The sequence below is a fragment of the Monodelphis domestica genome, chromosome 7 (assembly GCF_027887165.1).
Source record: "Monodelphis domestica isolate mMonDom1 chromosome 7, mMonDom1.pri, whole genome shotgun sequence".
In the NCBI taxonomy this organism is placed as follows: Eukaryota; Metazoa; Chordata; class Mammalia; order Didelphimorphia; family Didelphidae; genus Monodelphis; species Monodelphis domestica.
Genome location: NC_077233.1, coordinates 244,739,748 through 244,811,836, shown reverse-complemented (window position 1 = coordinate 244,811,836; position 72,089 = coordinate 244,739,748). Strand labels below are relative to the sequence as shown.

Sequence of the window (72,089 nt, the reverse complement as noted above, 5' to 3'; positions counted from 1 at the left end):
ACAGGATTGATCTGCTCCTCAATCCCTGTGGAATTATTTTAAAGTGCCTCTACAATGATTTTGAATGAATATATATTAGAACTTGCACTACCTCTTCTTTTGTAATTCTTGTCTTTGTTTCCTAGAGATACAGTATTGTAATGAATTAAATTAAAGGGTTGGACTAAATATATGAGAATTTTTAAGATAATACTGTGATTGTCACTCACATTAATAAATGACTTGCAGACCTCCCCCACCTAGTGTTAAGTAGGGGTATTCAATTTTTGGTCAATTAATTCAAAAAAAGGCAAGGGAAGAGTAAATCCAATCTTTACATCTTTGAGTAGATGCCTCTACTCAATTTGGTATAGATTTTCCTCTAAGTAGGTTTATTTTTCATAAGTACTGATGTGAGATTTTAGCTGTCCATTTGTTTTCCCTCACCCATTCTATATAACCAGTGTGTATGATTTTTCAGTCTTACATTTCTTAGATAATATTCTTTAGGCACCTTCTTGGGCTCAGGTCATTTAAAAAAACATTGCTGCAATTCATCCATTGTCTTTTGGAACACACACAACTTTGATTCTTTGAAAATTACAGTGTTTTATATTTTACAACCAAAAAGATTATCATTGGTAATACAGCTAAATGTTTTGGATGAGAGGAATGAAGTAAAGAAGACAGTGTTGGGGAACTGTTTAGTTAAAAGAATCACTCTTTTCCCCAAATATAACAGACTCCTGTCTTACAACAGTTAAATATTACTCATTTTCTCTGTAGTACTTGCCCTATAGACTTATACTAAACTGCTTTAAAATGTCCAGTAAAAAGTATTTCTACAGGAATATGAGATAGTACTTACTGTAAAGTGAATAATAATGAATAATTTATTATGTATATATATTATTAAATAATGAATTATTTATTATTATTAATCAGTTAGCATACCAGTTATAGAGATGATATTAGAAATAAAGTCTTGTTATATTAATTTAGAGATAAGAAGTAGAGAAGTTGGCTTGAGAAAGAATTGGAATTTGAAGCAGAGCTGAGACAGTGTCAGTTTCAAATGTTGACAGTTTAATGGTTTTTCTGTGGAAATTACTCTCTGGGAGGTAGTGGGCAGTTACATCCTTTCTCAGAGTGCTAGGAAGAGGTGACATCTTTTCTCTCTCTCCTCACAGACTGAGGCCGAAGGAAAGGAGGGAAAAACCTGAAGGAGCTAAGTGATTTTCCTTTTCCAACTTGGGAAACACTAGTGACTATCTATTGCTATTTCATGAGTTGTTTTTATATCTGAGAAGACCAAAGAAATATCTGGTCTTTGGTTTGGACTCTGAATCTGCTAAGACTTAAGAGTCCTAATGTGGTTCTTGATGAGGCTCAGTCAGCTAGTCTTTGTTATTTTTATAACTTGGAGACAAAGTTAAGAAGTATAAAGATCATAGTGTTTAGTTTATTGTAGAATAGTGAAAATTTCGGTTACTCAGATCAGGAAGGATCAGTGTAGCCTATGGAAAGAGAAGTGGTTCCTTGTGGAAATAGGGTATTTTATTTGAGTGGAATTAGGATCCCTTAGAGTAATACATTATTTTATCCTTATATTTTCAATAAATAGTTTATTTTTATATAACAAGAGCCTCCTTAGTGTCCTTATGCCTGGCCCTAAAGAGAAGTTCACTTATAAGCTTCAATTTACTGATAAAAACTGATGATGCTTTGTAAACACAGCAAACAGAGTATCATTTATAATCAGTTTATAATCCAGAATCAATTTATTTTGCTTATTATTTTTACAGTGTTTTGTGAAAGGCACTATGACAGAACTTAGTAATAAAAAAAGGACAAAATAATATTTGCTCTTGATGCACAAATATATTTTACTTACTGATGAGGGGATTTATGATATATATATGTAAGAAAGTACAAGAATATTGAGAGAGGAGAAATCACTAACCAGGAAATTTGGAAAGTTTGGAAAATCTTTATGAATCAACAGTGGAAAATGTTAATATTTACATTCCTTATTAGTTTATTAATTCTTCAAATATTATTCTCCATGGACACATATAAGGAAGCAAAAGCAAACTCATATTTGTGCCAGGGGATCCAACTTGAAAAGCTTCATTGTTATAATAGAAAGAAATCACATAAAGCAGCAGATATGTACTCATTGTGGGCAGTATTAAAATATCATAGAATGTGGCCTATCCTGGGGCATTGTTTTCTATGTGTGTGTGTGTGTGTGTGTGTGATATGATAGACTGAAACAGAGAGAGAGACAAATCACAAGCAGTGCCCTAGATGAAGAGATGCATTGAAATATCTTACAGACCATGGCTCTTCCTTAAGAACAAGAAAAAAATTAAATTAAATTAAAAAATAAATTGAATACCAAAGTTCAGGAAATAATACATGAAACTTGCTCATAGCCCATAATGTATGAATTCTAACAACAAAACCTCATTGAGAAAGGGAAGAAATTGTAATATAGAGCTATATTGGAACACTAAATGTGTATGAGAAGGGATTCCACAAAGTAGATGAAGTGGAGGATATAAACTATGCTTTTCTCAATTTTTCTCTAATTTACATTTGAATTTCCATAAATAAGGTTTATCTTTTTAAGGGAAGCATATTTTTAATTGCTCCGAGTTCTCTACAGTCCTAAGTTTTTCACAATGGCATTTCAATCATAGGAAGTAACTGCCTGCAATTTTCATGCCCAAGAAGAGATTATATCACAAACACAATCCATATAAGAAACTCTTCTAGTATTCTCCTGGCTTTTTAGTCAGGCAAACTGCTCAGGTTGAGCTCCATTGAAAATTGGAGTTTCTACAGAGGGGAGGCAGAGTATTTAAAATACAGTAGTCCAGAAATGTTTTTTTTTTTTTGCCTTGGGCAGCCTCACAGACTGAAAAAGTAGAATATATTTTCTAAAGCTCTTGGAGGGAAAATATCTGTAGTTGGAGAAAGTAATTCCTGAAACCTGACCAAATTACTATACTCAATGAAGGCAAGTCCATTTTCTCTTTATTATATGTCAAAAGCAACAAAGGGCTAATAGAACCTTGAAGGTTACAGATTTTCAAAGGATGTAAGTGGAAAAAACATGAAATCACAACCAACTGGTAGTTAGGGATAATAAAAAGAGCCCAAGTTTATGGGATTAAAGTTCTAGAATTTATGAAAAAATAAGATAATGGTCTGGCTTTGCTACTTTGTGATTTTAGTAGATCATTTCATAAAAGGTTCAATATTTAATAAACATTTATTAGGCACCTCAGGTCTATCTATGAATTCATTCAGATATTTTGTTAAATATATTTCAATGTATTTCTTTTCCATTTTCATCTTTTGAATATTTTTATGCATGTAACAGGATTATTCTCAGAAGGGGCCCAAAGCTTTCACCAGATTGCCAAAGTGGCTCATGACACAAAAAAAGTTAAAGAGTATTTCCTTTCCCACTTCTGGAATCAGAAGGAAGTCCAGGCTATCATAATAGCTCATCTTTTCTAATGTTGGAAGATTTAAATTATTCATATGTTGGTAAAATCTTTCAGTTGTATCATAAAAAAAGAATGGATAGCAGAATGTCTTATAATATAATATTGCAGCATTGGCAACAGTACTTTCAATTGGCCTGAGTGCAAAATGGATGTCCATTCTCTTTATATTATTTTAATAATTAGTGAATCTTATCCATCATGTTGTATAAGGCCAGTTGCCAAATATCTTTTAGCTACCATAAATTTTTTAAATATTCCAATTGACATTAGCTTTAGTGCATAATCTCAAAGAGCTAGTATATTTAACTTTTTACTTTAAACAATATCATTGTTATACTTTAGAGTTATTGTCCAAAGCATTGATAGAAATAGAGCAACCCTTTCTCTCTTGGTAACTGACAGCTAAATAGGAAGAGTCAGGATTTTGGTTCTTGTTGTTGTTGTTTTATCTAATTACTGCCCCAATTTCCTTGCAACTAGAAATGGACCTTATTGCCCTAAGGGATAAAAATGAAGAGATAAAGCATACAAACAAATAGAATCCTTGAATCTTTTTTTAAATGAAACAATATCGATAAAGCTTTCAAAGTGATATTCATAAAAGACAGGCCCGAGCATGTCCCTCCCCTGCTCAAATATACACAATGGTTCCCTATTGCTCTTAGGGCACATTAAAATCATAACAAACAAAACAACCTCCACTGTTTGATATTTAAAGAAATTATCAGGAGGTCCGGGTAAACATGGCAGCAGTCTAGATGCAAGACTCTTCCTCAACTCAACACCCACCAATATAGACTACCTCAAAAGACCAAAAAAACTAAATTCATTAGAAAGAAGGAACACTATAGTAGGGTACAGCATTGAAGGTACATGGGATTTGGGAATTTCCACACTATAAGGGGGTGAAAAAGGTCCCACCCAAATCACCAAAAACAAGACCATCAAAGACCGACACCTGAGAGCAGCTACATTTGAAACCCAGCAGGATAAAGAGTCCAGACCATGGGCACTCATGGGAAAATAGCACAGATAAGGGAAGCAAACAGCAGAAACTGTGGAGATTCGAGAGCTTGCCTCAGGCAAAATTATTGCTCCTTAGCTCCATACACAAAGAGCCTGCCCATCTCACTCAGATTTCTGACTAAAAAGGAAAGAAAAAACTTCCATAGTGATGACAAATTGTGCCCAGGAACAACAACCTACCTCTAAGAAAAACAGGAATAATGGATTGACCCTGGAAAATTAATATGGAGGAAAAGCCCAAGCTAAGGAGGAAATACAGGAGGAAATTCAAATAAACCCAAAACATTCCAAAAAAATGGAAATTGTCCAAAGCTCTTGAATTATATAAATTGGAGCTTATCAAAAAGATGGAAGCCTTCTGGCAAGAAAAGTGGGAAATAATTCAAAGAGAAAATAGCAGTTTAAAGGACAAGAACTTCCAATTTGAAAAACAGCTGGAAGCCATGAAAAGCAGAATAGACCAAACTGAAAAGGAAAATCAAATGATTATACAGGAAAAATCAGTCCTTAATGACCAGAATAAGGCAACTGGAAGACAATGATCTTGCAAAACAGCAAGAAGTAATAAAGCAAAGTCAAAAGACTGACAAAATAGAAGAAAATATAAAATATCTCACTGACAAGATGACAGATCAAGAAAAAAGTTCACAGGAGATAATTTGAGAATCATTGGTCTAACTGAAAAGACAGAAATAAACAAAAATCTTGACATCATACTACAAGAAGTCATCTAAGAAAACTGCCCTAATGTTCTTGAGCAAAGGGGCAAAATACACATTGAAAGAGTTTATAGAACACCCTCTACACTAAATCCTCAAAAGACAACTCCCAGGAATGTAATTGCCAAATTCAAAAGCTCGCAAGCTAAGGAGAAAATTTTACAAGATGTCAAAAAGAGACAATTCAGATACCAAGGAGCACCAATCAGAATCACACGAGACCTGGCAGCTTCCACATTAAAGGACCACAAGACTTGGAACATGATATTCAGAAAGGCAAGAGAATTGGGTCTTTAACCAAGGATCACCTATCCATAAAAACTGACTATATACTTCTAAGGGAAAGTATGGGCATTTAACAAAATAGATTTCCAAATATTTGTAAAGACAAGAACAGACTAAGTGGAAAGTTTGATATGCAAACACAAAGATCAAAAGAAACATGAAAAGGTAAATAACAAAAAGAGGTAAAAGGGGAAAAATGTTGTTTTTCCTCATTCAAATCTTCTTCTTTAAGGGCTACAATTAGATCAAATTATATATAGATATTATATATATATATGTATATATATACATATATATATATTAGTATATGGAGAAAATGTTATTTGTAACTTTCAAAAATTATATTATTAGAGAAATTGGAAGAATTATTCACAGGAAGATATTGAGGTAATAAGTGCTATAAGATGATATAAAAAAAAGAAAAAGGGAGAGGGGAATAGAGGATGGCACCAAGAGATACTTGAAGAAATAAAATAAATAGGATAATCTCTATCACATTAAGATAGGCATGAGAAGTGGATGGGAAGAATACTCTTATAATAAGGAGAGAAAGTGGGTGCTAATAGGTAATACTTAAAACTTACTTTCAGTGAAATCAATTCTAAGAGGAAAGATATCTAGATCCATTGTGGTCTTGAATTCTATCATAACCTGCAGGGAAAGTGAGAAGGCATATTTATAGGGGTTAGGGGGAAGGGAGTACAAAAAGGGAGGGAAAGAGAGGGGGAAGGGAACTTAATAGACACTAAAAAACAAGAAGGGAACAAAAAGGGAGGGGCCATAAAGAGAAGCATATCAAGGGAAGAGATTAGGGGGATTGATTAGAAGTCAACCACTGGTTTAAAATGATATAGCAAAAAAAAAAGGCAGAACTAGGAGAGGATAGCAAAATGCTGGGGAATACACAAGTGACAATCATAATTTTGAACATGAATGGTATGAAATCACTCATAAAACAAAAACAAATAGGAGAGTGGATTAGAATCCAAAATCCTACCATATGTTGTCTATAAGAAACACACCATATGTTGTCTATAAGAAACAGGTGGGTTTCTAACTCACAAGGTTAGAATCAAAAGTTGGAGCAAGCCCTATTGGGTCTCAGCTGACAGAAAGAAGGCAGGGATTGCAATCATGATATCTGACAAAGCCAAAGTAAAAATAGATCTGATTAAAAGAGATAGGGAAGGTAAATACAGCCTGATAAAAGGGAGTATAGACAATGAGGAAATATCAGTAATCAACATGTATGCACCATGGTATAGCATGCAAATTTCTAAAGGTGAAACTAGTGGATTTGAAGGAGGAAATAAATAGTAAATCCATACTACTGGGAGACCTGAAACTACCACTATCAAATTTAGCTAAATGAAATAAAAAAATAAATAAGAAAATGGTAAAAGAGGTGAATGAAATCTTAGAAAAATTAGAGTTCAGAGATATATGGAGAAAAATAAATAGGGGAAAAAAGAATACACCTTCTTTTCAGCAGTACATGGCACATTCACAATGATTGACCATATTCTAACCCATAAAAACCTGGCATACAAATGCAGAAAAGCAGAAATAATAAATGCAACTTTTCAAATCATATGGCAATAAAAATAATGATCAGTAAGGGTACATGGAGAGCCAAATCAAAAATTAATTGGAAATTAAACAATATGATTCTCCAAAATCAGTTAGAGAACAAATCATAGAAACAATTAATAATTTCATTGAAGAACATGACAATGATGAGACATCTTTTCAAAATCTATGGGATGCAGCCAAAGCAGTACTCAGGGGAAAATTTATATCCTAGAGTTCATATATTAACAAATTAGGGAGGGCAGAGGTCAATGAATTGGACATGCAAATCAAAAAACTTGAAAGCAAACAAATTAAGAACCCCAGAAGAAAACTAAATTAGAGAAATTAAATATAAAGGGAGAAATTAATAAAATCAAAAGTGAAAAACTATTGAACTAATAATTAAGACAAGAAGCTGGTATTTTGAAAAAACAAACAAAATAGACAATGATCAATCTAATGAAAAAAAAGGAAAGAAGAAAATCAAATTAACAGTATCATAGATGAAAAAGGAGACCTCACGTCCATTGAAAAGGAAATTAAGGCAATCATTAAAAACTATTTTGCCCAAATATATGGCAATAAATATGCCAATCTAGGTGATATGGATGAATATTTACAAAAATATAAACTGCCTAGACAAACAGAAGAAGAAATATAATTCTTAAATAATCCCATATCAGAAAAAGAAATTGAACAGGCCATCAAAGAACTCCCTAAGAAAAAATCCCCAGGGCCTGATGGATTCACAAGTGAATTTTATCAAACATTCAAAGAACAGCTAATCCCAATACTATACAAACTATTTGACATAATGAGCAAAGAATGAGTTCTACCAAATTCCTTTTATGACACAAATATGGTACTTATTCCAAAGCCAGGCAGGTCAAAAACAGATAAAGAATACTATAGACCAATCTCCTTAATGAACATGGACATGAACAAATTGTGGTATGTGTTGGTGATGGAATACCATTGTGTTCAAAGGAATAATAAAGTGGAGGAATTCCATGGGGACTGGAACAACCTCCAGGAAGTGTGCAGAGCAAAAGGAGCAGAACCTGGAGAACATTGTACACAGAGACTGACACACTGTTGAACAATCGAATGTAATGGACTTCTCCATTAGTGGCAATGCAGTGATCATCAACAAACTCAAGGGATCTATGAGAAAGAACACTATCCACATTAAGTGGAAAAACTGTGGGAGTAAAAACATAGCAGAAAAACAACTTTTTGATTACATATGTAAAGGGGTATATGATTGAGGATATAGACCCTAAATGAACATCCTAGTGCAAACATCAATAGCATGGAAACAGGTTCTGATCTTGGACACATGTAATACCCAGTGGAATTGAGTGTCAGCTACAGGAATGGCAGGGGAGGGGAGAGAGGAATACAATATGATTTTTGTAACCAATGAATAATGTTTGAAATTGACCAAATAAAATTAAAAAAAATAAATTTTCATCTATCTCTAGACCAGTATTTTAGACTAATTACACATTATGCTACAGACAAACTAATATTGTCTTTGTTGCTGAAAAATGATTTTCCTATACCTGTGACCCTACTTAATTGAATATTTTACTTAATTGAACATTTCTGTCCCTTACAATATGGAACACTATGTAATTTCAATTTTAAAAAAATTTAATGATTACATTGGGTTTTAAGGGTTAGTCAATGGGAGTTAAATGACTTGCTTACAGTTACATATTGAGGAAGGGTCTGAGGCTAGATTTGAATCCATGACCCACTATTTCTAGACCTGGCTCTCACTCAAACCTAGCTTCCATATTTTCTATATAATTGAAGAGTTGCATAGGGTGCTGAGAAGTAAAGAGATTGTCCACGATCACACAACCAACATGTGACAGAAAAATAACTTGAATTCAAGTCTTCTTACTATGCAGGTCTTGTATCTGCTATGTTATGCTACACCTCTCTTAACCATATATCTCTAATAGACTGTCAGTTACAGGAGATCTCAGATTGCATCTTATCTAAATTATATAATTCCTTACCATCTAATGTTTTTAAAAAATGGATGTTTCATGAGTATTTGTTGTTTTGCATCATATAGTACTGCATCTCTTAGCTTATTGGTATTATTATGTGTGACCTATTTTGGCATGGAAGAATATATTTGAACAGTGTGACCATAAAGTGGTCAGTAATTTGAATTCCACAACCCACAAAGGGATATTTGTTTCATTACTTTATAGTCATATCCTCTTTTGGTTTTAGTTTTATATTAATTCATATGTGCCTAGACTCCACCATAACCCATATGAGGAGACAAATTCATTCTTCTTTTATACATATATATTTCCCAGAATCCCTAACTATCCCAATGTGAGGCATAACTGAAATATACAACAAATATTTATTTAACTACATACCACTCAAATCTTGTAAATATATTTATATCTTTATAGCCCCATTACATATAAAAGCTTCTTTGTAAGAGAGTTTATGGTTTTTCCCAATGTAAATCATCAGAGCTAAAAAATTGTTACACAAAACATATTAAAAATTAGATGTTGAGATAAGGCAGGATCATATTGCATAATGCCCAAGTCTTAGGATGATAATGAAGTCATCACAATCACAGGTGCTTTATACAGATAATGAGTTTTTGATCCCAGGAGAAAACATAGAGTCCAGTGGGCTAAAATGAATTAGTATTCAATGTAATCTGGCCCCATATTTATTACCCTACTCTACAAACTATAGAGAAAGGTAGGCCTATAAACACTGTTATTGTGAGTGTCAATTAATCTTATGGAAAGATATCCCTGCAGTTACCAAATGTGAACTCAATGTTTTGTCAAATAGCTATAATTGGAAAACTGTATTTAGCAGCTTTTCTTTTGCTTTTTGCAGCTGCCATAATTTTGAATTAAGACAGATAAGAGGAGAAAATGATTTTTGGCAAATTAAAGTTAACTAGTTTAACAATTTGAGTTTGATATTTGACTATAATACCTCAGGTCAGGAAAAGAGACATTTGGTCTATTTGCAGCTAAAAAGTTCAACAATTTGAGTTCGATATTTTATTGTGATACCTCAGGCAAATCATTTATTCTCTCTGAGCTTTGGTGTCTTCATCTGTAAAATGAGACAGTTAGATGAGGTAACCTTTAAGGTTGCCCCCTTCATGTTGTGTTTCTTTCAAGGCATATACCTTAGGTCAAAATAGCATTTGATCCAAACAATAGAGAAACAGAGAGGCAATGTATAATGGAATTCTTCTTTGCATTAACTTGAGTACTAAACTAAGATATAATAGACCAATTTCAGGATTGGTAGTGGACCTTAATTAAAAATGACAAAGAACTCAGAAGGATATCTGATCTTTACTTTAGAAAAAAATATTTAAATGTGTTTTAATGGTCACTTTTTGCCTGCTTATTTGAACACAGCAAGCAATTATTAAACATTTATTCTGTCCAAGATATTGGGGATTTGAAGACAAAAAGAACAAAAAACAACTTCATGAATCTCACATCTCAAAAGACAATCAAGCATCTCACTTTTCTTGGATTTTTCCCTTCATTATCTCTGAACTGACATAAATTTGTATCATTCTATAGAAATTCCTAAATGATTATTTCAAACATACATTTATCTAAATACACATTCTTATTTATTTTGTCTTCATGTATTAACTGTTCGAATGTTAGCACCCTAAAACAAGGATTTCTTCCATTGTATGTGTTCTAAGTAATTTTCTTATGTGGTGCTTTTGTGAAAACTAAATAAAATTCAAGATTCTTGAATTAATTGCTTTCAGGATTTTGAAAGATTTCCCTCATATATATTCTTGTATTCCCAATTTTTCTCCTCTCTTGGAATCTTTGATGTCCTTCAAGTCTCACCTAAAATTCTGCATTCTACAAGAACCCTTTCTCAATTCCTGTTTATTTTAGAACTTTGCCTCTGTTGATTATCTCCAATTTATCATGAATTTGTCTTATCTGTACTATTTGCTCATATATTATTTTCCCCATTAGACTGTGAATTCCTTGAGAACAAGGATTGTTTCATATTTTTTTTCCTTCTTTCTCCTCATAATCCCACAAAGTGCCTGGTACAAAGTAGAAAATTAATAAATGCTTATTGACTGACTGGTTATATTAACAATTAAAGGGAAACCAGAGATTTTCTTCTCTGATTCTTGTAAACTTTATAGAGTTATAGAATAACAGGGCTGGAAGGGACATTGAAAATCATTTTGTTTTTTCTTTCCAAATTTATTTTACAGACAAGGAAACAGACTAAGATAATTTAAATGATTGCCCAGGATCATGTTTAAAACCAGAAGTCCTAATTCTCAGGCCAAAATCATCCAGGATAGAACACTAAATTTGCCATCCTACTCATTAGGGTCAGAGATGTTAATGGATCATTGTTTGAGAGCTGGAAGAAACATTTTGAGTTAATTGAGTCCAACCCTTTTATTTTATATATGAGGAAACTGAGATTTCATAGTGAAAAATTGACTTGTCCAACATCATACAGTTACTAAGAATCTGAGGTAGGATTGAAACCTCGGTTTTCAGGAATCCAAGTTCCATGATTTATTCATAATATCACACTATCTCTCATGTAGTTGACTGTATCTTCAGAGTTCCTTATGGTCTTTCCTCTAGTCTATTTCATAATCAAGTGCTGTAGAAATTCAAATGCAATGAAGTCTTAGGCTCCAAAAGAGCTTTTATAGGTCATGTAGTGCTTCCCCCAAAATGGGAGGAAAAACTTAGATATTAATTTTCTTAAAAAGTAACTCTATTTGATTAACTAATGGAAAAAGTTTATTCATGACACCTAAAAGTTCAGTGCTAAGATTTCTGGGTTACCCGTCACAAATCCAGTTTCAAATTTTGAACTTATATTCAGCTACTTAAAGTTCATGACCAGTAGATACCAATAGGTACCTGTAGGCAGTTCACCTAACTTTTCCATGACTCAGTTCTATTTTAACAAAATGACAATACATCATATTCTGGTTAATTTACTTTTCCAGGAAGAAGTAGAGAATAGGGGAGAAATCAATTAATTGATACTTATCTGAAGGAAACAATGTAGGTCATATTCATTTCCCAGTTGGATGTGCCTTCTTTAGAAGTCAAGGCCTCTGACAGATGCTCCCAATTTTCCAGATAAGAATTTCAATTCATACTTCGATTAGACTTTCTAGGCCCTGATTTCATGAGGCAGCTAGTTGGCATTAGTGGATAGAATTCTGGAGCTGGGCTCAGAATAACCAGAGTTCAAATCAGACTTCAAACTCTTAAAAGGGGTAGAAACATGGATTTACCTTAAAACCAAACCATTGTTTGATTCAGTTTCTTCTACAATTAAATGAGAATGATAATAGCACCTGCCTCAGGGTGGTATGAGGATCAAATGAGATAATAATTGTGAAGTACCTAGGACAATGCCTGGCCCATAGAAAATATTATACATGTTTGTTCCCTACCCCCTCATCTGTTCATATAATTTCTTTTTTTCTTTTCTCCAGTACAGGTGGAAAAGTTCATGGAAACGGTGTGCCATTTAAGAGAAAGTTGTTTTTTGTTTGTTTTAGATCTCTGCCAGTTCTATTTCATTGTTATAGGTACAAGTGCTCATAACAGAAACTATTTATGAAGTAGACTTCAGGTCATTAATCATTAAAAGGAAGCATTATTAAGGTAGGAAAAATGTTTGCAGTGAAACAAATTGGAAATCTCAGCATCCTCTACTTATAGATACTTCATGTCCTATCCTTCAATTGAAAGTTGTCTCCACTTTTGCTGACTTCAGCACTATAGATTTACTCAAAAGTTTGACAGAATTAACTAACCTCTAATCTTGTTCCAAAACATCATTAAGATTCATTTGAATTTCTTTCTATGAATCCTTTATTTTCTGGCTGCCTTTTATTTTCAGTATTATAGGAAGTAGACAGAAAGCTTAATTTTCTTCAGAATTCTCCAAATGTTCTAAGAAGGCAGCATTACAAAAGCCTGTTTGCCTACTAAATCTCAAAAACATAGTAGTTAGAAGGAGTACACAGGAAGTCAAAGGGAGACAGGAAATGAAGGCATTTTATATGATTTAGCATTTATTGTTATTATTATTTTGCTAGTCAAAGGGATTAATGACAAAGAGCTAGAACAGAATAAGGAAGACTAGATCCTTCTCCTACCTGTGACACACAAGGACTTTGTGATGCTAGGCAAATCTTTTAAATTTTCAATGGTACAGTCAAAAGCCTAAGTTCATAAGTTACTGAACAAATGCTGATTTCCATTTTTAGAGAGTCTTTACTTACTGATTGGTTGCTTATACTAATAAGACCATATAGGACCAATGCAAACCCACTCACTAGTTAGTGATATAGTGGTATCACTGGATACCCAACAAGTAAGCACATGGAAAATGGTATGAGATAAGGGATGTGCTGACCTCTTTTATACCTGTGTTCCAATGACCCTTCTGTTTTTAAGGAACTAACAACAATTCAGGTATCCTGTGATTGTTGACAAACATAGCTGATTTCTACTAGCACTAAATAAAAACAATAATGATAATTATCATAATAGTGATAGTAATCATAATAAAGATTATTATAATTAATGTTCTATAACTGTTCTATAATTGTTATTTTCTGCCATTTTATAAGCTGCATCTGACCAAAAGGAGTTATTTTCAGTTCATGCCAATGATTTCTGATGAGTTTGTTTTTACAAATGCCATAACAAATGGTTTGATATTCAATATAATAAAATAATGCTTAATTTTAAAAAAAATTCACTTTTTCAAAGCACAAAACACCAGTGGCATGGGCATCATACCCCCAAAACTCAGGCAAACTGTAAGCAGGGAAATTCCTTTGCTCTCTTCTGTCCTTGTGACTACTAACCCAAGAACATCTGATGACTTCTATAAGATCCTGAGATTATTATCATCCTTGGACGGTCCTTTAGATTCTTCCAGGTACTCTGCCCTTTTTGGCTATTTCTTTTAGGCCTCTCCCAATCATTTCAGACCTTGGCTAGTGCATATCCCAAGTGAGTGACAGTGCATAAAGCCCTCTCCTTTCTCCAAAATCTTTATAGCACATTGCATTTTGTAGTTCAGTGGAAGTGCCAGGACTGGGGTTCTGTGTCTTCCTAGGTTAATCTTTCTACCTCAATTAAAGATTCTTATTATATCTACTCTGGTAGTTCTGTTTTTTGTTGTTGTTTTGTTTTTGGGTTAACAATAGCTATAGTACATATGATCAAAAAGATCAGACAGCACTGAAAAAAACAGACTCTCAAAGAAATTGCTTCATTATTTGAGTTTCTGAAGTCATAGGGAACAAAGTTAATAGATCTAACCTTATTTGTAGTTAGGGACAGCTAGTTGGAACAGGGTATAAAGTGCTGAAACTAGTGTAAAGGAAGACCTGAGTTCTTATTTAGCCTCAGAAACTTACTTGCTTGGAGAACCAGGGAAAGTCACTTAACATTTGGCGTAAGTTTTCTTTTCTATGAAGTGGTAATATATTATCTCCTATATATTAGCACCTATCTCATAGAGTGATTGTAAGGATAAAATGAGACAATCTTTGCTGGATTTCACAAACTTTTATAAATACAAAACTTTAAAGTGCCAACTATTTTTATTATTTTGAATTAGATAAGGCTTTCTTATATAATATCAAAGAATCCAGGAAAGGCCATATTGTTTAAAAGTCCCCCTCCTGCATGACCTCAGTATTTTAAAAATTTCCACCCCATTCATTCTTTTAGGGACATGCACATTTAAAGCAGCTATTATAATGTAAATGTTAGCTAAGGATTATTACATTAAGGCATTAAAAGTGCCTCATTAATACTTTCCACCCAAATTAGTTTATTTACATAGAGAGCATGGCTCTCATTTTCCTAAGAGCTTGGAATGAGGCAAAGAAAAAGATAGAATAAGATTAGAGGCATAGGATATATTCTGGAACAAACAGATTATATAAAAATGGAAAATAGTACACAATAGTGAGGAGCTATGGAAAATTGAAGCATACTCTGGTGAACTAGTGGGGGAAGATGTTGAAGTAGTCTACTAAAATAAAAAAGGGCAATCAGACATATTGAGGAGCAAAAGAAAAACTTTTATTTCCTGATTTTGATTAGCATAGTCATTGCATATTGAATGAGCTTTATTTATATTTAGTTCTTGGGTTTTACACACATAGCCCATGGGAAAACAAGTGTTAGGCTATGTAGGAGACATGGCCAGAAGAAGGGGTTTTCTGTGAAATTGAGAAAGAAAGCAAGCAATCAAGCAGGAGCACTTTCTGACATCCCCTTATGGTGTTTGTTTTTGAAGAGACTCTTATAGCAGGCAGCAGATGATTTTCCCTGTGGGGAAGCCCAATAAACTTTTTTTCAAAGAATAAAGAGATATAGTGATGGGGAGAAGACTGACAGCAAGGGATAGAGTTAAGATCCTACCCCCAGTGCCTAATTCTTCCTTGCTTAGTAAAGTTATACTGTCCTTAAGAAAGACTCCCAATGTGTCAGACATTAATGGCAATGGCATCAATGAGAAGTCTAACTTTGGATGCCACATACTGTGTGAATGAAGTAAACATTTACTTTTTTTTTACTCAGCACCCTAGTAGAAGCAACTGAAAAATGACCTAGTTTGATTAGTTTTCAAGTCAAGTTCAGCCTCAAAAGTCATTCCTAGGTTAAGTGGTCTGCTTAGCTATCCTCTTATAGGCCATCCAATTCTTGCCTTCATGACTGCACAGACTGTCTTATCTGGCTCCTTCTGTTCTATACCTACTTCTTTTGGAATCCCTGGAACCCTTAAAGTTTTCACTTCAAGTGACACCTTCTTTAAAAGAGCCATCTTGATCCTCCACTTCTCAATTGTTAGTAACTCAAAACATATTACTCTGTGATTACTGAGCTCATATTTTAGATTTATTCATTAATAAACGTTTTACTCAAAGCAAAAAAAAATAGCCTCTTCATTGCAGGAATTGTTTTCATTTTGTTGTTATATCTTCAGATCTCTGTCTAGCTGATTTTTCTAAATATAGGTCTAATCATATCATTACATCCTTCTCATGAAATTTCAATGGTTCTCTTTTGCCTTTAAGATCAAATATAAATTCTTTAATCATTTAAAACATATCATAGTTTAGCACCTTTTTGCTTTTCCAGTCATGCTTTTATTTCTTCCACATATTCTACAATATATCTGCAATGGCCCACTTGCAATTCTCTTCCCAATGCCCTTGGATAGGCTGTCTTCCATGGCTACAACTTTTTTTTTTTCTCATTTTAACCTCTTAGTTTCCTTGGTTTATTCCATCAATGCCTAATTCAAGAATCACTATTTACAAGAAGGCTTTCCTGATTCCCCAGTACCTTCTATAAGAGAGAAAATTATGAGACTGAGTATAGATTAAATGATTTTTATTTAATCTGAAGGAAATAGGGGGGAAGGATGAAGAGACAGAGAAAGAGGTTGCTTTCTTTGCTATTTCATTTAGCTTTATATTCTATGCCTGCCATTTAGGCCCCCTAGTCACATTCACCGAGAAGTCCAACCAGTATCAAACATAGAAGTGAACAGCCCCCATGCTTCTTGGTTCATCATTGATAAAACTTCCTGACTCCACCTGGCCCTGTCCTGGTGCTCATTTCAGGCCAGGTATGCAGGCAGTCAAGAAGAGATGATGTGATCTGTGTGACCCCAGTAAGGAGGGAAAGTAAATTTTCTTCACACACTTCCCTGTTCAAATTACATTCCATCTTCTCCAGATATATCTTTTTACATAAAAATTTTGGGCATATTTCTGAAATTACAATGTATGCTCCTGAAAGGCAGAGATTAATTTTACCTTTCTTTGTACCCCCTGGGCTTAGCAGAGTACCTGGCTCATAGAAAGTGTTTAATGCTTATTGACTGACTAATTTATTCACATAGTAGGTAATTAATGTGTTAAATTATTGGATTAAATTGCTTAAACATCATGTTCTTTCCTTGTCTTATCCTTCCCATCTTGCTTAATGTGACCCTTATCTCTTTGCATCTCAATGTCAGCAAGAAATTTTTTCCTGGACATTTTGTTTTCTAAATATGCCCCAGAGAAACTGATGGCTAGTCACTTTGTAAATGCTGTACTGGATTAATCCCTTGCTTTCAAATTCAATGAAATGTGTTTATAAATGTTAGTTTTGGATTTTCTGGAAGCAGTTTTGAGCAGAGTCTTTTATATTATCATTAATCCTTTCAGGCTACTGGGAATAACCAGAGAACAGTCATATAAAGAGATGATAAAAATTTCTCCAAGTATTACATGCACCATGCATTTTGCCAACTCCATAAACTGCTAGACTATACAGAAAGTCAACTGGTAGACAGTAAAGACTATTAGTATTTTCAGCAAAGGAATAAAGTAACTTGTTTATTATGATTTAGTGTGATTATTGTAGCAAAATTTTGTTGATACTGTTTAAACCATGAAAAGGGTCTCTAAAAGTAAATGTAATAGCACATAAAGCATGAGAGCAGTTTAAAATAATACCTCAACATTTTAAGAAAATAATTTTAGGGTTTCTAAGGGGATCAACAACAACAAAGGGAAAATCATACAGCCGAAGTCAAGATTATAAAATATAACTGCCATTTTTGGGGGAAGACAAAACTGAGTGACGTAGCTAAGTAATGCAATCCATAAAACCTAATCTTACACAGGAATCATTAGACATATAGTTTTTGCTCCTGGATTTTGGAGACCAAATAATAAGAAAAGCAAATTTTCTCCTAGCCAATTACTTAAAGATGTTGTAAAATAAAGTTATTCTATAAAAATACATTTTAAAAACATATATGACCAAGAAATTCCTGTGAGATGAAGAATATGTAATCAAGGATTTTTTTAAAAATCATCTAATCATAACAATGTCCAATAAACTTGTTTTCATTTAAGTTAAAATTTCGATTTCATATATATATATAAAACAGCCATAAATTTTCCTTAGTTATAAAATTTGATGAATCAAAATGAAAAAATAATATTTTAATTCCCTTAATCAATAGCCTGTTTTTAAACATGTCATTTAATAACAAATTAAGCTTTTCTTTCACCTACTCAAATTCTACTTTTTATGTACGATATATTTTTTTTTCTATAATATCATTATTTCAGTAATACTTCTTTGTCGTAACCTCCAATATTTTCCTTTACAAAACAAGATGATCTTCCACATTTTATTGGAGAAAATATTCTTTAAATTAGTATAATTAGTCTGTGGCTAATTCAGCATATTTCAAGGAAAATTTATAAAATGGAAAATAACTTTGTGAATATTGTTGAAGACTAAAATGAAGAAGATAAAAGGAGTTAAAAGAGCAGGAATAGAGATAGGGAGAGGAAAAGAAAGGGAGAGGAAGAGGAGACTAATTTATCTATACAAAATTATTTTACATTATTCTCTGTCTCCTCATTTTTAGTAAAGTGGCTTCAAGATTGAAAGGGACCTCAGATTCAGTCTTGTTCAATCCATAACTAACCACAAATTTCTTCCTACAATATTACTGTCAATGGGCCAGCCAACCTCTGCATAAAAATATTCAGTGAAGGAAAATCATTCATTTCCTGAGGCACAATATTTCACTTGGGGACAGCTCTAATTCTTAGAATTCTTTTTTTTTTTTAATTCTTCATACCAAGCATAAATCTGACTGTAAAGATTTCCCCAAGACTTTGGTATTTATAGCTTTAAAAGACTGAATTGCACTTATTTCTTTTATATCATTTATTGTAAAATCAAGTCATCTCATATAAACTTTTAGGTCATTTTTGTAACTAGGACATTAGAAAGGATAGCACCAGTTGTTAATTAACTGTGAATAAGCAGTAAAAGAGAAAAGGATTTAGCTTAAAAACTCCTGTTATCAAATAACTTGACTAAATCCTGATTATGGATAAAGATAACAAAAGTGATCACAGAGTTCATTTTAAAAGTAGGAACTTATTATTAGCATTTGCTTTCTAGGAATTTATGTCAAGAACAGGGTCCTAAGATTTTATGATTCATAAAGATGACTGCTTATTTTTATATCTCTTCTCAAGAATTATTGCCTATGAGTATTAGTTTTAAGGTAAATAAAATACATTGACCTTGTACCAAAATTTATCAATTATTAGCTAATATAGCTTGACTAAATAGATCTTATTAATCAATAATTTGTGTCAACTATCAAAAGCCTATAAAAATAACTATAAACACCAACAAGATGTCTTCTATCACAGATTGGATGTGATGAGATCATTGACTATATCAGATCATGAACAAAGTCAATTTCAGCTCAGAATTATGGCCTAATTTTTCTTTCTTTCTTACAGACGTTGATGGGTGTGAAATGATCACCACCTCTTTGTACACAACTAGTGTAAATAAAATTTTTATTAAAGAAAATTGTATATAGCAACTTGTTATAGTAGATGAAATATTGGTATTGGATTATAAAGTAAGGTATGGATTCAAATCACCCACTCCAAAATCAATGAAGAAATTCATATGAGCAAAGAGAAAATAAAACAGATAAAATGGTAGTGTGCTTAGAGAATCCTAGAGAATAAAATCAAACAAAATACTAATTGAAACAATTAACTTTAGCAGACTTAAAGGACAAAAAATAAATACAGATAAATAATCAACATTTCTATATCAATATATAAAGCCTAATAGAAGAGATAGAAAGAGAAATCTCATTGAAATAAAAGTAGACAATATAAGATATTTGGGGGCTTACTTGCCAAGACAAATCCAGAAACTATACCAACTCAATTGCAAATCAATTTTCACAAAAATAAAATCATATCTAAATAACAGGAAAAACATTAATTGCTCATAAGTAGGCAGAGTCAATCTAATAAAATGACAATTCTACTTAAATCAATTAATTCATTCAATGTCATACCAATCAAACTACCAAATAATTATTTTGTAGATCTAGAAAAAGGAAGGGAATATCAGATACCAGATATCAGATTTCAAACTGTATTTTAAAGTGATAATCATTAAAACACTCTGGTGTTGGCTAAGAAATAGAGTAAGGGAGCAGCTAAGTAGCTCATTGGATTGAAAACCAGGGCCAGAGATTGGAGGTCCTGGGTTCAAATCTAGCCTCAGACACTTCAGAACAGTGTGATTTTGGGCAAGTTACTTAACTCACATTGCCTAGGCCTTACCACTCTTATGCCTTAGAACCAATTAATAGTATTAATTAAAAGATGGAAATTAAGGATTAAAAATAGTACATAATAAAAATAATAGAGTAGGAGATCAAAGTAAAAGATTAAATACTGAATGCAAAGCGATCAATAATCATAGTAATCTAGTGTTTGATAAATCCAAGATTCTAGCTTTTTTGGAGAAAAATTCATTATTTGACAAAAACTGTTCTTAAAATTGGAAAATATTATGGCAAAAACTACATACACACCAAGATTTCATACCATATACCAAGATAAAGTAAAAATGGAAACATGTTCTAGAAAGGGTGAAACCATAAGCAAATTAGAGAATTGTAGAATAAATTACCTGTTAGATTTATGAAAAAAAGAATAATTTGTGACCAAATAAGATCAAGAGAACATTGTAAGATGCAAAATGGAAATTTCATACTACATTGAATTAAAATTTTTCAAATAAACAAAACCAATGCAAACAAGATGAGAAGGGAATTTTTTTTAAAAAGCTAGGAATTTTTTATATCGTAAATTTCTCTGACAAAAACCTCATTCTCAAATATATAGGGAACTGTGTCAAATTTATATTACTACAAATCATTCCTCAACTAAAAAATGGTCAAAGGATAGGATTAACAAGTAATCACATGTAAAACCCAGCTGAATTGCCTGTGGCTATGGGAGGGGAGACAAAGGGGAGGAGGGAAAGAATATGAATCATGTAACAATGGGAAAATATTATAAATTACTCAACTAAAATAAAATTTAAAAACAGGTAATTATCTGATGAAGAATTTAAAACTATCTATAGTCAGCCAAAAAATGATGTAAAATCACTCGATTTCATAAATGCAAATTAAAACAACCCTTAAAGATCACCTCTTAAAAATCACCAGATTGATTAATAAGGCCCAAAAGGAAAATGATAAATATTGGAGGACATGGAGGAAAATTTGGACAGTAATGTACTGTTGGTGGACCTGAGAACTGATATGACTATTCTTCAGAGCAATGTGAGGGGCCCACTGGGTGACTCAGGGGATTGAGTCAGGCCTAAAGATGGGAGGTACTAGGTTCAAATCTGGCCTCAGACACTTCCCAGCTGTGTGAACCTGGGCAAGTCATTTGACCCCCGTTGTCTAGCCCTTACCACTCTTCTGCCTTGGAACCAATAAATAATATCGAGTCCAAGATGGAAGGTAAGGGTTTTAAAAAAAGAGCAATGTGGAATAATACCCAGAGAACTATAAACTGTGCATAATATACAACAACCCAAAATTCCAAATGGAATCTTCCTTTGATTGACAGCTGATCAGCCTCCACTCATTCCTTCTTGTCCTTTTGCATGCCTTATAATTTCTCTCTTCCACAAGTCCTGGTGTGTTTTCCTTAGGTAATCCCTCGTAAGTCCCTGTCCATGTGTCAAGGGAAGCAAGTTGCTCCCTGGTGTTTTACCATGAGGGGGAAGGGGAAGGAAGGTTACTCTTCCAAACAGGAAGTAGAATTGTAAGCGTGGACCACTCTATGAAAGAGCAGGACATTACCCATCTCAAATAGCTCCCAGTTTTAAGAAGTCTTTTCTTCCTACTCTTCCTTGGTGCACTGGTCCTTTCTAGTGTGAGGAGAGGTTCATTTCCCTACACCGCTTTGTAATTCTGGCTTGCCCATTCTCTACAATACATGCAATATGGGATTCTTTCACACTATGTTCAGAGAAGAATCCTCCCTCACTATGGGAGATCCCAGAGGTGTGACAAAAGGAATTTAAATGGATAAAGATCCTGGGGATGGGAAGGAACCTTACAGGGTCAGGAGATGTATTTTTAAACCTTTTCAGATTCTAATGTTTTATGGAACTCTCTGTATTGGAATTGGAAAAAAGGACTCCTGAATTCAGTGCCTGTATTCTGTCACATAAATTGTATTTTGCTGATTGTTTGCTTTAAGATTTAATTTTGTTTTTTTAAGTTAATATATTAATCTGATCAATATCTTTCAGTTACACTGAATCATTTTAAGCTGTGTTCTAGCCATTAAGTACATGTGCTGTCATGTTGTCTTTATTTTTACCTTTCCCCAATAACTGTACTAAACAAAATATCATTGTACAAGCCCATAGTCACCTTGCACAAAGCCTTTTCAGTGGCAAAACCATAACTACTTAGAGATGCTGAGTTTTTCACTAGATCCATCAAGGTCATATGTAGCCTATATGGCCTTTTTGTTCCTTTTTTGCATTTGGTGATTGTCACATAGATGATGGATGGACTCCATCAACCTGGTTAACAATCTTTGGAGAATTTAATGACTTAAGAATTTAAATAGATTTTAAGGGGTCTTCAAACATGATTTTTAGATATGTAGTAGCATCAATAGCTCTGACCGGTCATTTTGCCTGCCTTTGAGTTCTTTGTAACAAGAGGTAAAGAGGGTCCATTTAGTAGCTGATGTTTAGTGCTATAGCACTATTATATTACCCACCTCTATTTATAAAAATATAATGGATGAGAAATATACGAGTATCATACCAGAGGAGCTAGGAAGGTTTTCCTAGGGGCATGGTACTCCTGGATAGCTCCCAAGAAGGAGCATTTCCCATGAAGTATAAGTAGCTTCTGGATGATTTGTAACACTTCAGCTTATTCTACCCTTCAACCAGAATGATCTAGATTCTTGGTGACATTTTAGACACAAAAAGGTTTTCATCAGCAGTACAAAGATTTGTGTTTTTTCTGGGCTCCTCTGCCAAATTTTGGAATTATGGCAGTAATAAACTTTGTTAAAATATCTCAGCCAAGGCTGAACGATTTGCTACATCTTTAGAACTTGTGACAAATATCCACGAATTCATAGGTTTTTTAAATGTCATACAAGTGGCTATGTAGAGACTCATGTGAATCCTATATGATAGTGGATTTATTTGCTGTTCTCATTAACTGTACAACTGTGAATTTTGGGAATTTTGGTATTTTCTAGGAATGTGCATTACCTGCTGTTACTGTTTTATAAAGCTATTACTTTGTAAACTTCATTTTCACTCACGCTATGGATCATGGCCAAGTTAAAAATGAAATGGATCCTATTTTTGGTGAGGAACCTTTGTATTCTATCTCTCTTTGACACAGTTGTGACACTGATTGTAAGCTATATTTTTGATTTTCAAAAAAAATATTTTATTCTTGTATGTTCAATAAATTGAGTTTTCTTTTTTCTCTTATTTTTAAAACTTAAAGCACATGTTATCAGTATTAAGAAGTTTTTCAATTTTACACTAGGATAAGTTTAAAATGTTCATTATTCTTAATGTCAATGTATACCCAAAAGCTTTAGACTATAGAAACCTGCCATTCATTGTTTAAAATAATGGGACTTTAATGATTCTGTCTGATTGTAGGAGAAGGAAATACAAAAAGAGTCACTGCACAGTGCCAAAGAAGCACAAAGATAACCTGCATAGTGGCAATTGAGCACAAGGTCAAAGAGACCAAACAATCCTTGAGGGACTGATAAGATTTTGAGCCAAGACTAAAGGAATTGAACTTGTTTGGGATTCGAGGTTGTAGCTTTTTGACATACATCAGAGTCAGGTCTTCCCCATCCCGCATTCTATCAAACACCTCACTTTGGCTGCCATCATGACTCCCATATCCCTGAGAGAAAAGTAAAATAGAACCAAGTAATGCTGTTTCCCAATTTGCTGCTGACATCTAGTCCCTTTTCTGTCTTTCATAGTGTGAAAAACTCTCTGTAGTCATGGCTGCTGATTTGGTAAGTGCATAATTGATACTATAGATTTATGGGACATAAATCACTTTAATTGGGTCCTGATTCAAAGACTTGTTATAGGTTTATTTTTACTTTGATTTTTTTAGAAATATGACTTTGATATTTTATATTTCATCCACAACTTATTTTTCTCTTTTATTTGGATTTTTTAAAATTTTCTCAGCCATGCATCCCTGAATGATCCCTGTGTTGTCACCATCCTCCTTGGGGGTAGGCGATGTATTATTATACTATAAAGGAAAGCTTAAATTCTTTTGAGAGTAATTTTAGGCCCAAATTCAGAAAGTGAAATGTTTGGAGAAGGTACAATGAAGATGCCTGCAGAGACCATGACACACTGTACCAGAAGATACAGTCATATTTTGGTTTATGGTGAACTGAACTGGGGGTGGGGAGTGTTGAATGCATTTGTTTTGAATGAATACTCTTCTGAGTAAAGATGATATTAGAAAATAAGTATTGTTTTATTAGTTTAGTGAAAAGAAATAAAGTGGCTGGTTTGAGAAAAGAACTGGAGTTTGAAGTATATCTGAGAGAACATGTTAATTTCAGATGTGACAGTCATAACCATTTTTCTATGTCAATTACTCTCTCTGGCAATTGGGAGTTGGTCTCTGGCAGCTGGCAGAGGCACATGCTCTCAGGGACTCTCAGGGATGGAGAAGTTAACATCTTTGCCTCTTTCTCTATCTGAGGAAAAGATATGAAGGAGCTCAGGCTTTTCCTTTCCCAACTTGGGAGACACTATTGAATATATATTGAGATTTTATAGATTGTTTCACTCTGAGAAAACCAAAGAAAAACCTGGTCTTTGATTTGGACTCTGAGTCTCTTAAGACAAGACATTCTCAACAAGAATCCAGTTAGGACTCTGAGTCCTAACTCACCTAGGTGTTGCTATTTTATAATTTGAAGGCGAAGTTCAGATTTATAAGGATAATAGCATTAGTTTTTATTTAGATAGTATAAATTTGAATTAGTCAGATCAGGGAGGATTAGTATAGCCTGTGAAACACAGGAGAAGAACTTCCTTGTGGATCCTGGGAGTTTATTTGGATGGATTTAGAATCTGTTAGAATTAGAAATCCTTTATTTATCCTTATAAATTTCAACAAATATTTTATGTTTATAATAAGAGTCTCCTTAGTGCCCTTGCACCTAGCCATGAAGGGAAGTTCACATTTGAGCTTCACTTCATCACTGAGGATACTTTCGATTACCTCTATCAAAAGTTTACAGTTTGAACCTGATTGGTAAGTAAACAGTTTTGAAAAGTTATGAACCTCTATATTAAAGTTTTTCCATCTAAAATTTTGTTTTTACAACTTGCAAAATTTATTTTTACATGTGTCAAAGGGGACTGATCCAAATTTTGCTTTTTGTCAATGTAGCAATCATTGGTTTTGTTCTTTTTCTATTTTATTTCCTTTTATTCCCAAATTATTGTAATTTCCCTTTAGGAACTGCAATATTGTATATACCTTTAGTTAAAAATCTTTAGTTTTAAGTTGATTATATTTGAAATGATCCTTTGTGGAGACTAGTCTCCCAAGTTATCATGGGGGAGGGAGAATGTGTAATTAGAAATCTTGAACCCTTGAATTACATTACCCAGAACCATACTCTCATTCTGTTGTTATGTACTGATATAGACAAGATATAAATTCTCCCTTTTTCCACATAGCTTCCTCTTTCCTTCCTGTCCTGGTTTTAGTGGAGTGGCCTTTTGAGTAAATAGATTAGCTTAGATACATGGTTTGATTTTGTTAGATAATTACCTTTTTGTTTCTTTACTTCTGGTGATTATTAATAAATCATATAAGATAATATTTGAAGTTATTATATATTAATTTTATTACTACACCTATATTCCCAGAAATACTACCTGGGATTTGATGAATTAGAATGGTTGAGAAATCTTCACAGCATTGTTTAAAAATTATAATATACGGATGGTATTGAGTTTTGAAATATATTAGGGCCTCTTCATTAACATCCATTACTACTCAAAACAAATGAATGACAATAGGCATAACAATTCACAAATGAACAAATTAAAAAAAACATGAACAGGTACACAATTATGACATCTAATTAGAAAGATAATGCATCATTTTAATCCATAATTTCATTTTCATCTTGGACAGGCAATGTGGTTCAACAATGGAGTTTTGAATTTAATAGAAGAAAAAACGGCATAGAAAAAGGAAGGAAAGCCAGGGCAAATCTGAACAACATACTAAAAGCAGAGACATGAGATTCCTGGCACCGGTCTGTGTAGTCAAAGCTACAGTTTTTCTAGTAGCAAAATGTGGCTATTAGAATTGGTCTTTAAAGCAAGCTTAACACTATAGTATTGACTCTTTCATGTTGTGGTATGGGACTTTTCAGAGTCCTTTGGACAGCAAGAATATCAAATCAGTCAATACTTAAAGAAATTAATTCAGACTATTCACTGGAAGGTCAAATACTAAATTTGAAATTTAAATACTTTGGCCACATAATGAGAAGACAGCACTCATTGGAAAAGACCTGGCAAAGGCCTAGCAAAAAAGGAAGAGAAAATGAGGAGTGGGTATGACCAAAGTTATTCCAATTAATATTCTATCTCTTCTTTACTTCTCTGCTTTTTAACCACTCATTTATTTTCTCTTTTATTCTTGTTCCAGTCTTCCCATCCTAACTTCTCTACCTCTAACCCCTAATTTGGTAGTAGAGAGAAGGTAGAATAAAAGTGGAAATGAAGACATTATAATCATTCTCCCTACTTAGAGTGCTACTTAAATGACTTTCTTAAGAATTCATTTCAGAAAAAAATGGGCATATTGATAATTATCTCCATTATACATATCTATATCTATTCAGGGAAAAAAGTCTTTCTAATATATGATAAAAACAAACGAATCCAATATAGAATCTTAAATATCAATGTTATGGAGAATTTTGCCTTTACTATGAAAATATATGTGCATTTGATTCTATTAAAAATTCTTATAAGAGAAAAGCAAATTTGCATATTTACTAATTCCTTCTCTGCCATATATTGACTGCCTAATTTGCAAAAATACAGCATGTTGTTCAATGTTGTAAGGGTTACAAACATAAATAAGTCTCTTGCCTTGCAAAACTTATAATTTAGTTGAGTAAAAATATGCAAATATAATTTCATTTTATATTATCCTTTTTAAAATCTTATTTATCAATAAGTAAACATATCTTAGTTGGAATACATGCTGTACATTTTTACTGGTACTACATGACTATAATCAATTTTAGAAACCAGAGACATAGGAAATAAATATTATAGGAAGAAATAGTAATGTAAAGAAAAAAAATTGTAAGATCCATGAATTTAGCCTAAAAAGTTCTGAATTTGATTCCTAGCAATGTCTTATTCAAACATGAAGAGAATTTTCTCTCCAGTGACTTGATTACCACTGTGACTGGGTAGAAATTACAGACAGCTGGGTAGCACAGTAGCTAGTGATTCATGCCTAGTCATAAATATCTGAGTTCACTTCAGTCTCAGACATTTCCTCATTCTCTTCAACTGTAAAAAGAATATAATAAGAGTGCCTTTTCCCTGGGGTTGATGTAAAGATTGAATAAAATACTATTTGAAAAGTATGATATTATATACAACAGACTCTGATACATAGTAGGCACTATAAATGTTAGCTTTATTGTTGTTATCATTATCTAAACTGCTCATAATTAAAATTTCTTCATCTACAAAATGGCATTAATAATATTTACCTCACCTACATTACAGGGTTGTTTAATATATTCTATAAACTATAAAGAGATATATAAATAAATACAATTGTTATGGAAGGCTGGAGAAAAGAAAAACAGAAAATTGCCTTTTTTTAAAAATTCATATATTTAAAGTCAGTCAGTCAAAAAGTAAATATTAAGGACTTACTATGTGTCAGGCACTTTGCTAAACAATGGTGATAGAAATAATATTAAGCAGATAGCAAGGATTTTGCATTCCAATTAGTGAAGCAAAGAAAATGAAACTGAAAGAGGGAAGGAAGTTAAGTATAGAACTACAAATATCAGACATAATGGGAAATATTGCAGCTTTTAAAGGGTTTTGCTTTGTTTTTGCTTTTTTGCCTGGCAAAGTCACTTTTTCCTTATTTGTAGTAGAATAGGGGAGATTAAAACATGATGTTTAAGGGAATAATGACTTTAGTTGATTTCAATTTTAATGAGGCTCAATAGCAGGATATTGTACTCAAGAACTCAAAAATTATCTTAGGGTACATTCATAAAAGCATGCCACATAGGACTAGTGAAATGAGACTAAAGATCCCTAAGTATTTTATTAAGTCTCATTAGAGAATGTTCCCTCAAGAACCATTTGCTAATGAAAATGTATTCTGAGAAACAAAGTGGATAGCCATCAGTTGGTAAACAAAAAGGAGTATACAGTGATCCCTCATGTAATGCTGGAATTATGTTCCAGCAACCCCTGGAAAAGATTAAAATCCACAAAAGTGGTGGTGTTATATTTATTTACATATATATCTATTTATATATTATGTGTATATATATATGTATATATATATATATATATATATATATATATAAAGGCTTTATAAACCCTTCCCACTCTCCTGTAAAACTTTTCCACACTCTTATTAGCCTACAGTCACTGAGCCAATCAATGCCCAGGATACAGAACACAGCGCTGTGGTTGGTACCTTTCATTCCATCAGCAAAAAGTGTAACTTTGTGATACAGAATTAGATACATATTTTTTTTAAAACTCTGATACAGTGAAGCCATGGTAAGTGAACTGTGATATAGAGAAGAACAACTGTACAACTGTAACTTATTATCAACTTGCTCTAAGAATCAAGGAATTCAATGAATATAAGGAAGCCCTGGAAGTCTTTATAGGAGTTAATACAAAATGAAATAAGTAGAACCAGGAAAATAAAAATAATTTAGATAATTTAGATTAAAATGGTATGAACAATATTATAATTGCAATGAAATTATATGACCAACTTTTGTCCCAAAAAAGCATTACTTCCCTTTCTTTGAAAAAGTGGTTGGGGGAGAACTATGGGTATGGACAACTGAATATGTCAGTTTTTTTCAATGAGTTGGTTAATTCTGCTGAACCATTTTTTTAAAAATATCATTATTGCAACAGATAGTTCTCTGGGATTGTGGGGGGATATTAAGAAATATAGGTAATATTTTAAAAGATCAATAAAATTAATTTTAAAAAAAGAAAATGGGTTTTTTAGGCCCAAGATTTTCCCAGGTCAAATTATTTTACAATTACCTGGTGTGAATTTTAAAAGTCTCCATCTTGGTCTAGCACCCAAAAATTGTGCACACCCACACTACACGGGCATGTGCTAGTCAATGACAAATCAGAAATAACTAACTGCCCACCTGGGCTGTCCTAAGCCAAGCTAGAGCCAACCATTGGCATTTGTGAGACACAGGAAGTGAGGTAGGGAACAGCCTCTGGAATTCGCTCACTTCCTATGGAGAGAGCGAGAGGGAAGTTGGTGTTAGGAACTTGGACAGGGAGGACGCCCACAGACAGCTTTCCTTCAGATCGGTCACGTGAGTTAAGGACTGATTCTTTCCACCTTGGCCCTTTGGGCCTAGAACTCCCTCTGCCTTGGTCAGAGGTTGAGTAGCCCCTTTCCCTTTTCTCTTCTCTCCTTCTCTCCCTCTCCTTTCCCTACTCCCAGTGTGATTAAACCTCCATAAACTTCATTCTGACTTGAGTGTTTCATTTTAGGAATTTCATAAGTAAATTCCTTGGCGGCCATTGTTCAATATTACATAAATCCTGTAGCCACAATTTTAACCATTACAGTGCTCATAACCTCTCCCAGAAACCTAAAATTTCCACCATTACACTGGTGACTTTTTATTTAAGACTTAGATATATAACAATTTAAGAAGAAAATTTATTGGCTTTTCTTTGTTTTACTCCCATTGGCAATTAGATAGATGGTAAATACCTGGAAATGGTATAATGCTGTGTTAAACAATCTATGGCATGTATGCCACATGTGGTTGCTCCCTTCTCCCTCTCCACTCACACCTGAGGACTTTCTCACATCACCAACCCCTCTGCCTAGCAGCCCTATGGGAGTTCTTTCTTCCTCCCCTGTCTAGGGTAAGGCAGGGACCTCACATGCAGCATGAGGCTTGCAATTTGGACAGCTGGTCTCTAAAAGTTTGCCATCAGGGGTATACAGACTCACAATTGCCACCTATACCTAAAAATCTTCATCCATAAACTACACATGTCTCTCACATTCATAAAATACCTTTCACATACAAAATTTCACCTTTAAGACAATATTATAACATTCATTGTCTGAGTATTACAGTTCTTATTTTATAAGGAAAAGAACAGAGGCTAATGAATTGTCCACGTTTACAACTAATTAGGCAGCAAAGTCAGAAACTGATCTCAGGTATTCTGATGACCAGCTTTGTGCTCATTCTACTAAACCACACTCTTTGATTTTCCTTCTGCTTTGTTTTTTTTTCTTTTTCCTGATCTTTAAGTTTAGTGTAGGAGTTTAATTTTAAAGTTTTCAAAATAAAGCTAGGTTTCAATATGGCTTTTTCTAACAAAAAGACTTACATTGATTCCCCTATAAGAAATCATGCATTTATTCTATAATCTTTGTTTCAGTAAATACCATATTAATGGTCAAAAGAGAATGAGAAAAAGACTGTGAAATATAGGAAATAGTCACAGGATAGAGGAAAATTCTTTACTCTTGTAGTTATTCTATGAAATAACTGGTCACATAAAATACAATTGTGGTCATCTAAAACCAGGAGAGAAATCCATAGTATCATAATCTCCGTCATAATACCAGGTCCAGCAATAATGCATACTTTTCCAGGTATACCAATCATGCACACTTGAGTTGTCTATTCATCTTTACTTCCCACTGTAAATTGACACATAATTTCCATTAATATGTTTTATAGAGAGAGATATAGATATAGATATAGCTATGTAATTGTAACTCTAGGTGGCTGAACTATTCTAAATTTAGAAAGTTAGTAAGATACCCTAAACTTCTAGCAGAAAGCAAAAAATAAATTCAAATTATTATTTCATAGTAATATACTTATATTTATTTGAGCATTAAGCAGAAATTATTATGTAAATATATAACATATAAAATATATGAAGGACTGAAATTCAAATTCGTGTTTAAAATTGATTTTATTTCCTAAAATTCCCATTTAACAGATTCAAAACAAATGTTTTCTTTTTTTTTTGGACATTGATGCTGAAGATTTTTCTCACTGTTAATATCACAAGTCATATTCTTTTCAATCTAATATATTTTGAATAGTCCCCTAGATGCCTCTTCAAACAATTAAGACAGAAATGGTCTTTGTATACTTTCCTTTATGCAAGATATATAAGTAATTAGAGAGCTGGTTTGTGCATTTAAAGGAATACACCAACATAGTCTATGCCAGTATATTACAGTAGCAACAAAGAAATTGCATACATTTTTTTATTTTTTTAAATTTATTTTTAAAAAATTTTTCCATGTTTACATAATTTATTTCCTTTCACTCCCTGCTTCCCTGCCCCCTCCCAGAGATGACAATTAATTCCACTGGGTTATACAAATGTTATCACTTGATATCTATTTCCATATTATTCATTTTTGAAATAAAGTAATCTTTTAAAACCAAATTCCTATATCATATACCCACATAAACAAGTGAAAAGTCTTATGTTTTCCTTCTGTGTTTCTACACTCAGAGTTCTTTCTCTTGATGTGGATAGTGATAAGGATAAATTAGGAATTTGTGATAATTTAGGGTTTGGTCGTAAAGGACTAAAAGCCTAAAGCCCAGTGTGGAATATTGAGCCAGAATTTAGGCTTGGAATTCTGAGGGAACTGAAGAGTAGAGTGGCCAGCAGTCAACGAGTTCTTGCAGTTTACTTGAGCTTTAAGAGGCTGGTCCTTCTGTTCTCAGGATCGTGGAAAACTTAGAAAACTAGTGTGGCAGTTCGGATAGGAGATAAAGTTCAAGGTGGAGAGTTGCTGAACTAGGAAGACCAACAGAAGAAGAAAAGAGATCTCTTTTGTATCTCTGTGTGCCTGGAGGGTAGAGGCAGTTTTATGTGGTGTAGCAAGGTCCAGGAACTTGACCTAGACTTGTAACATGATGCCTAAGGCTTTTTTTTTTATGCTCATGACTTTCAGGTAGTCCGATAATTCTCAAATTGTCACTCCTGGATCTATTTTCCAGGTCAGTTGTTTTTTCTATGAGAAATTTCTATTTTTTCATTCTTTCAATTTTCATTTATTATTTATTGATGTCTCGTTAAATCATTAGCTTCTATTTGTCCAATTCTAGTCTTTAAAGACTGCTTTTTATCCATGATTTTTTGATTCTCCTTTTCAATTTGGCCTATACTGCTTTTAATGGGCACTTTTTTTTCATTGGACTTCTTTGTCTATTCTTCTTGCAGGACAATTTTTCTTTTCAATCTGCTTATTACTTCATTTGAGTGTTGTGTCTCACTTTACATTTGGGCAATTTTGCCTTTTAAGCAGTTATTTTCTTTTTGTATTACTTTCTTTATCCTACTTTCTTCCCATTTTTCTTCTGTCCTGCTTGGTTCTTGAACTCCTTTTTTTGTTCCTCCACAACTTGTAATCAGTTTCCATTCTTTTTTGAGAGTTTGCATGTGTTTGTTTCTATTTCACCTTCTTCTGTTGCTTCTGGTCTTTTCTCTGTAGAAAATTTTCAGAGTCAAGAGGTTTGTTTTTTGTTTGTTTGTTTTTGTTTTTATGCTGATGTTTATTCTTTTTCACTCTGGAAGATTGAGATTCCTGCATGTTGATGATCATTTCTAAAACTTAGCTTCTGTCCCACAGGGCTTTTCTTTGGGGCTATCTTCCCTTCCCTTTTAGAGGCCTGAATAAACCCAGTACTGTAGAGCTCTGACCCTCACCTGCAGAGACTGGGATTTTCAGAGATAGGTTTACAGTGTTTTTGGCTTTTGTGTGTGTGTGGGGGGGTAGGTGTGGAGCAGGCTTTGAAATCTTTTACCTTGAGGCTATCTTCTACTATTGTCTCTGAACTGCTGCTTCCACTGCCAGCAGTGACTCTAGTACTACTGAGCTTTGAATTTCACTGCCAGGACCTGGAGCCAACAAGGGTAGGTTTGTGGTACTTTTTCTTCAGTGTGGGCAGCCCATTTAAAATTCTGAGATTTCCCTGGTCCTGGCTCTGCCTCTGGCATGGTAGGTGGAGTGGGAAGGATAGTCAGCTTGTACTTTTCCTTGTGCAGGTTTGCCCCTCTATAACTTGGAAATCCCCTCTCACTGCCTACTTTTCATGCCATGTTCAGTGGAAAAGCCCCTTTACTCATCCTGTTTTGACTTCTGTCATTTTGAGATGCTTTGTAATGATCAGTTTGGAAGGAAATTCAGAGCAGCTTAAGGATTTCCCTGCTACTAAACCACCATTTTGCCTCTGCCTCTGTATACATGTTTTAACAACATAGACTGTTTTGGATTTAAATGGCTACATCTAAATCATTGGGCTTTATCAGCATAATGATGCAACTGGGAAATCTAGTTTTTTGGGGACAGAAGAGAAATCTTTAAATCTCAGGTTTAATACTTGCAAGACTAGTTGAATGACAAGTCACAGTTGGACAAGTCACTAAAATTCTCTGTCTTAATCTTCTTATCCTTGATATAGAAATGGCAATGTTTACATCACCTATTTTATAATAAGAACTTTGTAAATTGTTTAGAGCTATATAAATGGTATTTTATATTTGTCATTTTACCTTCCTCAGAATTGAATAGGTGGGAGAATTCAGGTAGTATTACAAGTAGGAAAATAAACAGTATTTTCAATGAACACAACAAAGATTCTCTGAAACAGAAACCCATCTCTTTAACCAGAATATTCTTCTGGCAATGGATCATTGAAAAAACAGTCTCTCAATACTCACAATATTGGTTATCAAAGGATGAGAAGGACTGAGGGATACAAATAGGTTATATCATATAACTATAATAATAACAGAAATATTGGTAATAATAACTCTTAATATTCATATAGCAATCTATATTTTGCAAATTGTTTTTCAATTCTTACCACATTTATCTTTACAATAACCAAAAGAAATAAGTGGCATTATAAGGACCATTTTATAAATGAGGAAATACATTTTCAGAGTTTAATAATTTCCTCATGGTCACAGAGCTAGTGTCTGAATAGGATTTGAACATTTCCTGACTCAAGATCCAACATTTAATTTAGTGAGCCTATTAGCAGACCTCAAAAGTAGAAAATAGACTGTATAAGAATCATGACACATAACATCAATCTTGCCCACACCTGAAAAAGAGGTGGGCTTTCCATATATAACATCAAAGAATAACAGATGGACAGACTTATACACTTTATTTCCATTTCTGTAATTTTACTCTAAAGGAAGCACCCCAACATGTTCATTAGATCTATTTTTGAGTACTCTCAGTGATGACATTACAGATCTGCTGAAGGGCACTAGCATATCACTTAATCTTATTTCTTAATAAACACAAATGAATTAATAAACAAGTGGAATACTGCGTTGGGTCCCTCTTTTTGTTAAGAAATAAAATGAAGAAAAGAGCATTCTACATTCTCTTCTATCTATAAAGTTTTGTGACACTAAAGATCTTTAGCATTTCATGTTTATATACATTACTTACCTTCAACCTATATCCAATTACCTGCTAAGTCCTGCACATTCTATTTTCTTTTAATTTTGTTTTTTCAATTACATGTAATAACAATTTTCAACATGCATTTTCAGAAATTATTAGATCCAAATTTTCCCCTACCTCCCTTCTCTCCACCCCCTTGAGGATGGTAATACATTTGATTTGGTTATACATGTATTATAAAAGCTTATTTCTTTGTTGGTCATTGGTGTGAGAGAATACTCATAAAAGCAAACCCCCAAAATAAAAACACAGATAAACTAAAATGAAAAATATTATTCTTTGATCTGCAATCCAACTCCAGCAGCTCTTTCTCTGGAGATGGATAGCCTCTTTTGTCATAAGACCTTCAGAATAGGCCTGTATCACTATATAGCTAAGAATACCTAAATCTTTCACAGTTGATTATCTTATATTGCCTTTTCACTCTGTCTCAGTTCATGTAGGTCTTTACTGTTTTTGTCTGAAATCATCCTTTTCATCATTTTATAGCATAATAGGAATTTATCATAATCATATACCACAATTTACTCAGTCATTCCCCAATTAATGGACATGCCTCAATTCCCAATTCTTGGCCATCACAAAAAATGCTGCTTAGAAAACCTTCATTTGATCAATTGGGAGTTACTAACTCATTGAGCCAAGATGGTGGAGAAGCAGGGAAAGCTTGAACTACTTGAATCCTCTCCAATCAATCTTAAAATAGTTCTTGAAAATGAATACTGGAGTGTAGAACAACAAGTGTTCTGAATTAAACAATTTTCCTGAGGAAAACAACTTGAAAGGTACTGGCTCAGGTCAATAGCAAAATGCCAGGGATGAAATCCAGTCTTTAAGAACAAAAAGACAACAACTAGAATTAAGTGACCTCACAAGGCAGCAGGACACTATAAAACAAAACCAAAAGAATGAAAAAATTGAGGAAAATATGAAGCAACTCATTCACAAAAGAGAAGATTTAGAATATCATTCCAGGAGAGACAAATTAAGAATCATTGGTCTACCAAGAGACCATGACAAAAGAAAAATCCTGGACATCATACTACAGGAAATTATCCATGAAAATTGCCCTAATATTCTAGAACAGGAGGGAAAAGTGGAGATTGAAAGAATCCACAGATCACCTCCTGTACTTAATACCCAACTGACAATACCCAGGAATGTTATAGCCAAATTCAAGAACTATCAAACCAAAGAAAAGATATTACAAGCTGCCTAGAAGAAGTCATTCAGATACCATGGAACCACAGTGAGGATAACACCAGATCTGGCTGCATCTCTACTGAAGGACTGAAAGGCATGGAATGTGATATTTTGGAAAGTAAGAGAACTAGGTCTACAACCAAAAATCAACTACCAAGCAAAACTGATGATATTCTTTTTTTTTTAAACCCTTAACTTCTGTCTTGGAGTGAATACTCTGTATTGGTTCCAAGGCAGAAGAGTGGTAAGGGCTAGGCAATGGGGTCAAGCGACTTGCCTGGGGTCACACATCTGGGAAGTGTCTGAGACCAGACTTGAACCCAGGATCTCCTGTCCCTAGACCTGGCTCTCAATCCACTGAGCAACCCAGCTACCCCCTAAACTGACGATATTCTAATAGGAGAATGTATGGTCATTCAACAAAATAGAAGAATTCCAAGCATTTGTAAAGAAAAGACCAGACCTGAACAGAAAATTTGATGCCCAAGCACAGAACTCAAGAGAATCATCAAAATATAATTTATAAAGAGGGGAGAAAAGAAAAAAAAAACAAAAAAAACTTTTTTTTAAGAAACCCAACAAGTTAAAATAATATGTATCCCTATAAGAAAAGAGGTGATTGGTAACTCTTAAACATTGCTATTATCACCTGGGCAGCTAGAGAAATTACACTTAGAGTGAACAGTAAGAAACAGTATAAGATGAAATGACAAGACATAAATTTGTATATAGATATATGTATGCATAAATACATATACAAATGTATATATATATATATATATATACAACTAGAGCTAAAAAAAGAGGTTAATAATAAAAGAAATTGGAAAAGAATTAAAAGGGGGTAAATATATATGTCACAAAGAAGTTCATGGGAGGAGGAGGGAGAACATCAATACACTGGAAGGGTAAAGAAGTTGGAGATAGGAAAAACTCAACTCTTCCGTGCATTGAAATTGACCCAAAGAGGGAAGAAAAATCCAATCCATTGGGGCAGAGAATAGATTTGCACCCTATATGGGGAGTAGGAGGGTAACAAACAGACTGGTGGGGAGGGAAGCAGTACAAGGGAGGGTGAGGGTAGGAGTAGTTATAAATAGACTACAAAGAAAATAAGGGGGGAATAAGGAGGGAGGGGGTAGAAAGGGAAGTAAAATAAGGGTGGGAACTAGGGGGACTGATTAAAAACAAACATTAGTGTAGAAGGAAATAGTGAAAGAAGAAAAGGCAGGACTAGGAGTAGAAAGCAAAATGCTGAGAAATACACAGCTGGTAATCATAAATCTAAATGTGAATGGAATGAACTCACCCATAAAACGCAATCGAATACCAGAGTTGATCCAAAAACATACCATATGCTCTCTACAAGAAACACATATGAGGAAGGTAGTTATACATAGGATGAAAGTAGGAGGATGGAACCAATTCTATTGGGCATCAGCTGATAAAAAGAAGGCAGGAATCGCAATCATGATATCTGACAAAGCCAAAGTAAAAATAAATCTAGTTAAAGGAGATAGGTAAGGCAATTACATTCTGATAAAAGTCAGCATAGACAATGAGGAAATATCAGTACTCAAGATGTATGCACCAAATGGCACAGCATCCAGATTTCTAAAGGAGAAACTAGTGGAGCTCAAGGATGAAATAGATAGAAAAACTATACAAGTGGGAGACCTGAACCTTCCTCTATCCGAACTAGATAAATCAAACAAAAAATAAATAATAAGGAGATAAGAGAACTGAATGAAATCTTATAAAAAGTAGAGTTAGTAGAAATGTGGAGAAAAATTAATAGGGGCAAAAAGGAATACACCTTCTTTTCAGCAGTACATGAAATATTCACAAAAATTGACCAAGTATTAGGGTATAAAAACATTGCAAAGTAGTGCAAAAGAGCAGAAATAATAAATGCAACCTTCTCAGATCACAATGCAATGAAAATAATAATTAGTAAGGTAGAGAGAGGTAAATAAAAAATTAATTGGAAATTAAACAATACAATTCTCCAAAACCAGTTAGTTAAGGAACAAATCATAGAAACAATAATTTCATTGAAGAAAATAAGAATGATGACACATCCTTTCTAAGCCTATGGGATGCAGCTAAAGCAGTACTCGGGGGGAAATGAGTTCATATATTAACAAATTAGGGAAGGCAAGATCAATGAATTGGACATGCAAATCAAAAAACTAGAAAGTGAACAAATTAAAAATACTCAGATGAAGTCTAAATTAGAGATCCTAAAAATCAAAGAAGAAATTAATAAAATTGAAAGTCAAAGGACTATTGATTTAATAAATAAGCCTAGAAACTGCTCCTTTGAAAAAAAAAGAAATAAAATATACAAAGTACTGGTCAGTCTAATTTAAAAAAGGGAAAGAAGAAAACCAAAATGACAGTATCCAAGAAGAAAAGGGAGACCTCGCTTCTAATGAAGAGGCAATTAAGGCAATAATTAAAAACTATTATGTCCAATTATATGGCAACAAATATGGCAATCTAGGTGATATGGATGAATACTTACAGAAATATAAATTGCCTAGACTAACAGAAAAAGAAATAGATTACCTAAACAACCCCATATCAGAAAAAGAAACTGAACAAGCCATCAAAGAACTCCCTATGAAAAAATCCCCAGGGCCTGATGAATTTACAAATGAATTATTTCAAACATTCAAAGAACAACTAATCCCAATATTTTACAAACTATTTAACAATTTAATTTAACTATTTAAGTATAAGCAATGAAAGAGTTCTACCAAATTCATTTTATGACAGAAATATAGTAATAATCCCAAAGCCAGGCAGGTCAAAAACAGAGAAATAAAACTATAGACCAATCTCCTTAATGAATATAGATGCAAAAATCTTAAATAGGATACTAGTAAAAAGATTCCAGAAAGTTATCATGAGGGTTATTCACTATGACCAGGTAGGATTCATACCAGGAATGCAAAGATGGTTCAATATTAGGAAAACCATCAACATAATTGACCATATTAACAAGCAAACTGACAAAAACACATGATTATCTCAATAGATACAGAAAAATCCTTTGAAAAAATACAACACCCATTCATATTGAAAACACTAGAAAGTATAGGAACATAAGGGCCTCTCCTAAAAATGAGAAACAGTATATATCTAAAACCATTAGAAAACATCACCTGGATTGGAGATCATCTAGAAACCTTCCAAGTAAGATCAGGAGTGAAATAAAGATGCCCATTATCACCTCTATTATTTAACATTGTACTAGAAACACTAGTAGTAGCAATTAGAAAAGAAAAAGAAATTGAAGGTATTAAAATAGTCAATGAGAAAACCAAGCTATCACTCTTTGCAGATGATATTACGGTCTACTTAAAGAGTCCTAGAGAATCAACCAAAAAGCTAGACAAAATAATCAACAATTTTAGCCAAGTTGCAGGATACAAAATAAAACCACAGAAGTCATCAGCATTTCTAGATATCACTAACCTTTCTCAGAGCAAGAATTAGAAAAAGAAATTCCATTTAAAATCACCCTAAACAATGTAAAATACTTAGGAATCTATCTTCTGAGACAAACACAGGAACTATATGACGAAGACAATTACAAAACACTCTCGACACAAATAAAACTAGATCTAAACATTTGGACAAACATTAATTGCTCATGGGTAGGAAGAGCTAACATAATAAAAATGACAATCCTACCCAAATTAATTTACTTATTTAGTGCCTTACCCATTGAACTACCAAAAAACTTTTTTTACTAAATTAGAAAAAAAAACCATAACAAAGTTCATTTGGAAGAACAAAAGATCAAGGATATCAAGGGAAATCATGAAAAAATGCAAAGGAAGGAGGACTTGAAGTCCCAGATCTCAAACTATACTATAAAACAGTGGTCATCAAAACAATTTGGTACTGGATTAGAGACAGAAAGGAGGATCAATGGAATAGACTTGGCATAAATATCCTCAGCAAGACAGTCTATGATAAGCCCAAAGATCCCAGTTTTGGGGACAAAAACACACTATTTGATAAAAACTGCTGGGAAAATTAGAAGAAAGTATGGGAGAGATTACGTTTGGATCAACATCTCACACCCTACTCAAAGATAAACTCAGAATCGGTGAATGACCAGAATATAAATATAGTTGAACAAAGAATAGTATATTGTCAGATCTTTGGGAAAGCAATGAATTTAAAACCAAGCAAGAGCAAGAAAAAAAATTACCAAATGTAAAATCAATAATTTTGATTACATCAAATTAAAAAGTTTTATACAAACAAAACTACTGCATCCAAAATTAGAAGGGAAGCAACAAATTGGGAAATAATCTTCATTACAAAAACCTCTGACAAAGGTCTAATTACTCAAATTCATAAAGTGGTAAACCAATTTTATAAAAAATCAAGCCATTCTCCAATTGATAAATGGGCAAGAAAAATGAATAGGCAATTTTCTGTTAAAGAAATCAAAACTGTTAATAAGCATATGAAAAAGTGTTCTAAATCTCTTATAATCAGAGAAATGCAAATCAAAACAACTCTGAGGTATCACCTCACACCTAGCAGACTAGTTAACATGAAAGCAAAGCAATGAATGTGGGAGGGGATGTGGCAAAATCAGGACATTAATACATTGCTGGTGCAGTTGTGAATTGATCCAACCATTCTGGAGGGCAATTTGGAACTAGGCCCAAAGGGCGTTAAAAGACTGTCTGCCCTTTGATCCAGCCATAGCATTGCTGGGTTTGTACCCCCAAAGAGATAATAAGGAAAAAGACATGTACAAAAATATTCATAACCACACTCTTTGTGGTGGCAAGAAATTGGAAAATGAGAGGATGCCCTTCAATTGGGGAATGGCTGAACAAATTGTGGTATATGTTGGTGATGGAATACTGTTGTGCTCAAAGGAATAATAAAGTGGAGGAATTCTATGGGAACTGGAACAACCTTGAGGAATTGATGCAGAGTGAGGGGAACAGAACTAGGAGAACATTATACACAGAGACTGATACACTGTGGTACAATTGAATGTACTGGAGTTCTCCATTAGTGTCAATGCAGTGATCCTGAACAACTTGGAGGAATCTAGGTGAAAAACCACTATCGACATTTAGCAGAAAACCTGTGGGAGTAGAAACACAGAAGAAAAACAACTGCTTGAATTCATGGGTCAAGGGGAAATGACTGGGGATATAGACTAAACATCCCAGTGCAAACATCAACAACATGAAAATAGGTTCTGATCAAAGACACAAGTAATACCAAATGAAATTTCACATCGGCTGCAGTAAGGTTGGGTGGAGGGGAGGGTGGGAAATAATGTGATTATTGTATCCAAGGAATAATGTTCTAAATTGACTAAATAAATTAATTCAAATGGAAAAATAAATAAATAAATAAAAACATAATAAGGCAAAAAAGAAAAAAAAAATATTAGAATACTTAAATAATCCCATCTCAGAAAAATTAATTGAACAAGCCATCAATTAACTTCCTTTGAAAAAACCCCCATGGCTAAATGTATTAACAAGTGAATTTTCTCAAACATTTAAACAATGATTAATTCCAATACTATATAAAGTTGTTTGGAAAATAAGAGAAAGAGTTCTACCAAACAGAGAAAGAAAGTTATAGGCCAATTTCATTAGTAAATATAGATGCAAAAATTGAGACTACTGTAAATATGACAAGGATTATTTACTAAGATTAGGTGGATTTTATACCAGGAATTCAATGCTGGTTTAAAATTAGGAAAACTATCATTTAAATTGATTATACCAGTGATCAAACTAATAGAAAACACATAATTATCTTAATAGTTACAGAAAAAGCCTTCAGAAAAATAAAACATTCCTATTAAAATCATTAGAAAGAAAATGAATAATTAGCCTTTCCTTATTATACTAAGGAGTATCTACCTACAATCATGAGCAATTATCTTTTATAGGGATAAATAAGAAGACCTCCCAATAAATCAGGGGTGAAGTCCATTATCACTACTACTGTACAATATTATACTAGAAGTGATAGATTTAACAATAAGAACAGAAAAATAAATTGAAGTAATTGATGTAAGCAATGAGGAAACTGATCTATCATTCTTTGCAGATGATATGATGGTATACTTAGAGGATTCTAGAGAATCAACTAAAACACTGGTTGAAATAATTAATTTTAGCAAAGCTGTAGGGTACAGAATAAGCCCAAAACTTTTTCTATGTATTACCAAGAAAGTTCAGCAGTAAGAGATAAAAAAGAAATTCCATTTAAAATAACCATAAATTGTAGGGAATAACAGCAATATTGTATAATGATCAACTGTGAAAGACAGATAAACTCAGTCATACAATAAACTGGGAGAATTCTGAAGGACTTATGACAAAAAATGCTCTCCACCTGCAGAGAAAGAACTTTTGGCATTGCAATGCAGATCACACCATACTATTTTCCACAGTAGTTTATTTATAGTTTTATTTTTGGGGTTTTGGTTTTATATGAATATTCTCTCATAGCAAACAAAATGTCAGTATGTTTTGCATGATGATACATATATCAATATCAAATTGCTTACTATCTCCAAAAGTGAGGACAGAAAGGAATGAGGGAGGCAATTTGTATATTATAATTTTGGGAAATGTGTGCTGAACATTGTTATTACAAGAGATGGAAATATCAAATATCTGAATAAAAAAGAACTGCCATAATATATTTTTGTATAAGTAGATCCTTTCACTTTTTTTTCAAAAATCTCTATAGGACACAGACCTTATAGTGGTATTATTACTGGATCAAAGTGTATATAGTTTTATATCTCTTTAGGCATAGTTCCTTATTTCCCTTTAGAATGATCATGCCATTTCACAATGGCAAAAGCAATGCATTATTATCTCAATTTTTCCATTTTCCCTCCAACATTTATCACTTTCCTTTACTGTCATATTGGCCAATCTGATAGGTATAAGGTCACTCCTCAGAGTAGTGTTTATTTGCCTTTCTCTGATGAAGAATGATTTAGAATATTTTTTCATATGATTATTGATAACTTTGACTTTTTATCCTAAAATTGCCTGCTCTTATCCTTTAACTATTTCTTAATTGAGGAATGACTACTATTCTTCTAAATAAGACTTGATTTTCTATATATTCCAGAAATGAGACCTTTATAGGAAAACTTTTCTTTAAAAATTCCTCTTTCCTTTTCCTTCTAATTTTAGTTACATTGGTTTGTTTTTTTAAAAATCCTTTTATTAAATATAATAGAAATTATTCATTTTAAGTCTTGTAAGGTTCTGTATCTGTTTGGTCATTAAGAAAAGATGGCATTCTTCATGATTTTGCATGTCTTTCTTGCACAGAAGCCATGCTAATCTTGTCTTGTTCCAATTTTAGTATTTATGCTGTTGAAGCAAGCAATGGATTCTACTCCCATAACTCTTAGAGAAGGCTCTTTCCTCTGACTACACCTACCCTGGCACTGGTCTTTATCACCTATTGACTAGACAATTTCAATGGCTTTCTGTCTTACTAATATACTTCAATTCTCTCCCCATTCTCTTCTACTAAGCTATCAAAATGTCCTTCCTAAAGAAGAGGTCTGATTATGTCACCTATGCCACCAATTCACTAAAATCCAGTGACTCCCTATTGTCTCCAATATCAAATATAAGGTCCTACAGTTTTTTTGGCCCTTGAAATCTCCTTCCTCCATATACTTTGATATTCAGGCTGCTTTGGTTTTCTTTATACAGGTCATTCTATTGCTATACTGCATATTTTTACAAACTTTCTTCCATGACTCAAATTTTTTCCTTTTTCTCTGCTTCTTGGCCTTCTTGGCTTACTTCAAATCCCAGCAAAAACTTTGTCTTCTGCCAAAAGCTTTCCCCAATCCCACTGAGATTATAATAAATTAATTAGATAAGTATATAAGATGTATCAAATATATATATATATATATTTGCATATATCTAAAATCTTTTCTATATAGTTTGTACAAAGTTGCTTACAATTGAACTTATTTTACTATGAGCTCCTTGAAAACAGGATTTGTTATTGCCTCTCCTTGTATGTCCAGTGCTTAACATAATACATGTCACATAGTGATTAATGAAAGCTTTTTTGATTATTTCAATTAACTTGATATATTTTAACTCGTTTAAAAAAAACTGAGTATTTGCTACTCTAATTTTAGCCTGAATTTATACACCATTTCTTCCCACTGGGATGAATTAATGTTTCCTCTTATAGCTTTCATTTTATTCTAAATATGACCTAAAAGAGAAAGAATTAGAAGTATATGTGTGTGCAGCCTTTGAATGCTTAGCTAATGGGCCTCTTGTTTAACTTTTTAATTAATTATTTTATTTTATTATATTCAGTATATTGCCTTATTTAACTCCTGGTAACAGTATTCATGACAATAGTACAGAGACCAAGTTGATAGATTTAGAAACAAACCAAACTGAAATGTATTTATTTCACAGTCATTCTGGTTAAAATAAAACAGTATATTTGCATGTCTGTGAGTGCCTCTTCCTTTCTACTTCTTTACTGTCATTTCTTTTGTGAAAAGACTTCCAAATTTTCTTTTAAAAAATTCCTGAAAGCAGTGCTTCAATCAAGTCACTTTCTCCCATTTGTTGGTTTATGACAACAAATTCTTCACTGTTTCTTCTGTCTTAGAAACCATTTAGAGAGAGGGAAGTTTGAAGTAGTCAAATAAAGTAAGAAGTACTATGAGTAATTGATTGTTTTACAAAACAGTAATTTTTTAAAAACAATTCCTATAGGTACCTTTTAAAATATTGTCAGATGATGTAGATTTGTGGTACTGAGAGGAAGTTCCTCCTGTCCCTTTAAAACACTCATATCATCAACCAAATCAATGGTGATGAATTTAGGTATACAATATGCTAGGATTAACCCCATAGGGAAGAAATTGCTTTTTATATTTTGTACTTATCATGGATTTTAGGACACATTTATAAAGCCTATCCTGTCATAGAATCAGATAATCATAGGATTCAAGAGTTGGCAGGGACCTCTTTATACATTCATTCTCTCTCTCTCTGTCTGTCTCTCCAATAAATTGGCAATAATATGTCTTAGATGTTAAGAGTCATTCAACTACTCTTGAAGGCCTCCAAGAATGAGTAATCTACCACCCCTGAAGGTAACCAGTTTCAATTTTGGACTAAATTTAATGTGAAAGTAAAAATAAATACAAAATAAGACTAATGTAATGTCTCCTTCATATAACATCACAAAGTTTTAGTCAGTTACCATGACCGCTGAACCTACTCCTAGTTATGCATGGTCAATTTCTTCACCAATTTTCATATATCATAAACTCAAGGCCCCTTACCTGCTTGGTTGTCCTCTTCTAGAAGTTCATTAATGTCTTAAATAGTGGTGACTAGAACTGTATATAATACTCCAGATGAAATATAATGATGTCAACATATAATGTCCTTTTTACCTAGAAGTTATTCTTCCCTCAATGCATTCCAGTATCCTATTGATCTTATTAGATTTACATCACATTGCTGGCTCATATTGAGTCTAAAATCCACTAAGAGCCTCAGATCTTTTTAAAATAACAGCTATCTAATCTTCCTTCTTTTTCTTATTCTTATGAAGCTGAATCCTTTCCCCACTTATAAAACTTTATTTATCCTTACTGATGGCATATTATTGGAATCAACTCATTGATTCAATCTGCCAAAATATTTTCATATCTTGATATTTCCATCCAGTACATTAGCTATTCCCTTACAACTCTGTGTTATTTTCAATTGTTATCAGCATATCATATACATCCAAATTCAAGTTATTGATAAAAATGTTAAACAATGCAAAGCCACACAAAGATCCCTGGGGTAATCCAATAGGACCCTGTCATATCGACACTGATATACTAGAAACTATTTTTTGACTCTAATGATCTAAACATTTCTAGAGTGTCCTTGACAGATCTATTTCATTAATTCAAATAGGTACAAACAAGACCAAATTTCTGTATTGCTTATGTCCAAATATATATGTCCTATTTTTACATCTTGAGTGGATCAAATATTTGTCAAGGTATGACTAGGACTTCATTCTTTCCTTATGACATATCAAAAGCAACTATAACATCTTCCCCATCGGTGATTTTTTTGGTGTTTTCATTAACAGTCCACCAGGTTGGGACATGAGTTAATCTCTTATAATGCCAAGATGACAATTTTGTTTTTGATAAATGAAAAATTAAAAACTGAAATTTTATCCTTGTCTAAAGGAAAATTTCCAGAAAGCAGTGTTTGTGTAATTTTCCAACAGTCAATGTGAGTTAATTCACAGCCAAATAGAAGTGGTATCAATGTACCTTCACATCTAATACAAACAGTTCATGATTTAGAAATGCCCTCTATTCTAGAAACCTAAAGGATCATCTGACCATATTTCCACATGTGATTAGTGTTCTTTCATTGTTTTAGCATCTACGAAACCTTCTCCTATATCTGCAAAAATAAAAAAAAAATTCCTGCAAAATATTCAAAGAATTCCAGAGCTCAAAAAAATAAAATTTATTTTTGAAGAACTCTTTGTGTAATGAAGAATCCTTTCAGAAATATCTCTCTTAACACTGAAAGAGCCTTAGGAGCATAACATTTCAATCTTGATGTCTTTACTGTACTTTAAAGTTATCCTTTAAACTTCCAGTGGCTCTTACTTTTCAGATGTTCTTAATCTGAGGGGAATATGAATTGGTTAAACTTTTATACACATAAATGGAATTCTGTGGAGACTTTATTTTTAATTTTAAAATAATGTATTAAATTGGCTGCTCAAGATTTCTAACTAGCTATTGAAATCCCTCAACTGTTTGCAGAGACGCCAAAAACTTAACTGGCGCCCAAAATGAGAGACCTGAGAATGAGCAGCAAGGCAGTTAGGATAGGCCATATAGAAGAGAGGCTTAACCTCAACCAATTAGGCAGAAGAGCTGGGTGAGCCAAAAGAGCTGACTTTCTATAGAGCAAGCCAAGATATATTCCTTCTGATATCATTATTTAGTCACTCCTCAAGACATCTCTGATTAGAGAAGAGTCCCACAAGAAATTAACTCAGACTTCAATCATGGTAAGAAGCAGGCCTTCAGGATTCTAAGAGATCCTCTTTCACCCTGCCATGAGACTATCAGAATGGTTGCATAGGAAACACTACCCAACATGGGCTACTTAGTTGATTTCGTCACCTAATCAAGTTCTTGTTTAAGGATGAGTAGAGAGCAGGCCATTGCTCTGCCTATAAAAGATCTATGCAAAAGACTGGGAGAGACCTATTTGAGTTTTAAAATCAAGCTATTTTTCAGGCGAACTAAAGAGAAAATTATTTCTCAAAAAAAACTCCAAATCTATATTAATTTTCCACATTTATACATATACATATATATTTATGTGCATATATATGATACCAATGGATTTGTCTCATATATGGTTATAAAAATCTAGAATATAAAATAATGAATAGAATATAAAAATATAGATTATATATGTATGAAAAAATTCTATGTAATTTGCGCATATATAAGATTCATGAATTTGTTTCATATATGGATATTTCAGTATATTATATATTTTCATACATGAATACTGTTAATATATGATAATATATATTAATATTGAGTCCATGAATTTGCTTTATACAAGCATATATATGTATGTGTACAATTCAAAGGCTTCACATTAAGAACTTCTGAAAGATAGAAATTTTGGAAAAATACATGTATATTTGTGTGTATTCACATGTATACAAATATCCACACATATGCATATATAAATTTTGCATATGTACATATTATAAAGTATTGACATATATGTAATTGTTATAACATATTGATTATACATGTATATATTTCAATATAGTTGATTTCCTTTGTAATCTTTTGAATTTTATATCTTTCAAAATATCCTGTGGAGGGTTCTAAAAGCTATACCAGTATGCCAAAAGTTCACTGAACCACTGAACCAAACTAAGCTTAAGAATCCCTGCTTAAAAGAAGTAAAAGTAATAACATGGTAACTTTTTCATTCAAAACCAATTTCTGCTTATCTTGTAATTATTAGATACTGGAGCTTTAAGGAATCTTAAAGAACATCTAGATTAATTCTATGCTTTTACAGATGGTGAAAATAGTATGCAATCACTTCTCCAAAGTTTCATAGCTAGTAAAGTGGCAGAGACAGAGCTAGAAGTTAGGCTTCTATTGTCATTTTCCTCCTCCACTTTAGGAAACCCTTCTCTAGTCCTGAGTAACTATCCTTCTTACCACAGATTCTAGGCCAGGATTTCAATGCTTCTGACATAAAACTGTTATAACATTAGGGAACACATTAACTATGGTGGATTGGGTCACAGTTTCTTCATCTATAAGATGAACAGATTTAATTTAGATGGCTATAGAACTCCTTTTATACATAAGGTTTATCATTTTATAGTTCGTTTAGTGAAAGAATGAAACTTTCAAAATATCTTTGTATCTCCTAACGTCTCTAATATAGAGTTGAGTGCATAGTAAGTACTTAATATGTAATGAATGAAGAGTTTATATATATATATATATATATACACACACACAGAGTTATGATTTAAGTGAATTAATAAATGAACTAAGATGTAGAACATAGGGAGTAGGCAATTAAAATAAGGAGTCTCATGACCATTATAGTCCCATATTATGCAGAAAATCCAAATATAATTTTAACTTCAAAAATGTCTGCCATTACATATACAAAGTTTATTTGCACAAGTTATTGATACTTTATAAATCTCCTTAACTTTGATTTCTCTCCTTTTTCCATATATTCATAAAATGGATGTAAATATTATGGATGACAATATTTAGAAAATAAATTAAATGTGGCAATGAGGGAATTTTAATTGTATCCATTAATCCTCAGTAAATCAAAGAATAATACAAGTAATTGTAATAGAACTGATTTACTTCTTATTGCCATTCTACTCTAATAATGGATTTATGAACTTTCAACTTTATTTTCAAAACCAATAACTTTAAAGGAATATTCCCATTTAAAATTTTGCATGCCCCTACCCCCACCCTGTCATGGTAATTGTGAATCATGTACTTGATCATAAATCTTATTTAAGAATTAATTCAGCACAAGTGACTAAGGAAATTGAAATAGCAAGTACAATCATAGGATACTAAGAGGAAATATTGTCAAAAGATGAAACAGAAAAATTAGTGATTTTTCTGACTCATTACTAACTTCTTTGGCTCTTGTATAAGATAAGTGTGTCAGGAGCTTACAAATAAATACAGTGTATGACCTTCATACAGTATTATCATCAATAACAGTGTCAATACATGGGAACAATCATGTTCTATATAATTTTAAATGTCCTTTAGAAACTGTTTCATTACTTTCTTTCATTATTATCAGCATATTGCCTCATCTTTCTCAAGGAGAAAAATAACTTTGAATTATTTCTATGTAATACAATTTATATTTCATAGAGAAACCTCATCTTTCCAATTACTCTATAAATACAAGTGATAGGATTTTATGGAGGTTATAATATGGGGCACAAGAGAAAAAGATGGGCTGTGTTCATGGGGGAAGACAAAATGAAAAGACCATATAGGTAGGGAGAGAGAGAGATGAAGAAAGGGTCAGAGAAAGAGAGGTGGGATGTGCGTGCATGAAAACTTCAAAAGTGGGATACCTGGTATCTAAGTTGTTGAATGGCAGATTCATGGTATATACCATGATGAATCAAAGAATGCATCTCTCAACACCATCAAAGCTATCATATTATTCCTGAAATAAATGCCCTAGCTCCATGATTTCCTTCTTAACTGTACCTTTGGTTAGTTTTCCAGTTTCTTTTTTATTTCTTAAATGCACATATTCATAGCACAAGATGAAGATTAGGGTTTCCTTTAATATCACATTCAATCTAATGAATATGTGAGTTATATCAATAAACAGTAAATTTGGTGCTCTACTACTAATCATTGAGAGGAATTGGGTTGACTTACTACCTACCACAGAATTTTGTTATCATAGCACGGTTCACCTGACTACCTCAAAAATTCCCCTTTATACAAATTATGGTCTCCATCACCACTTATATTTTCTCCATTCTCATCCTATTCAACAGAGCCTTATGACTGATGTCTCAGGTAGATTTGCAATTCATCCTATGGCAGCCAATGTTCTTAAATTTAACATACCTTTTTACATTTCTCTGCTAAAGGTGAAAAGATATGAAGAAAAGAATTCATTAGAGATTGCATCTATTAGACTAGATTATAGGCTAAGGTCATATATGGGTCAAGGAAAACATGAAAAAAAAGTGTAATAAGAAGATCCAAATCTTATATTAATACAATGTCAAGTCTTATATTAACATACTCCCCCAAAACTATAGCTTCAAATTCTGGGAAGCTATTCAAGGGAAAGTAGTAGCCACTAAGGCCCTGAAGACACTCACAGAGAATAGCCAGAATGAAGTGTAAGAACAAAAGAGAAAGAAATATTAATAGATTTTCTCAGGCAGAGTTCTGGGAAACAGATGTTTTATTTTCCCATTGGCACATACTATCATTCTTCATAGTATGTGCTTTCTGATTTCATGAATATAGACCACTGCTATAAACTATTTTTTCTAAGTTTTATGAAAACATCTGAAACTAATTGTTCCATGAATTGTGATAACCTTGTCTGCCTAATATCCTGTTTACTATGTTAGGTGATAACTTGCACTATATTCTCTGTCCCAGAAGTATTCCTTTCATTCAGTGCTATATATAAATTTTTCTTAATCGTCAGTATATTTTAGGCTCAACCTCCTGGGGCTAACTATGCAACAGTATCCTATACTTATTTTTGTTTGTTTGCTTGTTTTTATAAATACTGCTGTTATTATTTAAAACAAATAAACAACTATATATGTATATATACATATAATTATGTATATATATAATATATAATATACACACATACACATTTTGGACCATACAGTACACTTGAAAAGCAAAAACAAATAGAACTGATATACAGTGGATTCATTCAGAATTCTTTCTGATAAATAGAATATTAAGGCATGAAAACTAGGGGAAATGGTGACTTGATGTGAAATTGTCTTCAGATTATATTTATGCTTTGGAGTGCTTCTGATCTTTTGCTAATTCATTTTAAAACACCATGAGCTATTTTAAGGATTTGTTCCCAGCGTTTCCATTTAGCACCTGCAGTAACATTATAAATATTTCAAAGAAGTTATTCATACTGTGAGTATGTGGAGTTTAAAATCCTGTGGATGTCAATATGGTCTGAAATAGTGTTTCCGAAACTTTTCTGTAAAACAACATTGTGATGTTCTGCCTAATTGGAAGCTGGAAGTTCATGAGAACTATGTGATGCTACTGTAGTGATTCCCTCTAATTTGCTAAATTAAAAATGCATGAAACAAAAAATGCTTATCATATAGTAATTTGGTGGTATAAAATCCTTTTTTCTCACTCCCCACCAAAAGTTAATTATCTATATTTTACCCTAGAAGTAGTCTATAGTTTTGGAGCCCCCAAAAGCTGCATTTATGGAATCTCTGCCTATAGGTCAAGGACCAAAGTATGTTTCATGATCAAATTAACTTAAGAAATATTTACCAAGAAAACCTGTTGAGATTCAGGGGACAGTGAGTACAAGAGATAGTATCATGCCTACTCTACTATCAAATAACAATATTAGTCATGATTGGGATTCAGAAATTCAGAAAGTGTCAGTCTGACAATGAGAATTTTATCTGACTGTAAGTCAAGCATATATGAAATAATAAGGGAGTATTACTTCAAAGTGATATTTAGGCAAATGTTTAATATTGATGTGCAGAATATTGAGAAAAAGAGGGATCTGAGCAATTCTTAGATATATTCATCTTGAAAAACTTTATTTTTGACTTAGAAAGAATAAATGAATGGAAAACATTCAGGTTTAGCTTAAAACTAATATATATATATATACATATATAAATATATGTATATATGGCAAAAAAGAGAACTAATGTCTAGGAGACAAGAGATCTAGAGCCTACTTCCAGCTCTGCCACCGTGTAATTTTGAGTAAGTTATTTAACAATATTTAGTATGTAAAAGAGAGAATTTGCCATGTACACAAATAATATCATAGGATATCATTTGTCAATCAAAAGGGAAAATTTCACTTGGAATGTTAGCAGGAAAAATAGTTGGAGCCAAGCCAGCAGCTGAACTGGGGTGAACTTACTTCTGACCTACGCTGAGAAAGACCCCTCTTTGGCTTCTGACAAAGTGGTGGAGAAGAAGCTGGGGTTTCTAGTTTTTGGACTAAGTTTTAGCTGTTGTGGCCTGAAGCTTTTGCTGACTGACTGATATTTATCTGGCTGGTTAAAAGAAGAAAGAAGAAAAATATTTGTCCTCCAAATTCTCTGACTGTCCCTGCTAGTGATTGATTGCCATTTCCCCAATATCATCTAAACCTGCTAGACTAGGGAAACCCCCATCCCTCTTACCTCATTCTCTATCCTTGTCCTGTCTTCCCCAAGTAAATCCCTTACTTGAGAAATTAAGAGAAAAGAGTATCTTCGCTAAATCTCATAGTTTACCCTGAGTGAAACTAAAGGGAAAGGGGGGAGGGGTGAAGCTGAAAGGCTTTTGGAGAGGGAAGTGGAGGGTGGAGGGTAGGAAAAATCTTGATCCATTAGCCATCTAATAATAATCAATAGACACCCTCTGAAGTATCTCTCTATCTCAGAGTATCCCCTTAATTACAACTAGCACCTTTAAGACAGACTGAACCCCACAATCCTTAGAAAGGCAGATAAGTAGAAGACATGCTTAAGCAGGTTATGTTTGGAGTTGTGGTTATAGCAGCCATTGCTTGTTCCTGGGTCTACAACATACTGTACAGTAAAATGACCCATATGATCTTTGACTCTATTGATTACATTGGCAACACAACAATGTTTATATTACAGTTGCCTTTCAAACAGACCCTATACTCTGGCAGGTCCTGCCTCAAGTTTATGTGATCTTAATGGCAGCCCTTCAGACTCTGACCCAATTCAAAAAGATCTTTAGATTTGTGATTCCCCTAAGGATACTGGTTATTGATAACAATTTGGAAACTGTGATAAAGAACTTATTTGAAGAATTGATCAAGGAAAAGGGGCTACACACGATTGAAAGCAAGGACAAAGGACAGGCAGGTATGTACCTAAGGGAAATGAAGGTGACAATGACAACAAGCCCGACTGTGAACCAGAGAAAATTTATCCATTGAAGGAGGTCACCAAGCTGTCCACTACAACTGGCGTACTGCAGTCTAAGGTTCACAGACAATTCACCTCACAGGAACTTGAATACCTAAAAAGACGTTTCCCAAATTTTGTAGAACAACCTTTCAAATCTCAAAAGGAACTGAAACATGCTTTTAGGATTTTTGATCCTGATTTTGAGGATGTTGAATTTCTCCTTTCATAACTGTTCAGCCTCCATGAACAAAGACAATTCCTAGAAAAGACCAGGACTGATAGTAGCCTGACTAGTTGGCCCACTGTGGAGCAAAGGGAAGATCTAGACATTGCAAACCCTACTAGCATGTCCTACCTAAGGAAATGCAGGGAAGATTTGCTTCAAGCAATTAAACAGTGCTGCTCAAAGCCAAATGCATGGGCTAGGTTTGATAAGATCATCCAGAGCAAAGGGGAACATCCTGCCACATACATTGACCATCTCTCAGAAATGGCAGCATCGATATTAGGTCTAGAGACAAATAGTGAAGAGTCTGAAAGTCATGTCCGTGGACAATTTTTGAAGGGTTGCACACCTCATTTAAAGAACTTCTTTAGGCATTACTTTCCTAAGTATGATATGGTTAGCCTCATTGAACTGCGTGAAACATCAAGTTACTTGCATGATAATCAATTAGAACAAAACAAACAAGTGCAAGACCTAAGAGACAAATTAGAGATGACAGATGATTAGCTACTGACTTAACCTGAGAGAGACCCCTCTTTGGCTTCTGACAGAGTGGTGGAGAAGAAGCTGGGGTTTCTAGTTTTTGGACTAAGTTTTAGCTGTTGTGGCTTGAAGCTTTTGCTGACTGACTGATATTTATCTGGCTGGTTAAAAGAAGAAAGAAGAAAAAATATTTGTCCTCCAAACTCTCTGACTATCCCTGCTAGTGACTGATTGCCATTTTCCCAATATCATCCAAACCTGCTAGAGTAGGGAAACCTCCATCCCTCTTACCTCATTCTCTATCCTTGTCCTGTCTTCCCCAATAAACCTCCTTACTTGAGTAATTAAGAGAAAAGAGTGTTTCCTCTGAAATCTCATAGTTGACCCTTAGTGACACTGAAGGGAAAGGTGGAGGGGGATCTGAGGCTTCAGAAGTGGGAGGAAACCAGGAGGTAAAGGGTAGAGGGTAGGAAAAACCTTGATCAATTAGCCATCCAGTATTGATCAATAGGCACCCTCACAAGTATTTCCTCTATCTCAGAGTATCCCTCAAGAGTATCTATCTCTATTACAAGATTACCCCTTTATTACAAGAGATAATTTATTTGGAAAGAAGGAAGAAGAAAGGAAGGAAATTAGCATTTTTGGAGTCCCTACCAGACTCTCTTTTAAGCACATTACAAATATTATTTCATTTTATTCCCACAAAAACCCAGGAGGTAAGTACCATCATAATTCCCATTTTGCAGTTGAGGAAACTAAAGTAGATCACAGTTACAGGTCTTGCACAGGGTTATAGAGTATGGTAAGAGTTTTGAGGCTAGGGTTTAACTCAAGTCTTGATGGGACCCAGCAATTTATTAACTTCATCACAGAACCGCCACTAAATGCATGTTTTTAAAAATGAATAGGCTGGAATAGGTAATTTCTAAGGTCCTTCTGAAGTCTTATCTTAAAGGATAAGTCCTTTGATCCCCTCATCACATAAAGATCTGTTTTAATATGGACAAGGTCTTTTTTTGAGGGAGAGATTCATTAGGTCATTATTCTCACCTGGAGTTGTCCTAATATAATCTTGTTTTAGCTCAGGTTTATATTTTTTCCAAAGGTGGAAAATAGGGTCCTCTAAAAGCAACAAAGATAGTACTTTAGGAATCATGGATAATATGGCCTTTTTTTACCGTATATAAAATGCAGGAGATATGACAGGAGAATGCAAATAGATACAAATAACACATATAATCTTCATTAAAACACATCAACCCTCCCCAGAAGGGAAATCAATTTGGGGTTATTATTGATGTAATGCTTAGATATTGTTTTCATTCCACAGAATTAAATATAGTCCTTCAAATATTCATAGTACCATTCTGTGATTTAGGTTTCCCTTCCCTTCCCCCTCTCCCAAGGTCAACAAATTTTGTGGATTGCCGAACAAATAAACCTCTTTCCAATAGACTAGTCCTCTTGAAGTATACTATATTTAAAACAAGTCTGTCAAGATCCATAATCCTTCCTCCCATTTCCATAATGTGATTTGAATACTTTATTAGGAAGAGTCACATTGCTGATTTTCTTCCTTCCTTGAGAAACATATTATTAAGATAGTCCTCTTTTCTAGATGTCAATGCTCAAATTCTGAAATTTAGGAACTCTCAAATTGGGGTCACCCACAAAACAATTCCAAGGATTTGGATGCTCTCCTAAGGTAAAATGTTTATTTTTTCCCCATGTGTTTCTGAAGGAGATCCCTCAATGCCCCCAGGTACCTCTAACCAAAACTGGAGAAGTCTTTGCTCAGGATCTCCTCCCTCAGGCTACATGCTACCACATATAATTCCCATGCATCTCTTTCACAAGGAAGTCGTTCCAATTTCCAGGAGGAAGCTATGTGATTACACAAATTCATCTCCTCTCATAGTTCCAAACATACAAATCCCAGAACACAGGTTTACTCTACTATGTGTTAATATATCATCTGATAAGGAAATAGTTAAAAGGAAGTCAAAAGAGAAGCCAAAAAGTGCTGTCAGCTAATTTTTATAGACTACAGAAAAAAAGTTATCTTTCTTTTTTTTTTTTGAAAATTTTATTTAGTCAATTTAGAACATTATTCCTTGGTTTCAAGAATCATATTATTTCCCTCCATCCCCTCCCCCCACTCCTTCCCATAACTGACACGCAATTCCACTGGGTATTACATGTGTCCTTGTTCAGAACCTGTTTCCATGTTGTTGATGTTTGCACTAGGATGATCGTTGAGAATCTACATCCCCAATCATATCCCCATCAACCCATGTAATCAAGCAGTTGTTTTTCTTCTGTGTTTCTACTCCCACAGTTAGAAAAAAAAGGGATCTTTGAACAAGTGAATGTATTCCTGAGTGATCAGATTGGAGGTGTAGTCTCACTCATTGGGAAGCAATTAGAATTTCAGTATTCTGGCCCAAAAGTGCAAGGTAAGCATGCCCAACCTCTCCAAGGGAAAATTCCCTCAGATTTTTCCATCCCCTTACATTCTATTGGCTCCTCATTTTGGATGGGAAAATAATTAAATCAATAAGCAATGTTATTTATACAATAGTTATACTCCTCACTGCACCCCCCTTACCCTTAATTCCCTATGTCTTTTTTTCAAAATCACATTTATAGTGATTTAAGTTTTATAATTACTTTTCTTACAGTCGGGTGATATAGAAAAGAAGAAAAATATTTCTTTTTCCAAATTTACAATGAAGAAAGTAAGACTAAAAGGTAACACACAATTAATAAGTACTAGGCCAGGATATGAACCAACACTCCTATTACTCCACTTTATATGTAAACAAATATATATGTACATATATACTTGCAGAGTGGCAAAAATAATGAACCACCAGTAAAATTTTAATGGCAAGCTTAGGTTTATTCTTTACTTTGTGTGGTATAAGCATATTAATTATAGAGATTAGGACTTATTCCCCTATAGTACCTAGTCTTCGTACTGTCTGTGCTTATACACTACTTCCACTAATAACAAGAGACAAGTAATACAAATGACTTCCACAATTTTGTTCTCTTGAACTTTTTGACTTGGCTTCATTTTATCATGCCACCATTTTAGAGAAGTAGAAACCAAATTTTGTCCTGAAAGAAGAAAACATGATCTAACAGCCAAAACTCAGTTTTATGACTATTCATTTGAGAATTTACCTCAACTTCTCTTGTCCTCATCATCTTATACAAATAAATTGTGGCTTTAGATTTTCCTTAAAGAAAGGAGTCAAAACAGATTTTTCACTGATAATTAATTTGCTAATGTTACATGATTATTTTTAAGATCTACCAGAATGGAACATTGGTAAGAATGATAAACCTGTAATCAAAAGATATAAGTTCATTTCCTATATCTACCACTGATTTCATATATGATCTTGGACAAGTCATCTCACCTCTCTCAGACTTCCATCTATAAAATGAAGGAATTTAATTAAATTACCTCTAAAGCCCCTCTCTCTCTGAATCGATGATCATATAAGAAAGATAAAGATTTTTGTGCAAAAGTGATCTCTTACCTCTGACACTCTGATGTAACTCGATAGAGATTTCTCCTTACAGTCTCTTTCCCCTGCCTCAAAATGATCTGAGAATCATTTCAGATTCTCAAAGATTATAATGGTACACAAATTATTTTAACTATATAACTTTCCATCTTGGTGATGGAATATGTATATTGGCTAAGGAAAAGAATATCTTAATTCAGATTGTTTTTGTCAAAAGATTGATGATTGGATTAATTCTTGCTCTCATCCATCCATTCATCCATCTGACTCTCAATCAATTGTTACACAAAAAAAATGAAGTTTATTTAATATGATGTAGATGGATGATTGGGAGAAGAATTATTGGCACTGACAGAGTAAATAAATATCCCCATATCCTTAATGCATAGAATTCAAATAATGATGGGTATTTTATGTAATCATTTGTGATACCCAATATTTTAAAAGATGTTATACCAGATTTTTTTAAAAAAGTAAGCTACTTAATGTTAATTATAGATAACTTTCAATAATACAATGTTCATAGATTGAACAACTCTACAAAATTATTAATGAAAATAGAAAAAGTCTGTAAAGATCTATTTATAACCAAATAATCCATCATTACAAAATGATAAAATTAGCTCCTCTATATTTCCATTAAAACAAATATTTCCTGAGCAGAAATTTTTTAAATCACAGTTCCTTCTATTACTAGAAAATCATGGGTAATACTCTCCAAACCCTGTTACTTCATTGAATCGAATGCAGGGAGGTACTTAAAAGCAAAATGATAATGTCTGTTTTATCTAGAAGAACCTCATATGCACCAGTTGAACTTAAAAGAAATAAATATTACTTTCAAACCTCCCTCTTCCCTTCCATTTTTCACTGTAATTAAAATAACAGTTTTGGGACAAATGTTCTCTAGACAATTAATGGCCAGCTGGATATAATGTAAAAACAAAATCCTCTGCCTCACTGAATACCAAACTACAGTCAGGACCTAAAGCAATGTGTAGTTGTGGATAGAGTCAGCCTCAATGTTAGGAAGACTTAGATGCAAGTAATACCTCTGACACCTATGGGCTATGTTACCTTTGATAAGATAACCTTTCTCTACCTGGGATAACTCTCTAAGAATATTTAATACACATAATTTTAGTTATCTTCCTAATTTTATAACTTGTGATCTGCATGGATAAAGAGAGAGTTACATATTAATAGGAGCTGCTTATAATAATAACAGTGAAATTCAAATTCTAGTTCCAGCTTCTACCATTGCCCCACTTTACTTCCCTCAGGGGAAAATGTAGCTCATTCTTTTTTATTTCCTTCTTTTTATCTCACAATTTTATTTTGAACGTATCATTTTTCATTTAACTCTAAAAGTTAATATACAAAATTTTTAGGCTTAGTACAATCATATATGAAATAGAAAAACTGGAATACTGTCTTCCAATATAAAATCACTTAGTACCCATAACTACTCCAAAAACATAAGTCCTTAAAACCACGGATCTAAGGAAAGTTTACTTTCCACCTTGCTTTCTAAAGCATGTATTTGAAAAACTTCCCTATTACTAAATTAGATGCAGCAAGCTGGAACAATTCCTCGAAGTCCAGTGGGAGAGCCAAATTAACACTATTCACAGATATAAAGCAGCCCAAGAGCATTCTGATTCATGCCAACTCTACAGAGATTTTATAGTCCTTCGATTAGCCTAGTTTTCTGCCAGACAAGAAGGCCTACAAAAAGGTCTGCCAGAAAGCCAGCTGAAGGGCCAGATGCCACTGCTGACAGAACATATTTTAGAGTGTTGTAGTTGGATGCTGAATTTGCCAGTTGATCTTCTAGACTAGAAATATAGGGTCACAGAAAACAGGGAAAAGTTAAGTTGTACTTGAGTTTTGAAGACCTAAATTTGATGCTACCTCTGCTACTGTTTGTAAATCTTGAATGGCTTCACTTTCCTTTAGTTCAGTCCCTCAATTGTGAAATGAAAGAGTTAAAATGGCTATCAGTAAAGGAGAAAAGCTGATCTAAAGCTACATGTATATTAAATGACCCTATTAGCTTACTGATGTCACTTATAAATGAGAGGAATATTATGTCTATATAACCAAACTGACCATGCTCTGATTGATTTGTCTTTCTGATTTATCTATAATGCACTCTCAATCAGACCAGTATGCAATAATTGAAATAATTTATTAAAGTGACTTTGAGTGTCTGGAGACATATAGGAAATGAGAGATACAATAAAGGCCTTCAAATATTTCATAGGCTGTGGCAATCAAGAAGGATTAAACTTCCTCTTTTTGAAACCAGAATGTAGAACTTCACACAAAGGGTAGAAATTGCAGAATAAAATGTTTAAAGAAAAAAAATCCTAACATTCAAAAGGTACATAATAGTGAAATAAACTGCCTTAGGAGGAAGTAGATTTTCTCTTTCAGAGCTGCAAATTTATACTTGATTTAATAGAAAAAATTACTGAAAATTAAAAAATTTTAATAGGTTATATCAGAGTATAATATTCCTCATAATTACTTATATTCTAGGATAGGTTAAGTGTCTATTTATTAGGTAAATTGTATATGAAATTGGCTGTTTAGATACTGGTTGCACTGAATGGCCTCTATGATTCTTTCTAAATCTGAAATTTTGTGAGAAAAATTCCATTGATGATGGTTGATCATGTCTTGTTTCATTGTCCTTCTGCAGTGTAGATTAGATTTATAAAGAATAAATACTATGATTGAACTACAGCCACAAATTATTAGGATAGTAAATTTAGAAAGTGATATTGTCTAGTCATTTTATATGCATTAGTTTTGCAAGAGATGGGTCTTTGTCTTCTGTATCCTTGGTTTTCAGCACAGGGCTTGCTTAACACAATGCTGGTCACACAAAAGCTGCTTTAATAAATACTTGTTGACAGAGAAGGAAAGTTACTCTTTATTATTCCCCTTACCTATTGTTTGTTTCTCTTTATTCCCTTCTCTCTTTTTTTTTTTAGAAAACACTACATGACACAGATTTTATATATATATATATATATGTATATATATATGTAGATATACATATATATAATTTTTCCTTGCATCAAACCCAGAATAAAAAGCTTGAGGAAGGAAAATGGGAAGGGATCATGAGGCCTTTTGAAATGGGACAAGGAAAACATGTATCAAAAAGACTGAACAAAGCTAAAGAAAATAGTTTAAGAATATGCCCTTTTACATAAAATCTTTTCTTCTATTTTGTTGAAAGCTATTTTTTTTGTGTGTCTGGCTATGGCTATCTGATGCTGTACATACAAATGTCTATAAACATATACTCTTTTTCTAAATGTTGAAGCATTTCAAAATATCAATATATGACCTGAGCATCTAAATGATGGGTTGGAGTTCCCACATTTTGTGAGTTATTTTGGTCATACATAGACAAAGTTTTAACTTCTATCTTAGGCTTTGAAAAGAAATCATTATTCCCATTATCATCCTTTCTCAAAATCCATCCTGCTTAGTGTCTTTTTCAGAGAAGTTGTTTCAACTCCTCAAAGGCAGTTCTTTTTTTATTTCCATTTAAAACCGTCTATTAGAGAGGTGTTAACTCCTTTCCTCTCACACACGTGGTTATTCTAAGGCCCTATGCCTGGCTGGCCCAATGCCTCACAGAGTACCACGCATATATATTAATAAAATGTCCCAAATCTTTCTGGATCTATTTCTCAAACAGCTGGGCAGAATCATGGGGAGCTATTTTGCCCAAATTAAGTGGGGATATCTAGATTCTACTATTACCTTTAGTATATCACACACTTCAGAGTAATGGCGGCAATGCGACTGCTGCGGATGGAGGGCCGCTGCCCGCGGTGCATTGTGGGAGGCTGCTAGGTCTTAGGCTGCGCAGCGGCAGGCCCAGAGGCCCCTGGGGATGCTGCTGGAGAGGAATCGACCATATGATGTGCTGCGCAGGCAGAAGCTAGTGCTCATGGGAAGCTTCTTGAGTATCCCATTGGTCACCAGGATACTAATGGCTATTTGCATCTATAAGCCCTTTTGCTGATGCTAACTGGAGAGCAAGGGAATCTTGTGAAGCTGACAAGTAATGGCGCATGGAGACCCCCTGGAACAACTGGGATTAGAAACCAAGTACTTGAAATCCACACATGCCCTGAAGCTAAGCAGAAGGACCATAACACAAGAGCTTCCACTTATAATCAGAGGATTTAGAGAAAGCAACTGCTAACAAGTATTTTTTCCTCACAGTGCATGTTTTTTGCTTATGGTGTGATTATTAGAAGAAAGACAGGCCTGAAGTAGGGTATACCATAAAGAAAATAAGTTTCCTTTTGGTAATGTCTATAAAATCCTCTTGGAGGAGATTAATTATGTCTGCATATGTTAATAAAGAGAAGTCAAACCAACTTTTTCCTAGGATTCCTGCTCTGTCAGATGAAAATGAATGAAAATAGCAAGTTTCTTTTTAATGACAAAATTCAATCAAATTAAATGCAGAGTTGTCTTGTAATAGTCACATTTGACTATTACATCAGCTAAATCATTTTCAACTTTGCAATCTAACACTTACACTTTCAGACTTCCTTGTAAAATAACTAGGCATGTCACACAGGCCTAGAAGACCCTGAAGTTTAACTGAAAATGTTGTGGTTTTGTATGTGCTTAGTTTTCATTTAAAGCACTGAAGCATATTTATTAGCTATTGGAAAAAAAAAAGTCAAGACTGAAAAATTCCACTAGAAAAAAGGTGCTCAAATAGGCACAGTGATGATGCTCAGAGGTCAAGTGTAATACTTTGTAATCTGGAAAGTTTTATCTTAAAAGGGTTATGGAGTTTTCAATTTAAAATCTAGAATACTTTTTTTTTTTTTAAAGAAAACTGGATTGCAAGCCAAAGCCAGTCCTGTATTAGACGGGTAATTAAAGGCTTCTAAAGGGCAGTTCAGCATGTCCACTGGGTATAAAATCTTAACACTTTGTAAATGCTGCTGTTATTTTGCACTGTTGGAGTGAACTGGGAGGTTTATTTTTTTTCTGCTTTTCAGAAATGACAATTCTGTAAGTACAAAGGTGTTTTTAGTATTTATTTTAGAAGCACTAGATTTAATTATTTTGATTTGTCAAAAATGTATATTCAAATGTAACACTGGCTTTTTGTAACCAGGGTCTGGTGTAGTGGTTTTTCTGTGTATTGTGTATAAATGTACATGCATATATTTGCACACTAGACCTTGGTGATGTATGACAATATTTTTTGCTTTGTTGTCCATAACATCAATTCATCTAGATGACCAATTTTATGTTTTCTGGCAAAACATGAATTAAACTGAAATCCTACAGGAGTAAAGACACACACACAAGTATATTACATACTTTAAAACAGGGATTAGGTAAAGAAAAATGGAAATTATTAAACGTACAGCCAGGCACAGACATAAGTAGAAAGTAAAAAGGCTGCATAGGTACAGATTCAACTGTTACTCTCCACTAACATGACAAAGATAAGCATTAGCTGGTTTCTTTTGCTTCAAAAGCATGCAGTATTGGACTAGTTCATATCTAAGGTCCCTTCTGGACTTGTGTTTTAGATGAAATGAATAATTCCATTGCCCACCTAGCCAGATGCTATGAGGCTCAAATTAGCTAATATATGTATATCACCACTAAAGGGGAATAAATGTGTGATTTAATCATAGCATGTCTATATATTTTTGTGTACCAACAAATGCCTATATCAGAGAATAACTAGCAGAATCATGAATTGGTCTATTGAAACTCTAATTTGAAAGGTCAAATATTAATTTACTTAGGTTTTATAATTTTCCAAAAGTATTTCTACATGAAAACATTACTTATGTTTGTCTCTTTTGTGATAAAAATATAAGTTCAGAAAACTTCAAATTACCAAAGAAAGTCACTCACCATATCTTACTTGTATCCTATACTGTTTATGACACTGATAGAGGGGAGAAAATGATTAAGAATGACTATTTGTCAAACTTTAGTTAGCAAACATTTATTGATCACAACTTTATACAATGCATTGTAATAGTATTAGTGAATATGAAACACACTTTCTGCCTAACTTTTGAGTAATTAAAATATACTTGTTTCCTATTTGAAGTGCAATATCACTTGATTTTAATTTTGAATGGTCAGCAAAACTTTGCATGGATATATCAGTTTCCTTCAAATGAAATTAAGAATATTACTATCATTAGCTTCAACTTTAATATCAACAATATAAGATACAATTATTAATGAAATAATTCATTGGATATGAGTGATTGCTCTAATAAGATTTTAATTGGAATTGTATGATAGAATTATTTTCTGCTCCAAAGTATTATTAAAATATGAATTTAAAATTTTCAATTCTTTTGCCATCTCTGCTAACCTGTTAATCAAATACCTATAAAAGCTTATGTAAGAAACCAAATTGAAAATAATTGTACTTTGTATAATCTTATTTTATTATTTATGATTGTTATTCTCATTTAGACTTTTCCTCAAGGGAAAAGATATATTAAGATATATAAACATGCAAATGAAACAAAGTAAAATGCAAATCAGTTACAATTTAGGCTATGGATTATTCAAATATATTTGGCTTTTTGAAGACAGACACAATGCTGCCTACCTGCTAATAATTTTAACTTTTATAAAATTGCCTATGAGTTAAAAAATGACCTTTCTGATAAATTACATATTTCTGAGGTTTAAATGGGAAAATTGTAAGGAAAAGAGTGGTAGTTTAAGGGGGGGAAAGCTTTAAAAAGCATGTCATCAAACACTGAAGATAAATGAAGAAAAGAGGTCAAAGTTCAGAAGCTAATTTATAAGAAAGGTCATTTTTTAACTCATAGGCAATTTTATAAAAAATTAAAATTATATATAGTATAACTTTATTGCATATGTGATCTTTTTCTATTCAACAATGTATGATTTTTATATAGAGAATATTTTAAATTAAAAATGTATAATACATCATTGGAAGAACACAAGATATATAGGTATTTAAAAGCATATTTTAGAAAATTATTTGCATAACTACTAGTGTGATTGACACCATTGTAGTTCAGCAAAATTGGTAAATTCTAGATATGTCTATTTATTCTGAAAACATAGTTCATCAGTTTTGAAAAGAAATAGAAAGTGTTTCATCATAAATCTATTAAAATCATGAAAAAGTACACAAGTACATCATCCATACATATGTGTATGGATGTATACACACATATATGTGAATAGATATAATAATATACATGCACATATGTATGAGTGTATATGTATAAGTGTGTATATTTCAGCTATATTTCAGTCCTGTTCAACATTTTGGCACCCCCATTTGTGGTTTTCATGGCAAAGATACTAATGTTTTGCCATTTCCTATTTCAGACACTTCCTGACTTTGTGACCCAAGGCACGTTATTACCTATATGAAAGTATATTTTATTAAATTTGCATGTTACAAAAGAATTTTGAGAAAACATATATATATATATATATATATTTATTTATTCAATAGAAAATAATTTGGTATAGGGAAGGTCAGCTCCAAAGGAAAAGACCCTACCAAATCTGTCTGTATAAAATTTGATCAGAATATTATATTCATATATCAAGGCCATACTCAGACATATTTTTGCATCAATATTCACCTGTGAAAATTTTTAACATTACATAATTGCCTGAAATATGTAGAAAATACATGTTTCAACATTCTTCTTAAATATCAACTTTTTTTAAGCATTTGATTGGATAGAACAAAATATTTCCTTAAAGTGTCTCCAACAAGGTATATCCCAGGTATGTTTCAAAAGCACATAAGCAAAAGATAATTTATCAGGAGCTGAAAGGAATTTTGGTGTCCATCTGGTCCAAAGACTTTTTGTGTGTGTAGATGAGGCAATTGGAGTGGAAAAGAGATATGCTTAGGGTCATACAAGTAACTCTCTAAAGATTAGAAGTTGCAGAACAGGAATTGTATTTTTTTTCTGGTCACAGGAAGTTTCCTCACTAAGGAATTCTCTATACTAATGAAATAACAAAGTAAATCCTTACTGATACGAGACAATTCAATTCAAATTAAATATTAATTGATTCAATTTTATCAGAAGCAGATTCTAGATTTGGTTACTCTGGAGTTAATGCTCTTGTCTCAGTATATTTGCTTTCTGAATTATATATTTAATTTCATGTGCAGTATTGAGCTAAATATTGAGTAGAACACAATCTACATATAAGGTACGATCTTGATATTTTGTAATCAGATAATGGGAAAAAGGAATTTGCAAAGGAAACAATAAAAGAATAACAAAAATATATCTCATCAAGTGCTAGCTTTCGGGTAAATAGATTGAAAAATGCTACAGGTCAGAGTTTAGTGAAGAAAGGGCAGGTTGATGTGAGCTGCTGAAGTTGGAAATACTTCATGGCAAAGTTGCGGTCTAAGGATCTATGTTGGATTTAAATAAAATGAAATAATGATGTCTCTCCCCTCAAAATCCAACTTAAGTGACCATTTCTCAATTACATGGAATCTTCCCTGGATGTCCAGGCACTCCTGAAATCATCCAGGAAGAAAACGAAATTTATATCCTAATAATTCTCATTGTACTTTTACTGGACTGGTCCTTTGTACTTTCCATTCTTAAAAAAAAATATTTATGCACTTATCCTTCAAGTTGATAATAAACTTGAACTTAATTGATTCCTAGCAATAGGAGTTTTCTCTTATTTCATTGGTATGGTGTATTCCCTAATGAAGAAATTTTCTCTGCCAAAAAAGTTCAATTTCTCCTCCACAATTTCTAGTCCTAGAAAGCTACTAGATCTCTTAAATATTAACAGACTTGTCTATGGTCACACAGCTAGTATGTGTCAGAGATGACACTAAAACTAAGATAGTCTCAGTTTGGGGGTTAATTCTCTACAAGTCAAACTGAATCAAAAATACAATGCATTTAAATTAGAAAAAAAGTTGTAGGGCATTGTTTAGTGGTGTGGGGTGAGAAAAGGAGCTGCATGAATTCATTTTATTTCACTAGCATTGAATATAATGATGTAGCATATAGTATCATGGGTCATTTTCATTCTGACATTTTAAAATGGGACTAAGAGAGATTATTTAGATATCCAATAATTAAAGTTTTATTTTTACTATGTATATATTTTTAAATTCTATTCCTTAGAATGGGAATAAATAATGAAAATTAACATTTCTAAAAAGTTCAGGGTATATTTCTATCATATTCTGTTTGTATAAGAATATAGCATAAGATTTCAAGGGCCCATGAGGGATCAGACATGGAAAAGTATCAGCTAAGGTTGTTTTTTTTTTCTCTCCCAGAAAAGATGAAAGGTTTTAGATTTTACTTTACTTCAAAGCTAAGAATTACAAAAAAAAAAAAAGAAAAGCATATTCACAGAATAACACTATACGATATCAGTGTATGATTTGCAAGCAAAAGACTTTGGGATTTCCAGCTATGCAAGCTGAAATAAGTTTCACCTTTTTCAATGAAAACATTTCTTTAAATTAATTTTGATAAATATTTTGATATGAAATTACTATATACAAGAAACTATGCTAGGCTATGCACTTAAGTATGCTACAAAGAAAAGTGTAATGAATTTGAGAGCTATTTAAAATGTTATCTAACAATCTGAGAAGAGATAATTCATTTAAAAATGAAATAATGGTAAAGAAACAAATGTGGTTAGAGCATAGACAGCATGGGGGTTGGGAAGGAAGTAGTGTGAGAAATGGAGAGAAACAGAGACTGGAACAAAGGCTTTAAATATCTATCTAAGGAGGTTGTATCATATTACAGGTTACCTGCAGAAAGTTTTTGAATTAGGAAGTGGCAGAATCAGATTAGGAAGTATATTTTTGAACTGGGTAAAAAATTGATTGGTGAGGAGAGTGATTTGCTGTAAGAGACTATTATTTGGAGGCTATTGTAATAATCTACAAACAAGATGAATAAGGACTGAACTAAGTTAAATGGGACCATATGAGTGAAGTAGAGAGGATGGAATCCAGAAATTCTGTGAGGTAGAAATGACAGAAAGTGTCAGCTATTTGGGTGAGGAAGAGTAGGGAAAGGAAATATTTAAAGATAAAAATAAGCTTGATAGAATAAGTAGGTCAATAGGAGGTGACATCAGGAAACAGGGAAACTGGAAAAAATAAGTTTTAGAGGAAATTTAATGAGATCAATTTTGTACATACTATAATTGAAGTTGCAGTGGATCACACAGATGGGAGTACACAACAAGGCAGAATAGAGCTGGTTGTAGAGATTTAAGAGTCATCTTCAGAAGCAATAATTAAAACCAGAAGAATGAGATAGATTGTCACTTGAGAGAGTATAGGAAAGAATGAGGCCATAGGAAATATGGGACAAATACTCAGGATACAATAGGAAGAGGATCACCAGTGGAGGAAATCAATGTTACCATACATACATACATACATACATACATACATATATATGTGTGTGTATATATATATATATATATATATATATATATATATATATATATATAAAGATGTTTCATAGGGTCTAAGGTCTATTATATCAAGAAGGAAGGTAATCAATGTTTCAAATTCAAGAAAGGGCCAAAACAATTACATTATCTATAGTTTTGTTGCTCATCAACTAAGAATGATTTTTACAGATGGTAGGCAAATTTGGTCTGGAAGCAAAAGTTTGCCAACATCTGAGCTAGCATACCAACAAACCATATGTGGTTTTAAAATACAGTAAATTTATTACAGTGGAGAATAATACTTGACATACTCACATGGCATAATCCTTAGTCCTTATCTTCATCTACTGAATTCTCACCAATTCAAATGCTACCTTGATGAAATTTTCAATTATATCTCACTAGTTAATAGTTACCATCTCCCTCATGCCTCTAATTTGTAGTTCTTCCCATTTCCTTTCCTATCCTCCCTTAAGTAAAAAAAAGAAGAAGAAGAAGAAGAAGAAGAAGACCAAGAATTAAGGAACTGGCTTCAAACAAATATAGAAGGCAAAGACAAGATCAGGGTTAGTCCATGAGGATTGTGGGATGCATTTGTGGTTCTGTCAATATCAAGGAACTTCCTGCTAAGCACAAAATTCAGGTTCATCTCCAGCTTAACGAATAAAGTGATAAGGCTAGGGAATACAGCTAGCGAACTCTAATTATTGGCTTACTAGGGAGAATATATTAATATATGATCAAATTTCTAATGTAATTTTCAACTACCAGTGCATATTTTTAGTATCTGCACATACACATATTCTCTCTACAAGATTGCAAACTTCATAAACACAAGAGCCATGCTTAATCTAAAATATGTATATTTCCCAGAAGTTAGCAGGGGATTCTATGCATAGGAGATGTTCATCAAACAAATGTGTGATGAATGAATGACTATGGTAGACAAAAATATTAGATAATAGAATAAGGCATTAGAAGAAATGACCTGGCCCTAAAATCAAGCTACAGATGAAGTAATGAGACCTTACCTTGGTTAAAGGAAGTCACTTCATCCTCTGAGATTAGGAGGGAAGAGATGATCACTTATGAGGTATAGAACTGGAGACAGAAATGAAATCATTAGAGATATTGTCAATATTGTCATTATTATTGGAGGAAAGGTAATCTACTAAAATGTGAGAAACTCAAGCCTTGAGGAAAGAGGATTAAGCTATTTAAGGGGAATGAGAAGGTTTCAAATGAAAGATTTCTATGAAGTAATGAAAGTCCAAATGAGATAAATTAGCTTAAATTTGTAAAATATCTGTTCATCATTCACAATTCTGTGACTTTTTTTAAGTAGTGCTTTGTAGTTAGGGAGTAAAAGGAGAGAAGCATCTCATCAAAGATGAGATAATTAAAGGAACTCTGAGAGCAAATGAAAGTGGCAAACAGATTTATAGGAAATAGATTATTGATATGATTAACTATGGAGTGTTGATTATTAAGGGAGTTAAGTGAGGCCAGAGTAAGGGTATTGAGTTGAGAAACTATGGAAGAATGAATCTGTAAATAAACATTTCTTAAGCGCCTAATATGGGCCAGGTACTGTGCTAAGCAGTGAGGATACAAAGAAAGCCAAAAGCCTCCTCTCAAGTTGTTTACAATATAATGGGAAAATAACTGGAAAGTACTATAATACAAAAAAGTTACAAACATGATAATTAGAAATAATTAATGGAGGGAAGATACTAGAATCAAAAAGGATGGAGAAAGATTCACCGTATTTCAGATTTTAGCTCTTCTTGAAGGAAGCTAGGAAATCCAGAAAGTGTTTATAATGAGGGAGAGCATTATAAGCTTGGAGGATAGTCTGTGAAAATGTGCACTCAGGTGATGAAGTTTCTTGCCTGAGAAACAGAAAGAAGTATAGATCACTGTATGAGTCACTATTAAAATATATTTTGTAAGGAAAATGATCATACCTATGTTTTAGTCAACTCACTTTAGTGAGTGGAGGGAAGTTAAGTATGAGGAGAGATAGGTGGCACAGAGACCAAACACCAGGCAATTGAAAGATATACTATTATGAATCATAATCATAAAGACTAACATTTTTATCTATACAGATTAAAGAAATATCAGATATAGGTGGTGACAGTGATAAAGAGTGGGAAAATACTCTTTAACATGGAGGAATTATCTATTTTAACATGTTATTGTATGCATTTTTTCTCTCCATGTCATTTCTGTCCCATATTTATGTGTGGAGAAGCAAGGTAGTTATGGGGTAGTAATTAAAGACTAGCTTTGCAGTTATGAAAGCTTGGGTTCATGTCCTATTTTTTATTTATGTTAAAGTGTATAAACAAGGCCAAATCATTTATCCTCTTGGTATTTCACTTATCAAATAAATTACAAATTTGTTGCTCATTGGAATCAGTAGGAGTTTCCACAAAGAAAGTTCCTGAAAACAGTGAAATCACAGAATCAAAAAAGCTTTCCCCACAAAAAATTACATATATGAGTAGTCATCTGTTTCAAATTCTTTATACAAAAATGAAATCTTTGCAATTGTCATTATTTTTATCAAATTTCTCTTGATTTGTTATCACTGTTGATTAACTGAGAAATTAAAGCATTAGGTTAAAAAAAGGTAATTTTCAGAATGACAAATTTTGGATCATTTTGTATGAGTATGAAGAGATCTTTCCTATTTATTCTGGAGGAAGAATTGTATTAAAGAATTTTATATTCTGAAAAAAAATGTAACATTTTTTTATTATTCTTATCTCAAAGCTGATTCTTAAGAAATATTTTATCACTTGGATTCTTTGTTGCTTGAAATTTCTTAATGTGATTACAGTAAAAGATAAATTTATTTATGATTAGCACTATTAATGAAAAATGATATTGTGAATGTTGTCTTTGTGTCTGGAGAAATAATATCTTTTCCAAAACATCTAAAATATGAATAAATATTAAATAAAAAATTTCCTTCCTTTGCATATCTTTTATAATGCTTCTAAGAAATCTTGCATAACACATCTTTTTCTTAAAGCAAATATCCTTTGTTTAATCACCTGTGACACTTTACTTTCAGGAGTCAACTGAATAAAATTAAGTAAGAAAGTTAGAAGTAACATAAAAGTGATAAAAATAGAACTTAATTGTCTACCAAGCAATTAACTGACTATAGTCAAGAAGAAAGCTAAACAAAAAAATAACCTGAAGCAAAATCAACCAAAAACTAGTCCCAAGTACTATATAGGAATACATGAATAAGTTTAAGGATCCAGGAAATTTAGCAAGATCCCCAAATATATGAATTTGATCAATTCAAAAGAGGTTGAAACTTGAATGTACCTGAAAAAAAATGAACAATTTTCTATAAACTAATCCTGTTTTATCTGCTTCATGATGTGTTTGAGGGATATTTGGAGAATACTGATGGAAATCCTAACAACTGTTCCATGACAGTAAAAAATATTAGGAAACTATCGGAAGAACAAAAAAAGGGTAAATTATTTACCCAGTCATAACTTTATTAAGGATTTAAAGTAAAATTTGAACTGAGAATTTACTGAATCTAATTTCAATATGCTCCCCAATAGAAAAACATAATCTCTCCAAATGAAATTGTCCTTGTTTATACTGACTTGACTCTATTTTAGATTGATATGCACTTTACTTCCACACATAAAATCACAAAAATAGCCACCCTCAGTTCAGTCCAGTTCAGGGCACACAATAACTACTAATTAAATGTTCCATCATTCTCTTTCTCCTTTTCCCTTCCTCCAGCTACCAATTTATCCATCTGTCACATTGCAAATCTCTTATGAAAAAAGGACTTTTATTTTGATGGGAGGATAAGAAGCTAACTTATTTGAATACATATTAGAATAGGATTAACCTTTTTTGTTGTCAT

General features: G+C 33.0%; 1 pseudogene; it reads right to left on the bottom strand.

Annotated features, from left to right (window-relative positions):
- Positions 1–43,431: 43,431 nt before the first annotated feature.
- On the bottom strand, positions 43,432–43,530 carry LOC130455744 (U6 spliceosomal RNA; annotated as a pseudogene).
- Positions 43,531–72,089: the final 28,559 nt, after the last annotated feature.